At 33.7% G+C, this 72,089-nt stretch overlaps 2 protein-coding genes across 2 annotated transcripts; both read right to left on the bottom strand.

The window, feature by feature from the left end:
• Window positions 1-22,842: 22,842 nt before the first annotated feature.
• LOC145104267 (protein FAR1-RELATED SEQUENCE 5-like) lies at window positions 22,843-24,585 on the bottom strand. The gene has a single exon (XM_079041531.1). The coding sequence runs from the start codon at window positions 24,583-24,585 to the stop codon at window positions 22,843-22,845; it is 1,743 nt and encodes a 580-aa protein (XP_078897657.1).
• Window positions 24,586-35,003: 10,418 nt separating this feature from the next.
• On the bottom strand, window positions 35,004-60,097 carry LOC145104265 (protein FAR1-RELATED SEQUENCE 5-like). Its single transcript, XM_079041529.1, has 8 exons — window positions 60,046-60,097; window positions 59,860-59,978; window positions 38,011-38,113; window positions 36,905-37,709; window positions 36,597-36,792; window positions 36,002-36,418; window positions 35,849-35,887; window positions 35,004-35,624 (listed from the first exon to the last, which is right to left on the bottom strand). The coding sequence occupies exons 1-8, from the start codon at window positions 60,095-60,097 to the stop codon at window positions 35,004-35,006; spliced, it is 2,352 nt and encodes a 783-aa protein (XP_078897655.1).
• Window positions 60,098-72,089: the final 11,992 nt, after the last annotated feature.

The raw sequence follows: 72,089 nt of genomic DNA, 5'->3' as shown, positions 1-72,089 counted from the left end.
AATAATAATAATGAATATATATATATATATATATATATATATATATATATATATATATATATATATATATATATATGTTTGAATTCCATTTTATTGTTAGCATACATAGTCCATAAATGTTAGCATATATATATATATATATATATATATATATATATATATATATATATATATATATATATATATATAGCTAGGTTCATTTGTTTAAACTAAGTATTGTGTTATTGTATGCATAAATGTGGGCCAATCAAAATTTAAAATATAAATAAATAATTAAATAAATAAATAAGGGGAATTAGGTAATTTTATAAACAACTTCCCTAAATACTTTCCTATAATTATGCTAGTTGATTTTAACCTAATTTATCCCCTTTTAATTACCATCGACGTCTGCATCCCAATTCGTTTCTCTAGTATCTCCGATAGTATCTTCGACCACCGATGGCGGAAACAATTTGTCGAGTCCAAAACCGGAAGATGCTGTGAAGATCTCCAGTAAAACCGAATCCAGTCAATTCCGATGAACGAATGCGAGCCCGATTTCAATTCCGAATCCTAGACCTTTCGCTCTGAATCGTCTGCGGGGAGGACGTTCAAAGATGGGGCTTTTAGGGCTCCAAACGGTGGGGAGAGTTCATCGGCCAGGAAGGCTCCTACTGTGAAGATCTCTAGGACTGTACCCAATTATGCAGGGTATGTCTTTTCTGGTATTTTGCATTTTCTTTATCTAAAATTATATACATCAATTGTGCAAATGAGTAGGGTAATGATGGGATGATATACCATTTGGATATCAATGGATGATTTGATTTTCATCTGAATTTTAAAGTTTGCTATATATCACAGTCGTAGTTTATTCTGTAAGCTCTCTTATGTAACATCATGTTCTAAAACCTAGATTCAACTCCTTGATATCCATTCTGATTGAACTATGATCTTTTTATACAATTGTGAATCATGCATTGGTGATAAGTTATTAATTTTTATCAGGTTATGGGTTTGATTGTTTGACAGGGAAGAAGGAAGAAGGAAGAACAAGAGGGAACAGCTGGTGTTTAGGTGGGCCGAGGCTAGCAGTGAAGAAAGGAGTGCACGTTAGTTCAATTCAGAAAGGGTAAAGGGAACACCATTTCAGTTGTACAAAATTAGATATTTTGGGGTTATTTTTGACAGAAAATTGATGGGTGTTTGTAGAGTTGATTGGGTTTGTTGTTTTCACCGGAATGGGAGAAGGAAGAACACGAATGGGAAACTGCCCTCTTTTTTTTTGTTGGTTTGCTGGGTACATAAGGGCAAGAACAAGATTGTTCTTGTATTTCTTGACTGTAATCCATGTGACAACATCTATTGTGAATTGGAATGAAATCACGAATTCCAATTCTGTTGGAATCACAGAAGTTGATGCTTGAAGAACGGACTACAAAATTGAAACGGACCACATTATTCTTTTAGAATGTATTAGTCGTTGTTAGATTTTGATGTTTTCTTTCCCATTTTGAAAGTTTTTTTATTTTTATTTTTTAATAATAAATGTAATTCTTAACAATTGTTACCCGTATTCTATAAGAAATCATGTATTTTTTGTTTTTATTCTTCAATTTATTCTTCAAGAATTTGTTAATCTACAAGAAGTTTTTAAATTCATGATCAAGAAATAGGTTCAAGAATATTTTTATTATTTATGGTTCAAGAATATTTTTATTTTTGAATATACTCATAAACATATTCTGTCAGAATGTCCGATTTAAAAGATTTATAATTCGTAAAATCGGATTTTTTTTAATTAATAAAATCTATGATCCCTTAAAAAATGCAATTTTCCTTTATTACATCTATATTAATTGACTAAATTACCCTTGTAATTAATTATGATGGTTTTTTCAATTATATTTAATTCAATAATATATATTAATCACTTTCTTAAAATAAGTAAATTTGATTGGCCCACATTTATGCATACAATAACACAATAATTACTTTAAACAAAATAACCTAAGCCTATATATATATATATATATATATATATATATATATATATATATATATATATATATATATATATAAGTTCAATTGAGAAAATAAAAGAGAATGAGAATGAGGAATCATTCTCAACCACTCATTTATTTTTGCCGCAAAAACCTCCGTCGTACCAGCGGAAATGGGAAACGAATACACATGTGTTTTCCAACAAAACATGTTTCCTTAAACTATGTTAATCATTACCTTAATATATATATAAAAACATAGTTTTTTTTTTCGTTTTTTTAATTTTTAAGAAGCTATATTTATCGAAAAATGATTTTAAATATACCAAAATTCATAATTTTTTATTCTCTACAAATAAACATTCATATTGATATAGTTTTAAGATAAAATAAAAAATTTATTTTTTTTATATTTTCAGCTATCATTATTCATAAGAGAATAAAAATGAATCAGATTTTTAGTACAACACATTCGTTATTCACTTGTTAATAAAAAATATGATTAATTTTTTTTTCTAGTTAAGTATCATTCATATATATATATATATATATATATATATATATATATATATATATATATATATATATATATATATATATATATAATAAACTATTTACAGCTTACATCAACTCTCGTCAAATGTTATATTCACATATGAATAAAACGTGTATTGATTTTCCTCACAAGTTATATTTATAAACGAAGAACACATTTATCATAATTTTGTTACATATTCCTATATAAATAAGTAGTTCAAATTTTCAAAACACTTCATTTTTTTTAACATAGTACTTATTTATATATGAATAACAAATGAACTGTAATAAAATCATAGAAATGTTTTATTAATATTTGAATATAACATATGACGATAATTAATACACGTTTTATTCACTTATAAATAACGATAGTTGAAACACTAAAAAAATAATTTTTTTATTTTATCTTAAAATTATATCAATATGTATGTCTATTTATAGAGAATAAAAAAATTATGAATTTTGAATTTTGATATATTTAAAATAAATTTTTGATAAAATAGCATTCTAAAAATATAAAAAACAAAAAATATATATATATATTTTTGTTCATTTTAAGGTAATGATTAGCATACTTTAAGGAAACATGGTTGATTGGAAAAACACATGTGTATCCGTTACCCATTACGCCGGTACGCCTAAGTGTTTTGCGGCAAAATAAATATGTGGCTGAGAATGATTCTCTCATTCTCAACTGAACCCTCTCTCTCTCTCTCTCTCTCTCTCTCTATATATATATATATATATATATATATATATATATATATATATACTTATAAAGGAAGCATTTTTCCTTTCACCACATTTATTTGAAACTCTCATGACTTTTCAATTTCTTTCTAATAATAATTATAAGTTGGTTAATAAGGTTAAATAAATATCAAACCTAATGTGTAATCATATATAAACTAAATTTCAATATTAAAATAATATCTTTACTTCTACTTATAAAGTTATGTTTTTTAACTTTTAACATATTATACTTAATTTATTAGTATTAATATATTGTTGGATGTAAAACATTATCATTTTAAAGATTCAAGTTTGGTCAATTTGTAAAAAATACTTAAATTATTAATTTAAATATAACATTACAGGGTCAACTTAAATATTTTAGTTTAACTTAAACAAGCCAAAAAATATTTTGTAAATAGTTTAAAGTGATAAACAGTAATGTCTTTCTAATAATGATTATAAGTTGGTTAATAATGTTAAATAAATATCAAACCTAAACTGTAATCATAAATAAACTAAATTTCAATTTTAAAACAATATCTTTACTTCTACTTATAATGTTATGTCTTTAACTTTTAACATATTATACTTAATTTATTAGATTTAAAATGTTGTTGTATGCAAACTATTATCAGTTTAAAGCTATAACTTTTGAACAGATTGGACAAAATATACTTATATTGTTAATTTAAATATAACATTATACTGTCAACTTAAATATAAATTTCACTTCCACTTAAAAAAACAAAGAATATTTTATAATTAGTTAAAAGTGATAAATACAAAAACTAAATTGTAATCTCAATTTAACTAAAATATTTCCTAAATATATTTTTATAATCGTTAAAAGTTTTCAAATAAGTAGCTTAAAATAACTTATAATAACAATAGTTAAAAATAAATTTAAATGATTATATTTTTACCTTTAAAATCAAAAAACAATGTTTGATGTTTTAAATAATTATAATGATAGAAACTAAAATATTAAACAAATAAATTTTAAAAAATTAATTAACAATAACAACAACTATAAATAACATTAAACCATATATTATATTTAATTTTATTCATGTATAACTCGCGGCTAGAAGTCATTCAAACGATTTAGATTATGCAGTTATAATAGATGTATATATTATCATATAATTCAAAATAATCAATATTAAATCAATTTAGTATACGAATTATTATATCAAATTTAACAACAACGTGATTGTTATATTTAAAAAAAACATATATTTGTAAAGACTTCAACTATATAGGTGTTTCTGCGCAATGCGCGGGCATTCGCCTAGTATACTTATAAAAGAAACATTTTCTTTTCACCACATTCATTTGAAACTCTCATGCATTTTTTCTTTCACCACATTCATTTGAAACTCCCATGACTTTTCAATTTCTTTCTAATAATGATTATAAATTGGTTAATAAGATTAAATAAATATCAAACCTAAAGTGTAATCATATATAAACTAAATTTCAATATTAAAAGAATATCTTTACATCTACTTATAAAGTTATGTTTTTTAACTTTTAACATATTATACTCAATTTATTAGTTTTAACATATTGTTGGATGTAAACCACTATCATTTTAAAGCTACAACTTTTGAACAATTTGTATAAAATACTTAAATTATAAATTTAAATATAACATTATAGGATCAACTTAAATATAAATTTTAGTTTAACTTAAACAACTCAAATAATATTTTGTAACTAGTTAAAAGTGATAAATTATAGTGTCTTTCTGATAATGAGTATAAGTTGGTTAATAAGGTTAAATAAATATCAAACCTAAAGTGTAATCATAAATAGACTAAATTTCAATATTAAAACAATATCTTTACTTCTACTTATAAAGTTATGTATTTAACTTTTAACATATTATACTTAATTTATTAGATTTAATATGTTGTTGTATGTAAACCATTATCAGTTTAAAGCTACAATTTTTGAACAGTTTGGACAAAATACTTAAATTGTTAATTTAAATATAACATTACACTGTCAACTTAAATATAAATTTTAGTTCCACTTAAAAACCCCAATGAATATTTTGTGAATATTTCAAAGTAATAAATTGTAGTGCTAAATGCAAAACCTAAATTATAATCTCAATTTAACTAAAATATTTCCTAAAGATATTTTTATAGTCGTTAAAAGTTTTCAAATAAGTAGCTTAAAATAACTTATAATAACAATATTTAAAAATAACTCTATATAAATGATTATATTGTTACCTTTAAAATCAGAAAATAATGTTTGATGTTTTAGATAATTATAATGATAGAAATTAAAACGTTAAACAAATAAATTTTAACAAATTAATTAACAATAACAACAACTATTAATAACATTAAACCATATATTATATATAATTTTATTCACGAGTAACTCGCGGGTAGAAGTCATTCAAACGGCTGAGATTATGCAGTTATAATATATGTATATATTATTATATAATTCAAAATAATCAATATATTATATCAATTTAGTATACAAATTATTATATCAAATTTAACAACAATGTTATTGTTATATTTAAAAAAAAACATATATTTGTAAAGATTTCAACTATATAGGTGTTTCTACGCAACGCGCGTGCATTCGTCTAGTCTATATCTATATCATACTATCATAATATACATATAAATGAGGCATTTTTCCTTGAATCTCATGCATTTGAAACCCCCACAAAAATTTTAAAATACCTCATGCATTTGAAACCTTCTATTTTAATGAATATCACTCAAAAGTCTCTTAAAAATGATTAACAATTCAAAGGTTTTATAACTTAAATAACATGTTTGATAAACAATTAATGGATAGTGTACTATAAAAAGGCCAACCTCTTTGAGTAGGCACACAAATACAAATCACATACAAAATTCACAAAGAAAACAAGTTTAATTGTTTTTGTGTTAGTTTGAGGGCTTTAGACCATTTTTCGAGCCATGTTATTATGTTGAAGTTTTTAATTTGTAAGTTTGTTATATCCTAATTCTTTTTTATATTGTTTTGGTTTAAGTATTCTTTTAAGAATATCATTGTATGTTGTGGTTGAAATTTTAATGTAAATTAGATTAGATTCATTTTATTTATGGAAGGTGATATATATAATATTTAATTAACTATTATATACATGTTTGTATGTTCGTGTTGCTTCAAAGAAATAATTAATTAAAAATCATGGATATGTCATATTATCCATATTATCCATGTAAGTCTCTTTTAAAATGCAAATTGTCTATCTTATCAGTTTATATTTTAGTATATGTTTAACATTTTAATTATAATAATATGTGGTTTTAAAATTAAAGAACAATAATTATAAATAATAAAATAAAATTATAAAAATCATGGATATGTTATATTATCCATGCAAGTCTCTTTTGAAATGCAAATTGTCTACCTTATGACTTTATTATTTTGGTGTATGTTTCACATTTTAATAATAATATTAAGTGTTTCTTAAAAGTCTTCTTTAATTTATTATTATTATTAAGTGGTTTAAAACTAATGAATAATAATTTTAAAGGATAACAACATCAATTATAAATTACATTTAGCTACAAATAAATGTATTATAAATGAACATCATTATTGAAATTAGAAAATGATCGCATAAGTAAAAATATAAGTAATCAATCCTAATAATTATTAAAATAATATTAAATAGATAATTATATTTAATTATATTAATGAGGAAAGTGGGTTGATGTCAATGAATATTATTGTTCAAAATAATTGAGATTATATATATATATATATATATATATATATATATATAATTAATGTAAAAATATTATCTCAAAGTTAATTTCAATAACATAACCAATTTAAACATATATTTTTCAATATTTTAACAATATATTTTTAACTTATGCTGCGCAACGTGCTGGAATTCGTCTAGTATACCTATAAAGGAATCATTTTTTCCTTTCACCACATTCATTTGAAACTCATTTTTCCTCTCACCACGTTCATTTGAAACTCTCATGACTTTTCAATTTCTTTCTAATAATGATTATAAGCTGGTTAATAAGATTAAATATATATCAAACCTACAATGTAATCATATATAAACTAAATTCCAATATTAAAAGAATATATTTACTTCTACTTATAAAGTTATGTTTTTTAACTTTTAACATATTATACTTTATTTATTAGTTTTAATATATTATTGGATGTAAATCATTATCATTTCAAAGCTACAACTTTTGAACAATTTGTATAAAATACTTAAATTATAAATTTAAATAAAACAATACAAGATCAACTTAAATATAAATTTTAGTTTAACTTAAACAACCCAAAATATATTTTGTAAATAGTTAAAAGTGATAAATTGTAGTGTCTTTCTAATAATGATTATAAGTTGGTTAATAACGTTAAATAAATATCAAACCTAAAGTGTAATCATAAATAAACTAAATTCAATATTAAAATAATATATTTACTTCTACTTATAAAGTTATATCTTTAACTTTTAACGTATTATACTTAATTTATTAGATTTAATATGTTGTTGTATGTAACCATTATCAGTTTAAAGCAACGAATTTTGAACAGTTTGGACAAAATACTTAAATTGTTAATTCAAATTTAACATTACAGTGTCAACTTAAATATAAATTTCAGTTCCACTTAAAAACTCAATGAATATTTTGTGAATAGTTAAAAGTGATAAATTGTAGTGCTAAATGAAAAAAATAAATTATAATCTCGATTTCACGAAAATATTTCATAAATATATTTTTAAAATTGTTAAAAGTTCTCAAATAAGTAGCTTAAAATAACTTACAATAACAATAGTTAAAAATAACTCTATATAAATGATTATATTGTTACCTTTAAAATCAAATAACAATGTTTGATGTTTTAGATAATTATAATGATAGAAATTAAAACATTAAGCAAATAAATTTTAAAAAATTAATTAACAATAACAACAACTATAAATAACAATAAACCATATATTATATTTAATTTTATTAATGAGTAACTCGCGGGTAGAAGTCATTCAAACAATTGAGATTATGTAGTTATAATAGATGTATATTTTAGCATATATTTCAAAATAATCAATATATTATATCAGTATACGAATTATTATATCAAATTTAAAAAAACAATCTTATTGTTATATTTAAAAAAACATATATTTGTAAAGATTTCAACTATATATGTGTTTCTACGCAACGGGCGGGTATTCGTCTAATATATACTTATAAAGGAAGCATTTTTCCTTTCATCACATTCATTTGAAACTCTCATGTATTTTTCCTTTCACCACATTCATTTGAAACTCTTATGACTTTTCAATTTCTTTTAAATAATGATTATAAATTGGTTAACAAGATTAAATAAATATCAAACCTAAAGTGTAATCATATATAAACCAAATTTCAATATTAAAAGAATATCTTTACTTCTACTTATAAAGTTATGTTTTTTTTTAACTTTTAACATATTATACTTAATTTATTAGTTTTAGAATATTGTTGGATGTAAACCATTATCATTTAAAGCTACAACTTTTGACCAATTTGTATAAAATACTTATATTATAAATTTAAATATAACATTACAGAATCAACTTAAATATAAATTTTAGTTTAACTTAAACAACCAGAGAATCTTTTGTAAATAGTTAGAATATTTTGTAAACAATTAAAATTGATAAATTTTAGTGTCTTTATAGTAATGATTATAAGTTGGTTAATAAGGTTAAATAAATATCAAACCTAAAGTGTAATCATAAATAAACTAAATGTCAATATTAAAATAATATATTTACTTCTACTTATAAAGTTATGTCTTTAACTTTTAACATATTATACTTAATTTATTAGATTTAATATGTTGTTGTATGTAAACCATTATCAATTTAAAGCTACAACTTTTGAACAGTTTGGACAAAATACTTAAATTGTTAATTTAAATATAACATTATTGTGTCAACTTAAATATAAATTTCAATTCCACTTAAAAAACCAATAAATATTTTGTGAATAGTTAATAGTGATAAATTGTAGTGCTAAATGCAAAAACTAAATTATAATTTCAATTTAACTAAAATATTCCCTAAAGATATTTGTATAACCATTAAAAGTTTTTAAATAACTAGTTTAAAATAACTTACAATAAAAATAATTAAAATTAATTCTATATAAATGATTATATTGTTACCTTTAAAATCAAAAAACAATGTTTGATACTATATAGATATTTCTGTGTAACGCGCATACATTCGCCTAGTATATATATATATATATATATATATATATATATATATATATATATGGAAAAGTGAATATACCCTTAAGGGTATATATGTTTGGGTACCCTAACAAACAAAACTACGTCGTTTTGTTAAATGGTTTATTTTTCTAAAAAAAAAAAGGAGAAATTCCTTAAAATATTTATTGTGTTCCTTTAATCTTATGACATCGACGTTGTGGTTATTTCAAATCGTCTCCATGATCATCGCTGTGAAGATATTGTAGTTCAACAAAAAAACGACTTGGCAATTAAGCATAAACGATATCGATCAAATGGAAGTCGGAAGCCAATTCAGGTAAATTATACAAATCGCAATTCACAGGAAAATATCAATTGTTTTTCCGGAAAACGTTGGTCCCTAATTTCACTCGCTCATCGGTTCTTCATCTTCAAAACTCCACCTAATTTCACATCACCATCGAAGATCTTCATGCAAGTTCTCCTTCATCTATTTCTTATTCGATTTTCTGAATTTATTCCCAAGTCTTTTGATTTAATTTGAAACAAATTACACCCTCATAAAAGTGAACTGAAGCTCGAATGCAGAAAATCGTTGATTCTTTCTCCATCTTTTCTTTGATTTTTTTTTTGCTGAAATATAAGACCTGAAAGCTATTTGATTTCTTAAATTAGATTGATTCTAATGACAACAGGTTTATTTCTAGGGTGTTTTCTATATATTCATCTTTTTTTTAGAAATGTTTCTAGGAATGTACACCATGTGTTTGATGAAATGCCTTAGTGAATTTTTGTGTAAAGTCCATTGTTATTCCCAACCATATGTTTTGTGTATGCAGATATGTAACCCCAAATAAGTTTCTTGACATGAAATTGATATGTTCTTTACAGAACCAAACAGGTTGCATACTTTTGTGATGTTCTTTGTTGTTTTCATTATATGTTTTCAACCAAAGGACTTGTTATAAAACCTTTTATGTTTTCTAGCTTGAAGGTTTTAAGCAATCATGGAAGAACAAGAAACTTCAATTCAATGTGTATATGTGTTGTAACTTGATCAGCAGCAACATCCATGTTGAATTGGTTTTTTTTTTTGGTACATGGGTAAAATCGTCCAACAAGGAGAAAAAACCCATCAAACTTATATGTATATAAACTCTAAAAAAAAGTTGGGTTGTTGTATAAAATTAAAGCATGCATGTTAAAAAGATGACATACTTAAATACATTACATACTGTATGTATCAACTGTGGACTTAAAATCAAATGTTTATGCAAGCTTTCTTAGTAAAATCAAATGGTCTGTGATTTCTTTCAATGGTCACAATCTTTATGAACAAAAGCAATTAATATCATTATGTGTGATTCTTGGTTGCAGGCGTGGAAGTAAAAACCTGAGCAATAACACCGATATTGAATTCGATTTTTTGGGACAGGGGCAAAATCGTCCAACAAGGAGAAAAACAATCACACTTATGTGTAGATTAACCCAACAATAACCCGAACATTAAGAACTGAAAGCATTGTATAAACCATAGAAAATATTTGGGTTGTTGTATAGTAAGTAAACCATGTATATGTTGACAAAAAAGTATATAAACTATGTATTGTTTTGGTGGATTGAGCTAAAATATGTAACAACCCAAAAATCAAGGGTAAAAATTTCATTTTTAATATAATCAAACATTGATACCATATATTTCAACCATTTCAAATCATCATTAAGTATAACGTTTATCAAAGTTCATCCCGAAATCATTCATTGCGGAAATCATAGGTGTGTGCGTTGCAATCCTTCCGAGCCCTTCTTTTCCCAAACGATGACACCTGAAACCATAAAAAAAACCTGTAAGCACGAAGATTAGTGAGTTTCCCAGAGCATACCAGGCACACAATCCATATATAACATATCATGTTAGCTATAGAAGCTACCTGTAACATATAACCCATGCATACATAAAACGTGTAAGAATGCCATGGGCTACCCTACATGGTCTTTTCCTAGGAATGCCATGGGCTACCCCACATGGTCTTACATCCAATTTCATGGGCTACCCTACATGGTCTTTACCTAGGAATGTCATGGGCTACCCCACATAGTCTTACATCCAATGCCATGGGCTACCCCACATGGTCTTTACCTAGGAATGCCATGGGCTACCCCACATGGTCTTACATCCAATGCCACGGGCTCCCCCCCGGGGTCTTCCCTGCCAATATCATATATAATCAAATAGCATATCATGTATCACAGAATATCTATACATAATACGTACATAAACTTGTAAGGATGCCGTGGGCTCCCCCCACGGTCTTATACCATTGTGTCATGGGCTACCCCACATGGTCTTTCCATGCAAGTATCACAAAGACAACTAGCATACCATATATCATATAATTACTAGCATACCACCTAGCATAAAGCTAACTATCATACCACATAACATAAAATGGGCCGGCCTTGGTGCCTTAGACCCATTGGTATGGTGAGAAGACTCACCTCGAATGCAGAAGCTTCCTAAAGAAATCCTTAGTTGCTGCTCTGTCCACTTCCTGAACCATCAATACCGATCAATATACCCAATTAGCAATTGGGTCCCATACCAGAATCCTTAATCCATGCATGGGGGTAAAATGACTATTTTACCCCTGGCCCAGTATGATCCAAACTAAGGCCAAAACCCAAAACAAATGCCCAACACTAGGTGGACTTTCCAAGCCCACTAGTGGTCCACTTGTTGGGTTTTGAGCATCCTAACACTCCTATGGTGTACATGCAACCCTATAAACCATGGATCTATGTTTTCTCTAAAAATACATGCAAATAAGAATTTCCAAGGTTTACATCCTAACTAGTATGGCATGGGGAACTTGAATTATAAAATTACTAATAGAATGACATACCTTTTAGTGGTGGTTGATTGCTTGGAGTTTGAGAGCCTAGCACCAATAGTGTGGATGCCTCAAATGGAAATCACAAATCACCACAAACTTTGGAAAACCCTTGATAGAATAATGCACACTCTTGAAATTGGCCACCACTCTTGTTCACATACAACTAGTGCCAAATCAAGTGCCAAAGACTCCTTTATATAGTGTGGAGGATTAGGGTTACATCCATGTAAACCCTAATACCCATGACTCTTCCTTTCCAAGGATCCATGGGTTAAAAGCTCCATGGACCATCCATGGACTCCCATGCAAGCCTAGCCCATATTAAATAAGCATTAGCCCACACTATATAAATACAAGAGCCCATATTTAACTAGTCACCTTTTTTATCACTAAATTAATTCTCAATTAATTTAAGATCAATACTAATTAAATAATATGATTTCATATTAATATATTATACCTTATAATATATTAATAAATCATAAACATACTATTCTCAAAAGATTATCCATACAAATTGTTCGGGTGAAGTGCAACCCAAATGGACCATGCCGGGTCGGGTCAAGTGCATCTCAAATATTGTTATGGACTTAGACACCTTATCCAACAGTCTCCCACTTGGATAAGTCTAATAACTATATTTGCATATATGACTTCAGGAACCAACCGGCAATCGTAGCTCTCAAAACTCTGTGAACTATGAAGCGCCATTTTAGATAAGTGATCATATAATCCTCTGTTCTCGAGATATCAGCTGGACAAATACATGGAACAATGTCGTACTTATTGTCCAGCAGTTTGTTTCCCGATTTCCGATTTCTTTGACATAAAACTAAATTGAACACATCAATTAGGTTCTGACCGGGCCCGGTACATAGGTCAAAACAAAATCATCGAGGGGCCCAGATATCGCTTCTAATCCTCCAAGGAATAAAAGGAACAGATAAACTTTGACTCATATGCTTGTTCTACTACTTGTTGAATTATACACAAAGGCACGTTTTATAACATCAAGTTACTGATGCGTTTTCGTGTAATCAATGTACAACCAACTCATAGGTAACAACTCATATCTCTAGGTTTGAAGACTTATATGATATTACCGTCTCACGATCACTCGAGATAAATTCCATGAAGTGATGCAAGTGAGCGTGGGTTTATTCCAATACTCAGAACTTATGAGCACTCATGAATGTTGTAGCAACCATTGCTATGGCTAAACACCTTTAGTCATCTACAAGCCCAATTCATGACATTCTTAATTCATATCTACTTCCGATGTATGACCGACTGTGGAAGTTTGAATAACTTAGTCATTCGGAAAGAATAACCTAGTTATTATGGAAGTCAAAACATGCAAAGTGAAACACAAGAATAATTGAATCCAATATGGTCTCAACACTTATAAGTATAAATAAAACACCTTTTATTCATCACCATATTGATTACACATTATTCTGTTTCGATTTATCAACTTAACACTTGAATTAAAACAATAGTTGTCCCATGCTCCAAGCATGTACACTATGTTTTCTAAACAATAGTCATGCCATACTCCAAGTATGCAGACTATGTTTGTCTATGATCCTTACTTTGTGAAGTAGATCAATTGAACATGATTCCAATGATGCTCATTTTACAATCCCAAATCCTTACCATAAATGTAAGAATACCAAATTCTTGTCATTTACTGTAATCTGTTAGATTTTAAACTCATATGCATTGATCCTCTTGCAATGACTATGCACAAAAGTCACAAAGACCCGACAACAGTCATTACAAAGTAATCCAGTGGAGATCAATTCCATGGAAACGAAGTCTCACATTCAAAGTACATTCCTTTGAATATCCTTCTTGTATAAAAGTTTTTAACCTTCTCATAGATTCTTAAAATCCAACTCCCAATATAGAAAACATTTCCATATTCCCATTTTGACTATCACTTCTGAACAAGAGCTACCTCTTTTCAGAATATGTCAATATGGCCCTTTCCAAAATTTAACATCATACTTCCAATTGTCCATGAGAAACCAATCTTAGGTAAACCTCAGATTGTTCTTGATAATTGCTTAATCATTTCAGTCATATCCGGTTCTATTCCTTTTTCCCTCTTAATGCTCTAGGCATTTTGAAAAATTTAGAACGGACAAATATTATAGCACATGTGATTGATCCTATACCCGAAGCATATGGGACACGATTCATGATGTCTCACATAAAGACATGATACTAAATCAGTCTTTTGCTACAATATTTTTTATTTGCCATGTTTTCAAAAAATCGACTATGAAGAGGGATGCCGTAATCATAATCGAATTTTGAGAACGCAATATATATAGAATTCCCTTATGTTGAACCATTCCAACATAAAATTCATATATATATATATATATATATATATATATATATATATATATATATATATATATATATATATATATATATATATTCTTGACTAAAGATGATTAAAATCTCAATCCAAACTTTTAGCATTTGAAATGAAGTATAATCTCCTTTCCCTTAATTATAGCGAAACAAACTTTCCCAAGCGAAACTTTTGTTTTCTATAATTAACAATACTTATCATAATTGATTATGCTCCCACTAGCATAATAATTATTTAGCACAACAATTATGCTCCCACTAGCTTTGACATATACTCAGAAATCGACTTCTAGAAATCAATACTTTATTGACTTTCATCACCAAAGTTCATACTTCTGATACGAGATGCTTCGACAAAACTTTATCTAAGCTTCTCAGACTCATACATCTTTTCCTTAGATAGCTCACATGTGTGTCTAAACAATTATGAAGAGGGATGCCGCAATCATAATGTTTAGACCTTTTTTCCATTTCTCACAAGTCCATGTTAGTGTGTCGGTTAACCACACACGCTCCACTAACGACTTTGAGAATGCAAATATCCCAATTGCTATTTACTTAAAATCTACTTAGTGAAAGCGTTTCCTCACCATCATTTTCATGAATCGGAAAGAAACCTTATGACACTTAGATTTTATGGTGTATATGTTCATATCCATGTGAATTTGTCAAAACCATAATCACAAGACAAGGTTAGTGACAAACTCAAACTCATATGAACTGAACTTGTTCAATCTTGATTTCTTGCCTTTTGGTAGTACAAGGGCCCACCATTGCTTCCAAGTTGTTATGCACACAATTGAGAACTCACATACATAGTCAACTTTACCGGAATAGGCACAGAAACAAGAATTATGTCAACACGATAGGTTACAAACCTCAAGTCGTGTGCTAGCGATAAACAATAGGTTTTATCCTTGATTAGTTCTTGAAACTTTCAAGACCTTTAAGACTCCCACTGTCCTCTTGACATATAAGTTTCTCTTTGTCAAGAACCATTCCTTGACAACCAAACAAATATTCAAGAGTCAGTGCTGATTCTTATCAAGATAAACACTTCACATAATTGGTATTAGTTGGTCTTGTTTTATCCAAGACAACACAACTTACCAATTTCAAATGTTCAAGAGTAGAAAACATTTTACTCTACATTTGATATGTGTTTTAAACCTTTCTTTATATCACTCAAGGTTACCATCTTGGAGTATAACTCCAAGAATTGTTTTGGAATGGAGTATGATTCATCTTCTTGATTTTAACCATTTCAACAATTCATGAATCCTCTTCTTAGCCATACAAATGCACTAAGATGTCCTTAGAGAATCAAATTGTGATATGGTTCCATAATCATTAATATGATTGTAAAACATGATACTAAAGTACTCTCCCATCTTTTCAGATTTGAGAAACTTTTATCTTTCTGCCTAATTTGATTCTTCCCATTCGCCCTGCCATACATTGAAACTTTTCCAATGTTTCAGAAGTGTACTTAAACTTGTAGGTACCATATTTACTAAACTTTAGTAAATCATGACGAATAGTCTTATCGATCTTTGTGGTGGACTTTGACTTGCACACACCCAGTGTACCCGATCCTTTAGTCTTTCACCTGACTCACATAAACATGTGGTCAGGGAATTAGTCTTAACTTTCCAAAAATGAAAATTCTCATTCATCACGCAATACAACCTGCATGATTCCAAGTTTCGGTCCAATTGAAACTTGGGTGATGAGAATCTTTCCTTATTTGGTAAATTTAGACACTACCACAGATGAAAGAATCAAATTCATTATTGCTAGAAACATACAAACATTAACTTTCCATAAATGCCATTGCAAGGAGATATAAAATAAAGTACAACAAAAAATTTATTTATTTAAAATGCGGAAATTTTTTTTCCTTACAATGCAACTTTAAATGGAAACTATGTTATTACATATTTCCTAGCAATCTATCATAACTCCTAAGTAGTAGCTCAAGAATCCGATCTTCGAACCATGCGATTGAAATCCATCTTCGCGATCAGATTCAACAAACTCTCCTTTTAAGCTTCCTTCCCTTTGCTTGATCCTGCAAAACGTTAAAATGCAACCCAGTCACATCATGTATTAAGAATCAACAATTAGGAACTTAACAGAGTTAGATAGTGGACTTACCTGAAGCAGAACCATACATTCTGACTAAAGATCTTATGTAGTCAGGGCAACTTCGATTACAATGTCCCTTTCCTTGGCAATAGAAACACACAGGCTCATCTGAGCCAGCACATAGAGCAGTCTCAGAAATGGCCTTTCTCTTATATCATCACTTTTGACCATGGCCAATTCCTTCCCTTTAGGAGAAGGAATCATTTCTGGGATGTCCATTTCAGCTTGGGAGGCAGACCTTCCAATCAAAGTTGCTTGACCATTTCGCCAAATCATTGTTGATTCAGCAACAATTAGCAAATAGGTAAGATCTATTAGGGTCATGTCGAGTTCTGTCACATAGTAGTCTTTAACAAACTCACTATATGACTCAGGAAGTGACTGAAGAACCCAGTCAATAGCCAACTTTCTTGGGATCCTAACACCCATCATCCTTAGCCTGTCAATGTGTGCCTTCATCTCCAAGACATGTGCACACACTGGCTTTCCATCCTTGTGTTTACTATCTAATAGGACTTGAGTGAGTTTGAACTTCTCAAGTCTTCGAGCTTGTGAGTCGGGGAGAATAATTGGAGGAGGTGGAGGAAGTGAAGCATGATGTTGTGGGACATCATCTTCAAGAGGAAAGCTTGTTCCAAGAGATTTGGGAAGATCATACTTGTCTGAACCAGACATCTACAATGGGAGAGATTCAAGTTAGTTGATTTAAAATCCTTAATATAACACCCAATATGAAATATTAAGGCTAGGACCCAACACAATATTTTATAACTTGGAAGAGGGATGTCGTAATCCAAGCTATAGAATATTTGAAGGTAGGTGAATGACGATTAACCAATTTCCACCATGAAAAACGAAATCATATATTAAGTTTCCTAGATCTTTTGAGATTCATTGAACTTTTCAATGGCATGTTTCAATCTCGATTGTGCCCTTCAGATTTTGTGACTGGGATGCCGAGGATCACAAAACAAGGTGTGAATAACCATGCAAATTCACTTGGTACCATTAATATTATCACCTAATCAATGTGCCGGTTAACCACACGCGCTCCACCGATCTATGATAAACATTAATTCACCATTTGCCATCCTTACTAGTCCAAGTTAGTGTGCCGGTTAACCACACACGCTCCACCAACGACTTGGTAAGGTACAAAGTGTAAATTTCATGGGTTAGCACCAAATTCACATTTTCCTAAAGTAACTAAGATTGGGAATTTATAAAAGGTTTAGTTACTTTATATTCATCATTATACTTTTAATGAGAATTATAGTCCTTGTCCTACCCGTTCGGCTAACGACCCTCCACCAGTCAAGGAAGCGGTGGGTGAGAGTGGACACCCATTAAGCTGTCATTTTATAGGCAACAACCTTATACCCCCCTTATAGACCGGCTTCGTGAATGAGGCCTACTAACGGTAAGACTGACTTGCTCTTATACATATATATATTATTAACTTATAATACTATAAAGTATAAGGGTTGAATTTTAACTTTTAAAACTCTAAGGGTTGGAACTAAAGTGTGTGTGAAACTTTACAAGTTCCAAAACATGAGGGCAAGTTTTGAACAATTCAAGAACTTTTGGATTTTCATAACTTATGAGTTTAATTTTTAAAAAAACTTTTAATGAAGAGACTCTTGGACATCCATAACTTGAGGACAAGTTATGGAGTCCATAAAACTATTTATGATAAAAAAAAAAGACTCTTTAACTTGTGTAACCTATGGTTTTTAATGGGCTTTAAAATAAAAGCTTTTGGTAATCCATAACTTGAGGACAAATTATCGATTCCATTAAAACACATCAAGATCAAGAATTAAGTAACAAACAATTTGCAAATAATTCCTATGATCTAACAAAACTCATAAGTTCATGAACATCCATAACAACAATTTTAAGAATCATATGAACACGTACAAAACTTGAAATTTTGATAATAGCCTTTGAAATTGGATTAGCATAATCATTACAATATCAAAAACAGGTTTTATAAGTCCAAAACAGTTTAGTGTAATGATTCTAGTCCAATTCCAGCTAAAAAACTCGAAAATCTGCACTCAGGGCCTCCTACTCGTCGAGTGCATGAACCTACTCGACGAGTAGGATGAAGATATGCTTGGACTCGTCGAGTCCCCCCATGGACTCGGCGAGTCCACTGTACAGACAACAAGATTTTTCGATTTTTCAACAGTTTGCATCAAGTATTCAAGAAAACAAGCCTAGGCTCTGATACCACTGTTGGGTTTTGAGCATCCTAACACTCCTATGGTGTACATGCAACCCTATAAACCTTGGATCTATGTTTTCTATAAAAATACATGCAAATAAGAATTTCCAAGGTTTACATCCTAACTAGTATGGCATGGGGAACTTGAATCATAAAATTACTAGTAGAATGACATACCTTTTAGTGGTGGTTGATTGCTTGGAGTTTGAGAGCCTAGCACCAATAGTGTGGATGCCTCAAATGGAAATCACAAATCACCACAAACTTTGGAAAACCCTTGAGAGAATAATGCACACTCTTGAAATCGGCCACCACTCTTGTTCACACACAACTAGTGCCAAATCATGTGCCAAAGACTCCTTTATATAGTGTGGAAGATTAGGGTTACATCCATGTAAACCCTAATACCCATGACTCTTCCTTTCCAAGGATCCATGGGTTAAAAGCTCCATGGACCATCCATGGACTCCCATGCAAGCCTATCCCATATTAAATAAGCATTAGCCCACACTATATAAATACAAGAGCCCATATTTAATTAGTCACATTTTTTATCACTAAATTAATTCTCAATTAATTTAAGATCAATATTAATTAAATAATATGATTTCATATTAATATATTATACCTTATAATATATTACTAAATCATAAACATACTATTCTCAAAAGATTATCCATACAAATTGCTCGGGTGAATTGCAACCCAAATGGACCATGCCGGGTCGGGTCAAGTGCATCTCAAATATTGTTATGGACTTAGACACCTTATCCAGCACCACAAATGGCCCAATTTGCTAAATTGGGCCCAATCCCTCTAATGGGCCTTACCCTAAGCCCAAACATATTCTTGGCCCAAATTATCTGACTTCTGATGGCCCACTAAGGCCCAAAGAGCCAAAGTCCACTACATGGCCCAAACCGAGGCCCAAAACACAACAAGCCCATAACTGATGAGTACGCTGGGCGTACTCCTATGTACGCTAAGCGTACTGGCCACATGATGCGTACGTTGGGCGTACCTGCACGTATGCTCAGCGTACTCCCCTGTTAAGCCACTTTCCCATTAAGTGCTTAACACTCTACTCCAGAAGCTACAATCACAGATCCAAGTCTTTTTCAACGTCTTAAACCATAAAGTTGCTTACTTGATGGCTTTGCATGACCCACATAAGCTCAAACTCCAAAAATGATAATCTACTTCCAAGTAAATGGTCTTAACTCATGCATGAATCCATTAAGACTTCCAAGATAGCAACTTTCTGCCTTAGGGACTCATTTAACATTGAGAGTGGCAATTCAAATCCTAAGAATCGGATTTCAACGATAAAGTTCCATCCTTGGGACCAAAATGAACTAAAACTCACAATGGTAGATTTAAGAGATGAATGATCAAGATCAAAGCTTTATACCTTCATCAAGTTGAGAATGAGTCCCAAATGCCAGATCCATAAGCTCCTCCTTGATTCCCATCTTTGCAACAAGATCCATCTTCTTGAATAGCACCAAAAACCACCCAAAATGCACTCACAAAGCTCACAACACTCTTGGATGAAGCTACCACTCGAAATTAGGGTTTAAGGCTCTGGAAATGGAAGAGAGGCACACCCCCTCAGGCTTAAGGTGCTTTAAATAGTGAGCAAGCCCTAAAAATTAGGGTTTTGGAGATCCTGGACGTACGCTGGGCGTAATCCTCGTACGATGGGCGTACGTCTTTAGCACTCGCGATTCCTTATCCAATACTACGCTGGGCGTACCCCAGCTTACGTTGGGCGTACTCACCAGGCTGCCACCTTGCATGCAAGGGCTGAAAAGCAAACTTTTCCATTCAGGGACCAATTCTGCCAACAACTTCGAAGTACTATAACTCCTTCGTTCTAAGTCCGTTTCCGACGAACTTTATACCCACGAAAATGTGGCATGAAGCCCTACGCTCCAAGCTACACCCCAAGCCTTAAAACCTTCCGAATAAAACCCCAGACCCATAAAAGACCGAATCGACAGATTACGCTTATGCCCCTGGTCCCCCGAAGACACAATCGAACACTTTCAAAACCGGGTGTTACAAAATAGCAATCCATTATTCATGTGCATCCGAATTAGCAATGTATTTATCGTTTTTGAATTAAAATTAACAATGCATTTATACTTTTAACAATTATACGCTCGTATTTGTCAAATTACATTTTTTACCTAAAATGCCAACATATTTTTGTTTTTAGCCCACAATTGCAGAAAAGTTACATTATTAACCCAAAAAGACAACATACTTTCGTTTTAGCCCACAATTGCAGAAAAGTTACATTATTAACCCAAAAAGACAACATACTTTCGTTTTAACCCACAGTTGCAGCAAAGTTGCATTTTTTACCCAAAATGACAACATATTTTCGTTTTTAACCTACAATTGCAGAAAAGTTACATTTTTAACCCAAAAGACCACATACTTTCATTTTAACCCACAATTGTAGTAAAATTGCATTTTTTTTTTAGAAAATACCATCATATGTTCGTTTTTTTTCACAAAATAGCATCATACTTTCGCTTTTTTCACAAAATACCCTCATACTTCTGTTTTTTCATAAAATACCCTCATACTTCCATTTTTTTCACAAAATAGCATCATACTTTTGCTTTTTTTTCACAAAATATCATCATACTTTCGTTTTTTCACAAAATACCCTTGTACTTCCGTCTTTTTCATAAAATACCCTCATTTTTAACCAAATATGTAGAAAAATTGCATTTTTAACCCAAAACGACATCCAACTTTCATTTTTAACCTAAAATAACAGAAAAGTTACATTTTTAACCTAATTTGCAGAAAAAGTTGCATTTTCAACCGAAAATTACAGCCAACTTTCATTTTTAACACAAATCCTTAAACAATCAACAAATTTCATTCAATAAATTTAAAAATGGGTAACAAGCATCAATCACTTCTAGTTATTCACATATCAATTGTGTCCAAAACATGAAAAAGTGAAGTTAACCAAAAAAATGTGAACGACCATCTAGTTTTTTTTTGCTCACAGAAACAACACATGTCATCATTATTTCTCTTGCAACGATTCATCTGCATGTTACATGAAAAAAATTGTTAATATAAATATTAGAGTTCTAAATCATGAAAATTAAACTAATATTATAAGTACTTTTCTTTTTGAAAAACTAGTAGTGTAATGACCCAGTCCTTGACAGTAAGAGCATGTACGTTTTTTTGGGGCTTCTAAAGATGATTTGATTCTACTAGCAATTTTAGGACGCCCTTTTGTAATAGTTGGACCAAGAGGATCACAGACATATAAATGTGGCGTCATATCTATTTGTGAAACTCCTATACAAGAACCTTGAGATGCATTCTCCGAAGACATAGATTTCTTTCGATTTGTTTGATCATCTAAAAGACTTATCAATATCGTATTGAGTTTTTGTATCTCCGAAGGGGAGTCCCTTGTTTGTTCAATTAGTTTAGTAAAATTTGAACGGATACAAAATAATGTGTAGGCACTAACTCCATTTTCATTGTTTATTTCTCCGAGTCCGATACTAACACTACCCAGTTTGTACCTAGAATCAAGGGTCCATCGCGATAAAATATAGTGACTCGGCAGTTCTTGAACATGCTTCTTCTTCATCACATATAAGTTATGCTTGCATAAAATCCCATTTGTCTAATACATAGAACATGAAAATGTGATGCTGACTTGATTTGAAGAATGAAAGGTAACAATGCGCCAATTTTTTTTATTAATGTCCAACTGCCCAACTCTATATGTGCTTTCTTCTGTAGTTTTTCTTAGAGTCTCGTGAGTCAAATTGGTAATAGCTTCGGTCCACTCTTTTTTGAAAGTATCAAACATCTTTCTAGTATAACGTTGACCTGCTATTGGTTCAATTGGATGCACTGAAGAAAGAACCGACCTCGAGTTCATAGTCTTGAAGTCTTCATCTTCTTCGGCAGCCCTTCGAGACTCAACTGTTTTGTCGTATTGTACAAAAAATTCATTCAACATGGTCCTCGAGTCAACAAATCCATCAAAAAATGAATTAATACTCTCACTTCGTCCGGTTGTGGTCATACCAGTAAAGAAAATATCCTTCAAGAAGGGCTTAGCCCAATGTATACGTTGGTTATACATGTCACTAATCCAACAATTGCTTTCCAGTTCATACTTAATACACATATCTTCCCATGTTGCTTCAAATTGTTCAATGGTGTCACTATTTACCCATTGTCTGTGTGTTTCTTGAAAATCACTGTAACGGGAAACATACGATCGAAGGTGATCAGTTTCATGGTTCTGTATATGCCATGAACAAAAGCGATGTTGAGTCTTTGGAAACACTTTTTTTATTGCATTGCCCATAGCTTTGTCTTGATCAGTAATAATTGCCTTTGGATACTTGCCAAACATATATTTGAGGAAATGCTCAAATAACCATTCAAATGTCTCTTCCTTTTTGTTTTCAAGCAATGCTCCACCAAAAAGTATAGACCGCCCATGATGATTCACCCCAGTAAAGGGAGAAAAAGGCATCTTGAATTTGTTAGTCATATAAGTGACATCAAACACAACAACATCTCTGAATTTTGTATAGGCATCTCTTGATCTACCATCAGCCCAAAAGATATTTCTAGGATACCCATCATCAGACAAATCCACGACAAAATACTGGTCACTGTCAACTAATGTTTTATCTTGAAAATGTTTTATAAGTCCATAGAACTCCTTTACTCTATGTTGTTTTCGATGCTCAGATAAGACATCAGCACATTGCTTTGAAGTTACATCAGCTACATTGGATGTTTTCATTGTATTAACAACCTTTTTAATCTGAGAAGGTTTCAACCCTGCTTGACCAAATTGCACCATAAGAGATTTACCTTCTATTGAACGGTGGAAATTGCTATGTGATCGATGCTTCATCACCTTCGTAGGTGTCATGGTCAAGTCGTGATTGTGTGTGTCATTAAACGAGTCCACCAACCATTTCCCATCCTCCTGTCTTGTTATTCGAAGCTTTGCTTGACATCCGGTTCTAACATCTCTACGACGTTTTTTCTCATTTTCACTTGAAACATTTTTGTCCATCCGTTTGAAACCTTCTTTGTTGCATACATATATCTTCCGAAAAGTCTCATTTGTTTTCGGATTTTTAATTGTGTCATCTCTACGTATACCAAAACCATGCAAAAATAAATAATCATTATAAAATGTATAGGCATCATCGGGTGTATCAAAAACCTTTCCGAGTATCCTTTCATTATTAACTTCATCTTCATTATATTCAATGTTCACACCGATACTGTCTATTTTTTCGCGTTCATATGTTGCTTCCACGTAATCGTTTGTGTCAATATCTTCGGTTATATATGGTTCTATAGCTTGATTAGTTTCTTTGGCTTCACTCATTATGGCCTGCAATAGACAACGATGCATATTTCCAAATAAAAGATTAACACCAAATTGTTTTATATTGAATATAATGGAAACATTATACATAAGAAACCACAATAACAGCTAATGGCAATGTCTAAAAACAACAATGTCACTTTTAAAATCCCAGAACAAATAAAGATTCATCAGGTAAGAAAGAACACTGTAATCAGGAATCTCGAATATTAAATTCTGAAAAACTTTAATAATCATATGAATGTCAGTTTTAGAAAAACTACTTGGAAGTACTCTTAACCAAAACACGAGGGATTTGTAGTTTTTGAAGAATATGTGATCGATTTCTGTAATTTCCTCTCAATTGCGATTCTTTATGGATTCCTACGAATTGAAATTTTTTTGGATTCCTGTGAATTGTGATTTGTGTTTTTATAGATTCCTGTGAATTGCGATTTGTATAATTTACCTGAATTGGCTTCCGACTTCCGTTTGATTGATATCGTTTATGCTTAATTGCCAAGTCGTTTTTTTTGTTGAACTGCAATATCTTCACAACGATGATCATGGAAACGACGTCGACGTCGATGTCATCAGATTAAGGAAACAAAGTAAATATTTTAAGGAATTTCTGTTTTTTTAGGTAAATAGCACAAAAGACACTACGATTACATGAAAATTCTAATTTGACACTGTGTTATTTTTTGTCTCAAATTTGACACTGTGTTTTCTAATTTGTTACAATTCTGACCACTTGACCAGTCAATCCGGTTACTTGCTGACATGGCATGATGACGTGTCAGTTTTGATGACGTGGCATGCTGACGTGTCAAAATTGAATTTCTTTTCCACAAAAGAAACTAAGTTTTAATTTTTTTTTATTTTGACACTAAGTTTATATTTTTTTTTTCAATTTTGACACTTTAATTTTTTGTTCCAAATCGAACATTATTTTTTTCGATTTTGTTAAAGCTGACCATTTTCCATTTGAAACTGTATAAATATTTTTTTATTACATTTTAAACCATATAAAAACATTTTTTTTTTCATTTAAAAACCATATTTTTATATAAATACAATTTTTTTTACATTCAAAGCATATATTTTATAAATATTTTTACTTATATAATGCGAGCCGAACTAACCATAAACTTCAAATAAGAATAACAAAACTTTATCAATTATCACTTATGAAATATTATTTATTTTATTTTTTATTGTAGATTTTACACATATTTTTATTTACGATTAAATAAGTATAAGGTTTCAAATAGAAAATGATCGGCATTGAACAAAATTGGAAAAAATGATTTTCGATTTGGAACAAAAAAAAATAGAGTGTCAAAATTGAAAAAAAAAAACTTAATGTCAAAATCGAAAAAAAAATGAAAACTTAGTGTCTTTTGTGGAAAAAAAATCAATTTTGACACGTCAGCATGTCATGTCAGCATCCCACGTCATCAAAACTGACACGTCATCATGCCAGTCGGTCAAGTGCTCAGAATTGTAACAAATTAGAAAACACAATGTCAAATTTGAGACAAAAAATAACACAGTGTCAAATTAGAATTTTCGATAAACGTAATTTCTTTTGTGCTATTTACCCTTTATTTTTTTAGAAAAATAAACCATTTAACAAAACTAAGTAGTTTTGATTGTTAGGTACCTAAACTTATACACTCTTAAGGGTATATTCACTTTTCATATATATATATATATATATATATATATATATATATATATATATATATATATCCTCCCTAATAAATAAAGAACTTTTTGCTTCATGTCACACTCTCATTGATTTGGCCACATGTTATTTTGTGGTTATTTTCAATTAATTTTTTTCCACATGACATTTTGTGGTTTTTTCATTTTATTAACTTCCACATAGTATTTAAATGTAATAATAAATGCATATCAATTTCATTAAATGACTTCATTCTAATTTCAAATTTTCTAAATTAAAGTTTCATTAGTTTCCATAGTTTATTTATCTAAATTATTTGTTTAATTTAAAAGAAAAACAAACAATTTAAATTTTAATAATTCAATATTTTTCTATTTTTTTCTTATCAATTCAAACTTCTCAAATGTTTAGAATTTCATATTTTTTTTTCTTTAAAATGAACCCATATAATACATGGGTCTTACACCTACTATATATATATATATATATATATATATATATATATATATATATATATATATATATATATATATATATATATAGAGAGAGAGAGAGGAGGGTTCAAATGAGAAATAAAAAGGTTGAGAATGGGGGAACCATTCTCAGCCAATCATTTAACGAGCTTAAAAAACGCACGGTGGCAAACTTGTAAATAATCCAAATACATTAATGAGCGGTGGCAAATTTGTAAATAATCCAAAAACATTAAACCGTCAGGGCACTTGAGTAATTTGATAACACATCAAATCTCGACAGAAAAGCACCATTTCCCTCTTCGATACACCATAACATGAAAACCATTTGCAGAAGAATCGATGAGAAGAAAACCATTTGCAGAAGCATCAAATAACATAAATGAAGAAAAATATCTTCCGATGAAAACATGAACGAGACCATTTCCTCACTCTTGACAATGAAAGGTAACCATCGGCGTTTTTTCTCGAGTTTTTAACGATTTCGAATCATTTCTAAAATTATCACTTGATTACTTGAAACATTGTTTTCACACTGTTTTCACACTGTTCATTCTGTTCATTCTTCAAAAAAGGTTGTTTACTTCAATTTTTTATGATACTCGTTCATTCTCGTAACCCTCCTTCGTTATTACTTTATTTACTTGAAATTTTTGTAAGAATCGTCCATTATTAGTTGATATATAAATGATTTTACATCATCTCTTCATTTTTCATCTTTATTCAAAACTATTCTGTCAAAATACAAACGTTACTTCACATTTCGCTTATGTTTTCCTAATATTAACTACTTACCCTTACAGAAACAACACCAACAGTGAAGAATACATATAAACGAAAAACAAGAACAAATCAAAAAGGTAAATAAAATATGTTTTGTTTACTTCTGAACACAAGCAAAACTAATATTCAAATGTGAATATGTATGTTATATTCACATATGAATAGAACATAACTTGCTGCCATACATACATTATTCAAATTTGAATACAACAAGAATGACTTATATATGTTCTATTCACATATGAATATAACAAAACATATTCATATGAGAATAAAAAAATATGAATACATATGTTTTATTCAAATATTCATTCGTGAATATGTATGTTATATTCACATATGAATAGAACATAACTTGCTGCCATACATACATTATTCAAATGTGAATATAACAAAACATATTCATATGAGAATAAAAAAATATGAATACATATGTTTTATTCAAATATTCATTCGTGAATATGTATGTTATATTCACATATGAATAGAATATAACTTGCTGCCATACATACATTATTCAAATGTGAATACAACAAGAATGACTTATATATGTTCTATTCACATATGAATATAACAAAACATATTCATATGAGAATAAAAAAATATGAATACATATGTTTTATTCAAATATTCATTCGTGAATATGTATGTTATATTCACATATGAATAGAACATAACTTGCTGCCATACATACATTATTCAAATGTGAATATAACAAAACATATTCATATGAGAATAAAAAAATATGAATACATATGTTTTATTCAAATATTCATTCGTGAATATGTATGTTATATTCACATATGAATAAAACATAACTTGCTGCCATACATACATTATTCAAATGTGAATACAACAAGAATGACTTATATATGTTCTATTCACATATGAATAGAACAAAACATATTCATATGAGAATAAAAAAATATGAATACATATGTTTTATTCAAATATTCATTCGTGAATATGTATGTTATATTCACATATGAATAGAACATAACTTGCTGCCATACATACATTATTCAAATGTGAATATAACAAAACATATTCATATGAGAATAAAAAAATATGAATACATATGTTTTATTCAAATATTCATTCGTAAATATGTATGTTATATTCATATATGAATAGAACATAACTTGCTGTCATACATACATTATTCAAATGTGAATACAACAAGAATGACTTATATATGTTCTATTCACATATGAATATAGCAAAACATATTCATATGAGAATAAAAAAATATGAATACATATGTTTTATTCAAATATTCATTCGTGAATATGTATGTTATATTCACATATGAATAGAACATAACTTGCTGCCATACATACATTATTCAAATGTGAATATAACAAAACATATTCATATGAGAATAAAAAAATATGAATACATATGTTTTATTCAAATATTCATTCGTGAATATGTATGTTATATTCACATATGAATAGAACATAACTTGTTGCCATACATACATTATTTAAATATGAATACAACAAGAATGACTTATATATGTTCTATTCACATATGAATAGAACAAAACATATTCATATGAGAATAAAAAAATATGAATACATATGTTTTATTCAAATATTCATTCGTGAATATGTATGTTATATTCACATATGAATAGAACATAACTTGCTGCCATACATACATTATTCAAATGTGAATATAACAAAACATATTCATATGAGAATAAAAAAATATGAATACATATGTTTTATTCAAATATTCATTCGTGAATATGTATGTTATATTCATATATGAATAGAACATAACTTGCTGCCATACATACATTATTCAAATGTGAATACAACAAGAATGACTTATATATGTTCTATTCACATATGAATATAACAAAATATATTCATATGTGAATAAAAAAATATGAATACATATGTTTTATTCAAATATTCATTCGTGAATATCAAACTCATTTATCTTCTACTTACTATTGAATGAAGGTAAGAACACTAACATTTCCGATAAAGATTCACCAACAATGAGAGAAACAAGATCAATGCAGAAAAATCAAAAAGGTATAAAATACATATCATATCTTATAAATGAATATTCTATATTCATTTATGAATATAATATATTTTCTTTGTAAAATGTATTTCAAAATTATTTATCTTCTACTCACTCTTTCATGAAGGTAAGAAGATTTGTATTTCTGATAAAGACCCCACAACTATGATAGAAACAGATTTGAAGAGGAAAAATGTGAAAGGTACAAAATTCCTATCATATCTAATATATTCATATATATGAATAAAATTGTATATATTAGTTATATTTTTGTAATAAATAAATATTAATAAATCAACGAGCATATATCATATTCATATATCAGTAACTTATTCAAATATTATATGTTTTCATTTCCCAGATAAAAAAGAAACAAAAGTACCAAAGAAAATAAAACATCAAAGCAGAAAAAGTCCATAAAAAAGGAAAACTCCTGAAAAACAACAACTACAAGATTCAGACTCTGATTTTGAAAGTAGTCATCCATCGAAGAAGGCAAAAAAAAGGAGTCACCAATCAAAAAAGACAAAAAAAACCAATGGTAAAAGAATTTTACTCAATGAAAAACAGATGTTCACCAGAGGCATTACTATCTATAATCCTTGGGATGAGCAAAGAACAAAAAGAATCTGTAAGATCTATGGGTTTTGGAGCTTTGTTAAAAATGAAAATCACAGATATACCACTAAAGCTGGGATTTTATGTTCTTCAAAATTTTGATTCTGAGAGAATGGTGATAGATATTGAAGGAAAGGAACTGAAAGTAACAGCAGAGTCTGTTCATGACATGTTGGGCATACCAATTGGTGGAACCAAACTTACACAACTGGATCAATGGCCTAAGGATGATACAAGTTATAATGAATGGAAGCAACAATTTAAAAAAGATTCAATCATCCGACTGAGTGCAATAAAAAATGTAATTGTTTCTACCACACAAGCTGATTTCAATTTCAAATTGAACTTCTTAGTTCTTTTTGTCAACACGTTTTGCGAGTCAACATCAATGGGAAGATGCAACCTGTTTCCCTTAAGTTATATTTCAAGAAAAACAGATATCAGCAACATAGACTGGTGCAGCTATGCTTTGGACTGTCTTGTCAGAACAAAAAACTCATACATACCATACTCAGATACCAGCTTCTTTGTTGGACTTTCAGCTTTCTTGGTGGTAAGTTATTATAATGTTTATACTCAATTTTTAATAATATTGATTATTCATAAACTAATAGCAAATATTCATATATGAATAAGAAAAATATATTTGTTCACACGTAATGCTTTACATTACTTATTCATATATGAATAAGTAAAAAATAATATTACTTGTTCATATATGAATATCAATTAGTTATCATTTATGTGCAGTTGTTCTATGCTGATAACATCCACTCAGAAGCTTTAACAGTAACACGTAAACGTCCAACAATTTGTTATTAGAGTTCAGAGAAGATTAGATATTAAGAGACATTTGAACAAGAAAAAGGTAGATTTGGACTTGGAGAATTAAACGAAGAATTTGTTAATGAACAAGATGAAGGAGATACAAATCTCGAAGACAGTGATTCTGATAAAGATGAAGATCATTATGTTGAGGTAATTAGTTTGAACATGTTAATAATATATGATTACATTAAATTCTAATCATACTTCTTTTTATTACATAGGCATATGAATCAAAAATATCTAAAATGCTTAATAGTTTCGAGAGGATGAAGGAAAAACTGAATTCAAAGCTCAATGATACGATAACAAAGTTCCCTGAAAAGGAAAGTTTTAGGATTTTCGAAGAAAAGATAACAAATATAATTGGTGAAGAAAAAACAAAAGGCACGACTATTTTTGAATTTCCAAGTAATCAAACTGGATTTGAAGGAATCAATTTGACACCAATAATCGGTCAAAAAACAAATGATCAAAAAGAAAATGAAGATAAAGAGGGAAATGGTGAAGAAGACAATGATAATGATGGAAGTCAACCAGAAGAAGATTATTTGCTTGATTCAAATGAAGCAGAGAATGAAAGAATAAAGAATGATGGAGATAATAATTAAAAAGAAGGTGAAACTGAAGTAAAAGATAAAGATGGAAAGAACAATCAAAATGACAATGATGAAGAGAAAAAAGCTGATGATAATGAAGAAACAAATAATCATGAAGAGACTATTCAACAAACTGAAAATGAAAATTTGTTGGATAAAGTTGTTGACAACATTGTGGACAATGTCCTTGGAATTGGACTTTCAAGTTTAAATAGTCAAGAAGATGAAATCTGGAATCACCCTGAAATGAAAACTATTTTGGATAATATTGATATAGGTAAATTTTGTCTTACTTTTATTTTAAAAAAATATATAAAAATATTAATACACAATAACAATTTTGTTTATTAAATTTTGACCAGGGTCACCAATGAGTACAGGTAAAACTAATACTCTTGCAGAAAAGGAAAAATCAGAAGGTGTACATGAACAAGGAACAAAAGTTGAAAAAACAAAGGGAGATGATACAGGTAAATGAATGATTTAAAATATATTACAATATTTATATTGATTATTTTAATAACATTGTTTATTCATAAGTGAATAATACACTATATAAATGAATAAAAAATAAAAAATATTCATATATGATGTATATGTTTCAGGCAAGGAAAACTCTGAAGATAGAAATAAAGGAGGAACAGAAGCTAAGAACACGAAATATGGAGGTGAAGATAAACATACAGAAACTGAGAAAGGAAATGCAGAAGATAAAGGTAAATAGTTGAATCACTAATAAATGAATATAATAAGTTTTATTATTCACAAATAAATAACGCAATATACAAAAAAATAAAATTTTAATATTTCTTATTCATAAATAATTATATGCATTACTTATTCATAAATGAATACATTACTTATTCACATATGAATTACTTAATCAAAGTTTTTTATCTTTCAGGAAAGAAAAAGTCAGAAAATGAAAACAAGAAAGGAGAAAAAGCTGACAAGACAAAAGGAAATAAAGGAGGTAACAATTTGGATAAACATTTCAAAATATAAACTCAAATATTATAATTAACTTACAACTATTTATATGATAAATCTCCTGGCATGCAGATACTCATCCAAGCTTTAGTCTAGGTCCCAGTCAAGATTCAGATCAAACTTCAAGTAAAAAATCTAATGAATCTTCACCAAAAAAACCACTTACAAAGAAACAAATCAAAGACGACCATCAGAAGGTTGTTATCAGATTAGCAAAGAAAAATGTTCTTAATCCAAATCCAATCTCTGTATCAATTCCTACTGAAGTAGGACCATCAAAGCATGATATGGATCAACCAAGAGAGAAGAAGCTTACTGATGCTTTCAAATCACCTTTCAAATGCAGAATAACAGACACAAAACCCAAACTGACACATCAAGAGAGTATTGTCTGTGAATGGTTGTTCAACTTACAAGGCAATACATCGTAAGTAACTTTATTTTATATACATTCATATATGATTATTATATAGATAATAATCTATGACATTTTGATTATATATTTGCAGAGATGTGGTTGTCCAAACAAAATATGGTTAGATAACAGAAAGAGCAGTTATGGAAAGTCTATATGAAAACACAGAGATTTTTGGAGAAGTTTTAGACACTTGGTCTGATTTACTTAACCACTAAGAACTGGAAAGGGATTTTGGAAATTCACCATACTGACTCTTCTTGAAAGTTGGAGTTTCTGTAAGTTTATGTTCTAACCTTAATTCCTTCCTTATTGATAAATGAATACACCAATGATGTATTCATTTATGAATATTATATTTTTTTACAACTGAAATTCACATATGATTATACAAAATATGATGTATTCTTTAATATAATTATATATATTCAACTGAAATTCACATATGATTATATTGGTTACAGACTGCTTATCTAACTTCAACATTGTCCGATGAAATAAAGTATGAAAAATTAAAGGAGAACTTTCATGACAATACCAATGGGTACAAAAAAATCTTGAACATAAAAGATATTGACATGGTATGTTAATTAAAGTTGTTTTTTTTATATATATTTTATCAACAAAATACTTACCATTATATACATAAAAACAGGTATTCTTTCCAGTTGTTAAAAGTGCTCATATTTTTGTGATTGTCTTCAACTTAAAGAAATCATCAATTGAAATTCTAGACAACAGTGTAGTTGAGGGGGATTATGAAGGAAAATACGGAGTACTATTGAAACCTTTGGTATGTACCCAATTCACAACAACATAAAAGAACCAATTTATTACATATCTAACTTTTATTTTATTTAATGATCAGAAAATTTTGTTTGTGAGATACTTTAAAGAAATAAACCATCCAAGAGCAAATGCAATCTCAAAAGAAAGTATCAAACCCCAACGACTTGAAATGACATGGATAACAGTTAAAAACAAAGTTGATTGTGGAATCTTTGCAATGAGACATATGGAGACCTATATGGGACAACCACTCTCAAAGTGGAAACCAGGTCTTCATAAAGAAAGTGCAATTCAACAAACTACTTTAGAGAAGCTCAGGCAAAGGTATGCACACATAATGCTAACTTCTGAAATTAACATGTTGAAGGCTAAGGTGTTGGATCTTACTGAAAAATATCAAAAAGTTGAATTCAAAGTGTGTACTGATCATGCATACAAGGCTATGCAAACAATTCAAAAAAGGTTAAAAGAATATTGATGATTGCTTGTGATGAAGTGGGATGCTATAGAACAGTTTGTGTTGAAGATGAATGGATTTGAAGTACATGTAAGACGATTATGCGAAACAAATTTTAGATGGTTTGTTAAATGTTCGTTTTAATATTTTGTGAAATGCTTATGAACAGCTTTTATTATCTTGTGTTGAATGATTATGTAATAGAAACAACTTCGCTTATTTCTGTCAGTTTTTTATATTTAAATATTTTCAAAGTTTATTTATGTTTATTCATAAATGAATACGAATATGATATATTCATTTATGATTAAATTAGGAGTAATATGTCAGTATAACAAAGTTCATATATGAATATAACAAATTTCAGATATGAATATAACTAACTTATTAGTAGAAACAAGTTTGCTTATTTATGTCATTTTTTTATATTCAAATATTTTCAAAGTATATTTTTATTTATTCATAAATGAATACGAATATGATATATTCATTTATGAATAAGTTCAAAGTAATATGTTAGTATAACAAAGTTCAGATATTAAAATAAAAAAGTTCAGATATGAATATTACTTATTTATTAGTATAACAAATTTCACATATTTGTATTCATTTATGAATAATTTACAATATCAATATAACTTATATTATAGTAATTTAAAAAACAAATATCAACATATCAATTTACCATATCAATATAAATGTGTATTATTCATACATGAATAAAACCAAAAAACATAAAAAAAAAAAAACTAAAAAATCCCTAACTGTCTTTTGCTGATTTAGCAGCTCCAACTCTTTCTGGACAAGTACGTAAATTGTGTGGAACTCGTTTTCCACATCCTGAACACATTTTATGTTCTTTTTTAGAATTTTCATATGCTACTTCACCTGCACTTGGAATTCTTTTCTTGATTCCAGAACCTTTATTGCTTTGAACTTCAGGAACATGAATATTAATCTCTTTTGGAATAGGAATAGTAACACCCAAAAGCTTGCATACGACTTCACCATCTGTCTTGCTTTTCAATCCAGGAGAAATATAATCACTCTCAAATTCCTTCAACAACATTTGTTGTTTCTCAGCAAACAAAACCAATCTCTTTTTTTCATCGCTTACAATATCCAAACATGATTCAAAACTATAATATGAATCATTGACTAGCTTTACATTCTCACAATCAGCTGAATCGGATTGAACATAACTAAAACGATAATTTCTTGATATCACATCCTTTCTCCATCTTTTCAAAATGTACCTTTCAGGAATTTCTTTAACACCACATCTCATCATTATTGTAAAAGCATGTCTGCATAAAACACCCATACACTTAAAATGTTCACAACTGCAATTTATTTCTTTCTCTTCAGCTTTTATTTCAACCTGATACAAAAACAAAATTTACACATTTACATTCATATAAGAATACTCATATCAACACTCATATATTCATATATTCATATAATATTCATATATTCATATAATATTCATATATGAATATATGAATATTGATATTCATATATGAATATTGATATTCATATATGAATATTCTCATATTCATATATGAATATTATTACATTTTTCATAAAAAAAACTAGTAAAATTACCTTAAATTCATTTTTCAATTCACTTTTACTGTTGTTGTGCTGCACAATATAAACTTCCAAACCATCTTCAATACGAACATATGAGTATGTACAGAAAAAACATGCTTTATATATTTCTTTTTGCACCTCAAAAAATAATGTACTTGTATAAACCTTTGATGCTTGCAGTTCTATTTCTCGAGGTGTTTGCATTTTATATGATGCTTTCTTTGATGCCTTATCAAGCTCTCGTTGAGTATTCCTTTGCTTTTGAATGGCAGTGTTGTAATTCATCATGAAATTCAAAAGTAAGTTCCCACTTTCTGAGTATGTATTAAAGAATGAATTCATACTCTCTGACCTCGATGTAGTCTTCATCAAACCACACATTGGAATATCACTAAAATATCCAGGTATCCATGAATCACGTATTGTAAACATGTCTTTAAACCATCTTGTGTCTTCAAGATTGAATTCCTTCATAAGCAAACCCCACTTCACCTCAAAAACATCAGGTTTCATATTAATGTCCCAAACAAGCTTCGAAAACCTTTTTCTAAAGTCTGTGTTCGCAAATAAATCATCTGATATCTGTATTAAAACAAAAATATTCATAAATGAATAAATAATAATAAGTAAAATAACAATCAATATTCATAAATTAATATACTAATAAGTAATATATTTGAAATATATTAAAATAATACCTTTTTTTCAACTTTTTCATTATATGCCACATACATAATCGGTGCTTTGAATTACGAAACACATTCTCAACAGCTTGTTTTATTGCAGCATCTTGATCGGTTAAAACAAGTGTTGGTTCTTTCCCATGAGTTTTAAGAAATGCTTTAAGCAACCAAGAGTAAGACTCAATGCTTTCATTGCTTAGCAACCCAGATCCAACAGTAACCGATTTTTTATGATGGTCAATAGCAGTAAACGGAACAAAAACCATTCGATACCTAACACACAAAAAAAATGTTCATTAAAGTCAATTTTTGATGTATTAATAAGTGAATATAAAAATATTCATATATGAATAAGCTATAAACAAAAGTAGATAAAATAACTTACTTGTTTGTCCGGAAAGTCACATCAAACGAGATAACATCACCAAATTCAGCATAATATGCCCTCTCCATTTCATCAGCCCAAAACATACAGTCCAAAACATCATCTTGACAATTAAACTCAAATGAGTAATTTGGATAGTGAGCTCGACGGTCATTCATTGTGTTTACTATCATTTGGGCATCTTTATAACCAATAACCTTGTTGATATCTCTCCTTAAATTTTTATAGTCAACTACTTTGGGCTTTACAAACTCATACCCACCTCTCAGACTTGCCCTCAACTTATGAGCCATAGTTGGACCTATTTTTGATGTGGAAGCATGCACAATAAACTCTTTTTTTGAATATGACATTTGTCTCGCTTTTTTTAAATCGCTTCTCTTCTCAAGTGGATGGTTGTGAAGTTCATCAAACTGAAAAACTTTATAATATGGAGTTCCAAACACAGATTCAAATATAATCTTTGCTTGACAACCAATAGCTCTTGAATTTGAATTTCGTTTTCTCCTAACACCACTTGTACCTAATGTGTCACAAGATTTCTTTTTCTGTTTACCACCACGATTACATATAACATGTTTCTTCTTTATAATCTTGTTATCAAACCTTGACTGTGTGCTCAGTCTAACATCAAAACCACCAATTTCAGCATAATCAGAATACATTTCGATAGTCAACTTTAATGATTTGAAGATTAAACCCTTAAATGGAATAAGCTGAACAGGTACATCTAGCTTATAGATATGTTCTCCAATTATATCATCACAATATTGCGCATCATGTACTGAACTTGAAGATTCACCACCTAAAATAATAATGCATGAATAAAACAATAATATATATGAATACATGAAACTCATATAAATAAAACAAAAAAACATTCATATATGAATACATAAAATTCATGAGGATTCAAAATATATAAAATAAAACATAACTTATTCATATATGAATAAAACGAAAAAAATAATAAATTCGAAATTACAATTATCACACGTTTATTCATATATGAATAAGACAACAATTTATTCATATTAACATATTCATATGTAAATAAATGATAATCAACAAAATTAAAAACAACAAAATAATTCAATAACTGATACCTTCAAAAAATGAGTTCTCAACATCTTCTTCTTCACTCTCACTCATAGAAGAATACAAATCACCATCAATAACACTAGAATTCGACATAATACACCAAATGATCTATATAAATAAACAAAAACAATCTTAATATCGAATATATCTCACAAAAAAAGTCGTAAAGATGAAAACCTGGTTAATTTCGAATATATCTCACCTCAACGTACAAAATATCTGAAAGAAACTTAAATCATATATGATCAGATGATGTAATTAAGCAATCTCTCTCAGTTCAGAGCGTAAAAACTACAACGATATATCCGATTAAAAATTAAATCAGCTCCGATTTGAAATAAATATCTCAAACTACTTAACAAAAATCTGATGAAATAACTCCAATACATATTCGAAACTTGATAATCTTGATAATGAACTCCGATGAAACAACTCCAAAACGAAGATAATTAGCGTAATTCCAAACAAATTATAAAAAGCAATAATCTTGATAATGAACTCCGATCTATCCGATTCAAACGATATACATACCTGATCAAATCGGAAACTGAATACGAAGTAGAAAACTGAAACACATATGCGAAACTTCACGATTAATGGAATGAATACGTATAATTGCTAACGAGTTATATAAAGAAAATAATCTTGATAATGAATTCCTCATATCCGATTCAAACGAGCTAAAGATATCATCAAATTGGAAACTGATAACAACGAACATGTAAGTTCTATGTAAAAAAGTTGTTAATTTACAAAGATACCTTTAATGAAAATGGACACGCGCATTTTTTTAATTTGAACATGTTAGATAAATGATTGGCTGAGAATGATTCCCCCATTCTCAACCTTTTTTATTTTCTCAATTGAACTTACCTCTATATATATATATATATATATATATATATATATATATATATATATATATATATATATATATATATATATATATATATATATATATATATATACACGAAGAACAAGTACCTAAAGCATGTGAGAGTAGAGAATGAGAGTAATTAAAAGGTTATATAACCCGCTATTCATCCTTTATGAGGTACCAACTTTTGCTCGGTGTAGTCATCTTGGAGGTACTGCCAATACTTCCCCTCCCATGGCTCAACCTGCGCCTTTCTCCATCCACGCTAATTGTAAAAGCGGGATTTTTCATCTACACCAAATTGTTTCTTATATCCCTAACTTGTCTTGATGTTTGTCATTTAATTATTTTTTTTATGTTTTTATGTTTTTATGTATTTATGTTTTATGTTTTTTTTTATTATTTTATGCTTTTATTTTTTTAATAAATATATTATTATTATTATTATTATTATTATTATTAACATTAAAAAAATTGTTCGTTCGGACTATTTTTGTGTTATTTTTCCATTCGTACTACCATTTTGTTATTTTTTCGATCGGACTATTCATGTACTATTTTTCCGTTCGAATTATCCCCATAATATTTTTTTTTCATTCCGACTATTATCGTGTTGTTATTTCCAGTTGAATTATTCCATGTTATTTTTGTCGTTCGGATTATTCATGTATTATCTTTTTCGTACAAAATATTTTTGTGTTTCTTTTCGTTCCGGTTATTATTGTGTTATTTTTTCATGCGTACTACTCATGTATTGTTCTTTCGGTCGAATTATCTCCATGTTATTTTTCGTTCTTACTATCATTGTCTTGTTTTTTCGGTCAAATTATTCCATGTTTTTTTTACTTTCGGACTATCCATATGTTATTTTTTTCGTATAATTATTCTTGTGTTATTTTTTCGTTCGGACTATTGATATGTTATCTTTTCATTCAGACTATCATTATGTTATTTTTTCGTTCCGACTATCATTATATTATTTTTTTTGTTCCAAATACAATATATACAAATACAAGAAAGGTCATATGGGTCGAGATATACAAGTCTATACAAAAGAGCATGGTCTAGGTATTCTAACATTCCCACGCAGTTTGAATGGGAGTTTAATGAACATTCAAATTGGATCGAAAATCATGAAAAAGCATGAATGGAAGGCCCTTGGTGAAGATGTTTGCATACTGAGATTAGGAGGGAACATGTAGAACACTGATGGCACCGATAGCAACCTGATTGGGAACAAAATGAATGCCAATCTCTATATGTTTAGTGTGTTGATGTTGCAATGGATTTGATGAGATGTAAATCACGTTGATGTTATCACAATAGACAATAGTGTTCTTCATAGGGGGAAATGAAGCTCTCTGATTACAGACCCAACAAGTCTCTGCAACAGCATTTGCAACCCCTTTATATTATGCCTCTACACTAGTGCAACGAGAGATTACACCTTTGACTTTGGAGGACCATGAAACAATAAGGAATACACAGTAGCCATAAGTTGATACGTGAGTGACATGACATCCCCTCAGTCAGCATCTAAGTATGATGTAAGGGTCAACTTATGAGAGATATGAATATGAAGGTCATGCTCGATAGTACCACGAATATATCGGAATATGCGTTTGAGAGCATGAAGTTGAGGCTCTCTCGGATCGTGCATGTAGAGGCAGGTCTGCTGAACAGTAAGGAGATATATGGTCTGTTGAAAGTAAGATACTGCAGAGCACCGACGAGACTGTGATAAACGAACGGATCTAAGACTGTTTTGTCATCAACACTAAGCTTGTGAATGGTTTCAGTAGGGGTGGGACATGGGTTATATTTCAACATGTTAGTTCGTTGAAGTATGTTAATGGCATATTTTTTATGGGAAAGCAAGAGGTTGGTGGAATTGCGGTTGGCATAGATCCCAAGGACGTAGTTCAATAACCCAAGATCAGTCATAGAGAAATCTTTGTTGAGAAGGTAAATGATTTGTTGTAAGAGATTCGTGGAGGAACTAGTCAGGATGATCTCATCAATGTAGAGGAGAATCTATGTAGTATGATGAAGAGCATTACACAAAGAGAGACGGGTCTGTATGGTTGTGATAAAAATACAATCAGGATGCATGAGCATGGAATTTATGCTACCAAGCTCGTGGGGCCTGCTTAAGGCCATAAAGAGAGTTTTGTAAGAGAAAAACATGGCCCGAGTCAGTGGATGGTACATGTAAACAGTATCTTGAAGAGTGACATGAAGAAAAACATTTTCCACATTAACCCGATGAATGGCCAATGACAAGAGACGACAAGACTAAGTATTGTATGAATGTTGATTGGTTTGACAAACAGGCTGAAATTCTCTTCATAGTCTATACCTGGTTGTTGGCTACGACCATTGGCTACAAGACGGGCATTGTAGCAAAAAAGAGTTTTATCTACATTGAACTTTTGCTTAAATAACCACATAGAATGAACAATGTTCACCCTGCTCTGTCTTTGAACTAATGTCCAAGTGTCATTTGAAATAAGAGCATGGTATTCCTCATTCATGGATTTATGCCAGTGAGGGTCTTGTAAATCCTCTAAATATGACTTTGGTACAGGGGAGATGGAGGTGGTGTTTAGATTTAATCGATTAATGGGTTTATACATGCCACTTTTGGATTTAATGTTCATTATATGAGTGGGGGGAGGAGGTTGCATGATGTTAGAGTTGGAGGTATTTGTGTTAATATTTAGTCGAGAGAAAGGAGTGGTTGGTTTTCAGTTTGAGAGGAAACCAGTGGGAGGAGAGGAGTTGGAGTTTGGTGTTGATTGTGGAGAGTTGAAGGCTCTATTTTGGTCGTTTGTATGACATCCGAGTTGTCGGTAGATAATTTGTTCTGACCTTAATCTGTTTAATTCCCTAAAAATCTAAAAACTAAAATACTCAAGATTTTTTTTGAAGGCCCCATGACGTCTTTTAATGGGATGCGGGGCGCCCAACCCATGGGTTGAACGTTTTTATTAGGGTTTTGGGACTATATAATGGCCATTAACCCCTAGGATTTGATCATTCTCAGCCTCTATCACACTTAGAATGCTTTTTGAGAAACCTTAACCTCCCCTCTTTCTTGTTCTTGAGCATTTTGGTGGTTTTGGTACTTATTTCTTCCATTATTAGTGAAGCTTAAAGATCAAGAACTTCTCCTTGTTTCAAAGAAGGAAGTTCAAAGTTTATATGTAACACTCTATTACGAAGTGCTTCATTATTCGAGGTTGTGGCCCGATCATCAGTTATCATAAGGCTTAGGGCCTTGGGAAAGAAAGGAGTTAGTCCTTTTTGGATGTGGGTGTTATAGTTTAAGTGACTCGAGTGTTTGATGGTGTTTTGGAGCCCAAGTGTATAATCATAACTTGTTGGTTCGGGCCTTTATGAATTTTGGGTTCTTGTTCGGGAAGTTTTAAGGTAAAGGTGAGTTGTTAGAAGCGTAGGGCTTCTCGTCACCTTTCCGTGGATATAAATTTTGTTACAAACGGACTTAGGACGAAGGAGTTAGGGCCGAATGAAGTTGAGAGTTTTGGAGAGCCATCTAGTACGTGGGGCGTACTAAACGTGTACGCGGGGCATACCGAGTAATGTGCACTCCCATCAGCCATGAAACCCTAATTTTTGGTCCTTGGCCCTATTTAAACATCATTTCTTTCGTGAGCCTCGTCTTTTATCAACCTCTAAGTCTCCTAAACCCTAGAAGACGACCCTTAGCCTTTATCTTGGAGCTTTTAAGCCAATGTGAACGATCTTGGAGTATTTTTGTGAACTTTGAAGAGCTTGGAGCTTGTTGAAGAATCACCATCTGGAAAGGAGCTTGTAGATCCATAAGTTTTCCATCTTTTTCAATCTATTGAAGGTAAAAAAGCTTTGATCTTGTCATCTCTTTGGTTAGATCTTCTTTTGGGTTTGATTATGGTCATTTTAGCCTCTTATGGTTGGTCCTTGTGAGCTAAGGCTGTTTCAGAGGCTTGATCTTGTAGATATGTATGTTTTAGGTGTCCCAAAGGCATAAAAATGTGATCTTTATGGTTTATTTTGACTCATGCATGTGTTTAGACGTTTCATTAAGCTCTTTTGAGCTCTAGAGCCCCATTAAGCCATGCATGCAAGTAAAGTTGCCAACTTTACGTGTTAAGTCATCCATAAGAGTCAGATCTGAGAGTTTGGAGCAAGACTTAAGTGATTAAGTGCTTAATGGAGAAGATTGGGGCTCAGGGGAGTACGTTGGGCGTACCCATCTGGTACGTTGCGCGTACTGTCCCCAAAGGGTGTACGCTGGGCGTACCAGCTGAGTACGCGGGGCGTACTCGCCCTGTTGGGCTTTTCTTGTTATGCTGACTTTTTGGGCATTTGACCATTGACCAGAAGTGGACTAGGGTTGACCATTGGATATTTTGGTCCTTTTAGGATATTGGGCCTCTCAAGATAGGTCCATGATGGAATTGGGCCCAATTTGGATATTTGGGCCTTATTGGGCCTTGTGGTGTCATTTTGGGTTTGGGCTATATTTTGGGCTTGATTTCTTAGGCCATTGTTGGGCCATCTGAGATCAAGTGTTTGGATTTAGGAAGTTTTAATAGGCTTAATGGGTAAGTTCCATGTAAGGGTTTTGGCCCAATTTGGAAAATTGGGCTATATGTGGGCTTTGGATGATTATTGGTTTGTGGGTTGTTATGATTGGGAGTTTGGGCCTTAGTCTTGGACCAAACTAATGAGGGGTAAATGGTATTTACCCCTATTTTGGGATTATTTGATTTGGATTGAACCCAATTGCTAATTTGGTGTTATTTGTTTGATAGTGCGGGGATTCTAGCAGAACAACAATCAGAGGTTTATTCGTGGGTTCAGTCGTCGAGTTGAGTCTCCTCATTGTACTATGGGTCGAAGGCACCAATGTTGGCCCAATTGGTATATGTATATTAGGAAGACCAAGGGGTGGCCCTTGACATTTGTATGAAATACCAGGAGGTGGCTCCTGGCAATCTGTATGCAAGACCAGGGTTTGAACTCTGGCAGTTAATTAGATAAGTAGTAGGTTGTATGCTAGTTGTCTTTGTGATGCTTGCATGGAAGACCAGGAGGTGGCTCCTGGCACTTATCTGTAAGACCCAGGGTTTTGGACCCCGACCTGGCAAGAAAGACCATGATATGGCTCGTGGCATAATGGCAAGACTATGGTTGGCACATAGCACCTCCTATTGTATGCAAGATGTGTATGGATCGTATGTTATGTATGGTATGTGGTATTTGGGGAACTCACTAAAATTTGTGCTTACAGTTTGTGGTTTATGGTTTCAGGTAGTTCTGGTTCGAAAGGGAAGGGCATGACTTGATCGCAGCGCATACACCCGTGTTTTCCGCAATTCGTGATTTTTGGATCGCACTCTGATAATTGTTTTATTTTGAAATACTTTTAAATGTTTGAATAAAGGATAAATGAATTATATATATATATATATATATTAAGAAATGAAATTTTTACCCTCTAATTTTTGGGTCGTTACAAGTTGGTATCAGAGCCTTGGTTTGAGGGATTCGGGTGTACTCTTGGGTATGCCTGGACTCAAACTGAGGGTTTGGAGAAAATTTTCATAAAATAAATGTTTATTTAAAAAGGGTTTCTAATGAAAGCTAGGGGTTTGATGTGTGCAATCGGTCGAGCTCAAGTAAGTGGTGCCCAAAATACCAATACATGTTTATTATGATATATGATATGATTATGTGAATTGCATGCTATATTAGGTCTAAGGATCTGCTCAGGATTTCATGATAGGAGAGATGCCTTTATATGTCTGATTGTATGAGCTTTTAGAATTGCATGCTAGTATGGTTTCCAAATAAGTGGACATAGTAGCTTGATTAGTGTATGTTGGTTAGATTTTCCGTTGTCTGAATGTTGCTTGCTTTTTGCTTACTGGGACTCTTAGTGATGTGAAGTGGCTGCTAAGTGAATATGCCAAGTCACATGTGGCACATGTTAAATAATCTCAGAGTAATGATTTTGAACCTATTACGCAGCTCTTGTTTGAGTCCAACCGTTTTAGGGTTGGGTCTTTTACTCGAAGGATTATCTGATCTCTATTGCATGTGACTATATTCATGAGGTAGCTAGTTGACATTGGTGGGAGTCTTTCAGCAGCTGAGGGCTGGGTGAGGTCGGGAACCTAGGAGAGCCTAGGAAGCGCCTCAGTGGATTTTGTGGCACTGTTTAGTGAATTTTTGGTGCATCAGTTTGAGTAGGTGACTTAGAGGATTCAGGATGATCCTTGAGGAAAGTATGGATAGGTGTGGAAGGTAGTATTGGGCGTACCACTGAAAGCACAAGATCCATACTCGAATCAGGGAGAGTCTTGGAGAATCTAAGAAGCTTGGGGGAGGAGGATTCAATGGTATGTTATGATTATTTGCATGTTGTATTTCAGTTTGGTGGTGAGCACTCAAGAAGGAGGTTTTGGTTCTGGTTCCGGCTCAGGTGTAGGTACTGAGCCGATTAGCGAGCAGATGTGGGAGTTCATATCATCAGAGATTACCAGTGGTATATTGGAGCAGACCCCTGTGATCTTTGGTTCAGTCAAGGAGGAGATTCTGGAGATTTTGGATGAGCACTTGGGTGCGTTTCGTGGTGAGTTTATGGCTATTGTTCGAGCTCACACTCTTTCTTTCCGTGAGTTTCGTGCGTGTGGAGCTCCTACGTTCTATGGGGAGAGGGACCCCATTTCCAGTAGAAGGTGGTTAGCAGATATGGCAAACATGTTCAGGACGAGTTTCTGCCCCGAGGAGGCGAAGGTCAGATATGCTTCCTACCTATTGAAGAACAGGGCACGGGATTGGTGGGTGGAGGTAGGTCGTGAGGTCGGTGATGATATTGTCGATGCTATGTCATGGGATGATTTTTCGACCAGGTTTCAAGCTGAGTTTGCACAGGTGCTTGAGGTACAGCAGTTGGTGCGAGAGTTTTAGGATCTCCGCCAGACTACTGAGACTGTGGCAGAGATCACTGCCAAGTTCTGGGAGAGGGCTTTATTAGTTCCACAGTTTGCAGCGGACGAGGAGATGAAGAAGGTAAGGTGTCATGATATGCTATGAGATGATATCAGGAAGTTTGTGAGTATTTCAGGGTGCAAGACCCTGAATGATAAGATTTCTAGAGCCCGAGAGTGGGAGATCGATTTGGAGCATCTAGGGAAGAGGGGGTCAGATCAGGTGCAGGTAGTGGAGGGTCACAGGAAGAGACCCAGGACTTCGGATCAACGATTGAGGGGCCAGCAGGGTCGGGTTCAGTGCAGCACGTGCGGGAAACTACACGATGTGGTTTGTCGTTCCAGGGGTTTGGGCTGCTACAAGTGTGGCAGGGTTGGTCATGTCAGCAGGGATTGCCCTCAGGAGGCAAGCCCGTTATGTTTTCACTACAACCAGGTGGGCCACAACAAGGTCGACTGTCCGATGTTGAGGGGAGGAGCAGTGAGTGCACCTGCTCCGGCTACTTTGAGGATCACTGATGGTTGTGAGGGTAGGGATGGAGCCCCAGCAGAGAGGATTCGGGCATTACAGTGTCAGACGGGGAAGTTCAGGACTCCAGCAGGCGATATTGCGGGTATGTTATCTTTTGCTTTCTTTCGGTTATTATCAGTATTTATGTTGTTTGGAATTATTGTATTGGTTTGGGTAAGCGTCATTTGTGGTTTAATTCTCAGTTATTGATTGAACTGTATCATTAAGACTTGTTATATGCCATTTGCATGCCATGAATCATTAGTGGGTCAGAAGGGTTTGTATCTTGTTGAGTGGGTTTCAGTATGTTCGGATGTTATCCTGGTTCTTAGTCGAGATCGGTTCAAGGGTATCGTGTTGAAGGTCTATGGTCAGGTTCAGCGGGTTAGTTCTCTAGCATCGCCAGGGTGTAGTGGTTTTAGCTTTTGTGCTTGGTGGGCCACTAGGAGGGCCAAGAGAAGGGGTCTATTGCTAAGGTTTTGGTCTCGTCATCGGTGTCAGGGACTTCAAGAGTTGGGTGTTGTATCATAGAATGCCTCTAGGGTTATCATATTTGTTGGGAGTTTGGGAGTGTTCATCTGGTCTTCAAGGGTTGTATGGTCTTTAGGTTTGGGTAGTAATGGAACACTAGAATTGGTAAGCACAACTTGTCAGCGGTTCAATCATTAGAGGGTAAGATGGATTGGGAGTCGAATCAAAGTGGGGGAGAAGGCGGCCCAAGTGGGCGTCTGAATTGAGGATTGTGAGAGTTGGGAGTTCAGGAAACTTCCCAACAGTTGGTTAGCGCCTTCTTGGCAATGGATAGAGGGATTTTGGTGGACCTAGGTTGAGGTTCCAGGCATGGCTCGAACCCAGTTTGGGCACTTGGTCGGGTGTGTGTTCGACTCTGGATGTGTTCGGGTTGATAAATGAGCAGTAAGACCATGGGCGGTGGCTATGGAAAAATAGAAGTGTTGTAAGACTGCAGGGCAGCGCATAGCATTCACTAGTTGGCAGTTAGTGTTGAAATGTTGTAATACTGCGGGGTGGCCCGTAGCATTTACTAGTTGGAAGTTAGTGTGGCGGTGTTGTAAGACTGCGGGGTGGCTCGTAGTATTCACCGATCCCTGTGTAGCGATGAGGGTGTGGCAAATCCACGATTGGTCATGGATTTCTTCAGATGGTTAAGACCAGAGTGGGTCAGCTCGTAAGACTGTGGGAGGGCCACAACATGTTTGGAAGCAGTAAATGGTAGGTCGTTGGAGACCTGGTATGATATTAGACTATAGTTGGTCATGTAGCATTCATTTTAGCATTGGATTTGGTGGCGAGATAGTTTGGGCAATTATCGCCAGATAAGGTTTCCCTTGGGAGTCGCGTGGGGAGACTGTGTATGTATGTCTTTCGATTCAGCAACCGGACAGGAGTCCGGTGTTTCAGATAGTGGCAGACAAGTTGGGACCAGGGACGTCTCGACTACTTTTGGAAAGTAGCTAGGGGCAGCGAGATGAGTCGGGGTGTATTCAGTAATTTGGGATTCGTGTGCGGAGTCACTTGTTATTCGGGGCATATGCTAAGTCGCTTGCAGTTGGATTAAATAATCTCAGAGTGGTTGATTGCACCCTGTTGCGCAGCTTTTGTTTGAGTCTAACCGTTGTAGGGACGAATCTTCTACTCAAAGGATTATATGACCCTTCTATCAATTATGAGTGTTCTGCAGCAGTTTATGGTCAGTGATTTTGGTTCCCAATGGAAGCATCAAGATAATAAAGGGTTAGAAGCGTTTGGTTGGTCTGGAATTCTACGAGAATTTGGCATTGTAGTGGTTCAGTGTGGGCGGTCTGTCGGGGAGTCAAACCAATTTGAGATTCAGGTTTCGGAAAGGTAGAAGTGACTTTCTGCAGGGGTATGAAGATTCGTTCTTCATCGGGTTGGAAGGTTCTGCTGGGGTTGGGTTCGGTTGCCTTGGGAAGGCTGTTGTATGCGCCAGGTTGTGAGTGTGTCCCTCAGGCTATCAGGCATGCCGGGGATGGTAAGGAATGATTTCGAGGACGAAATCAAATTTAAGGGGGGGGGGGGGAGTTGTAACACTCGATTTCGAATAGCTTCATTATTCGGGGTTGTGGCCTGATCATCAGTTATCAAAAGGCTTAGGGCCTTGGGAAAGAAAGGATTTTGCCCTTTTTGGATGTGGGTTTTATAGTTTAATTGATCCGAGTGTTTGATGGTGTTTTGGAGCCCAAGGGTATAATCATAATTTGTTTGTTGGGCCTTAATGAATTTTAGGTTCTTGTTCGGGAAGTTTTAAAGAAAATGTGAGTTGTTAGAAGTGTAGGGCTTCTCGTCACCTTTCTGTGGATATAAAGTTCGTTGGAAACGCACTTAGGACGAAGGAGTTAGGGTCGAATGAAGTTGAGAGTTTTGGAGAACCATCTAGTACGCGGGGTGTACTAGATGTGTACGTGGGGCGTACCAAGTAAGATGGTCGCGGGTGGTCTTTGAGTACGCCGAGCGTACCAAGGGGTACGCGGGGCGTACTCCCTTCAGCCTTGAAACCCTAATTTTTGGTCCTTGACCCTATTTAAACCTCGTTTCTTTCATGAGCCTCGTCTTTTATCAGCCTCTAAGCCTCCTAAAACCTAGAAGTCGACCCTTAGCCTTTATCTTGGAGCTTTTAAGCCATTGTGAAGGATCTTGGAGTATTTTTGTGAACTTTGAAGAGCTTGGAGCTTGTTGAAGAATCACCATCTGGAAAGGAGTTTGTAGATCCAAAAGTTTTCCATCTTTTGCAATCTATTGAAGGTAAAAAGCTTTGATATTGTCATCTCTTTGGATAGATCTTCTTTTGGGTTTGAGTATGGTCATTTTAGCCTCTTATGGTTGGTCATTGTGAGCTAAGGTTGTCTCAGAGGCTTGATCTTGTAGATCTGGATGTTTTAGGTGTCCCAAAGGCATAAAAATGTGATCTTTATGGTTTATTTGGACTCATACATGTGTTAAGACCCTTCATTAAACTCTTTTGAGCTCTGGAGCCCCAGTAAACCAAGCATGCAAGTAAATTTGCCAACTTTACGTGTTAAGTCATCCATAAGAGTTAGATCTGATAGTTTGGAGCAAGGGCTTAAGTGGTTAAGTGCTTAATGGAGAAGATTGGGGTTCAGGGGAGTACGTTGGGCGTACCCATCTAACACGCTTCCCTACTGGCCCCAAAGGGTGTACGCTGAGCGTACCAGCTGAGTACGCAGGGCATACTCGGCATGTTGGGCTTTTCTTGTTTTGTTGACTTTTTGGGTATTTGACCATTGACCAGAAGTGGACTAGGGGTGACCATTGGATATTTTGGGCCATTTTGGATATTGGGCCTCTCGAGATAGGTCCATTATGGAATTTGGCCCAATTTGGATATTTAGGCCTTATTGGGCCTTGTGATGTCATTTCGGGTTTGGGCTATCTTTTGGGCTTGATTGCTTGGGGCATTGTTGGGCCATCTAAGATCAAGTGTTTGGATTTGGTAAAAGTTAATGGGCTTTAGGGTAGGTTCCATGTAATGGTTTGGGCCCAATTTGGAAAATTGGGCCATATGTGGGCTTTGGATGATTATTGGTTTGTGGTTCGTTATGATTGGGAGTTTGGGCCTTAGTCTTGGACCAAACTAGGTGAGGGGTAAATGGTCTTTACCCCTATTTTGGGATTGTTGGATTTGGATTTAACCCAATTGCTAATTGGGTGTTATTTGTTTGATAGTGCGAGGATTCTAGCATAACAATAATCAGAAGTTTATTCGTGGGTTCAGCCGTCGAGGTGAGTCTCCTCACTGTACTATGGATCGAAGGCACCAATTCCAGCCCAATTGGTTTTTGTATATTAGGAAGACCAGGGGGTGGCCCTTGGCATTTGTATGAAAGACCAGGAGGTGGCTCCTGGCAATCTGTATGCAAGACCAGGGTCTGAACTCTAGCAGTGAATTAGATAAGTAGTAGGTTGTATGCTAGTTGTCTTTGTGATGCTTGCATGGAAGACCAGGAGGTGGCTCCTGGCACTTATCTGTAAGACCCAGGGTTTTGGACCCCGACCTGACAAGAAAGACCATGATACAGCTCGTGGCATAATGGCAAGACTATGGTTGGCACATAGCACCTCCTATTGTATGCATGATATGTATGGCTCGTATGTTATGTATGGTATGTAGTATTTGGGGAACTCACTAATATTTGTGCTTACAATTTGTGGTTTATGGTTTCGGGTACTTTTGGTTCGAAAGGGAAGGGTCCAGCTTGATCGCAGCGCATACACCCGTGTTTTCTGTAATTCGTGATTTTGGGATCATACTCTGATAATTGTTTTATTCTGAAATACTTTTAAATGTTTGAATAAATGATAAATGAATGTTTGAATATATATTAAAAATGAAAATTTTACCCTATGATTTCTGGGTCGTTACATTAGATCTAGCAAATTTACTGCATTTATGGACCTTTGTGAGTATAACGTTCATAACTTTATCTCTGGTTAATTAGATATAGTTATTTGTTATGTTTTTCACTTTTTGGTCCTTTTTTCTTGTGTTCGTGGAATTGAAAGAACTCCAACACATTTTGAGGACTTTGTAATACTCATAGGTTCTTTTGGACTTGGAAATTTGAGACCTTGTGCATTCCCGTTAAGCCATGCAATTGATATGGTCCATTTAGTCATTTTAAGAGTCTTAAAGCATTGATCTTGCTTGATTGGAGTGACCTAATGGATAAAGTTGGAAACTTTATCCACTAATATACTAATAAATATCATATCTGGAGAGTTGAGCCATGAATTATTGGATTAAATTAAATAATCCCTTTGATTTAAACCTAGATGTCAGGGGCCTCTGTAAAATCTGGAATACCTCTGATCTTGGAGTTGAACTTGACTATTTTGTATCCTAATGGGCGTTAGTCGCCTAGTAGAGGGTGCGGGTTGCCCACTGACCAATAGGTTGACTTTTTGTCTTTTGACTAAGTTTGACCTTTGGTCAAATTAAGGGTTTTGGGTCATAGATTGATGTTTGACCTGTTTTTAAGTGGTTCATGAGGCCGGCCTGTACATTTACTTGTGTGCAGTTGTGATTATTCGGTTTTCTGTGAGGTGAGTTTTCTTACTGTATTACTTATGACATAATTACTATGACATAATTGCATGCTTAGCTAGACTAATAAGGTCTTGCTTGTTGCTTGCATGTTTTCATGCTCTGTTGGCAGAAACAGGTCGTTGGATAAAACCGAAACTGTTATGTTTGGTTATCTATGTTGTATGCGATATTTTAGGGACTCATTAAGCTTTGGCCTATAGTTCTAGATTAAATGTTTTAGGTACTTCTAAGGATCGTAGGAAGGTGAAGGTATTATTATACACACACACACCATCAATTTATGTTTTGAGATTTCATGATGTTTTCTTTATTACTCTAATTTTGGAATTCAGTTTATGAACAATGGTTTTATTTTGTTTATGACTTTCTAAAAAATGGGTATTTATCTTGTTTTAAAAATGAAAAGAAAAATATTATGAAAATCGGGACTTTACAAGTTGGTATCAGAGCCCTGGTTTGAGGAATTTGGATGAACACTCGTGTGATTCCAAACTCAAACCAAGATCTGTGAATTATTACAAAATGTTTTCGAAAAAGAATCTAAAATGGGAAAAGATGTGCAATGTGCACTTATTATATATATATATATATATATATATATATATATATATATTATTGATATGTGTTTTGTTAGAAATGCATGCTAGTAAGTAGGCTAAGGATCTTTTAGGAATTGCATGTTATAATTGTCTGATATCGAAGATGCCTTATTGCCTAGGAATTGCTTGTTATGTGCTAGTTGAAGTTTATGCTGACATTGTTAGTTTCTAAGTATATGCTTAGGGTTGTGCATGACTAGGATTTTATAGCCCTAGAATGCTTGATTTAGCCTTACTTCATGTTCTATTTATGGTTGTGGGTTTAGGGTAGAATCATTTATTCGATCGTCTATCTAATCATGGGTTATGTACGAATTGCATACACTAGGTGACCATCGATGTTAGTAGAGGCGGTAGGTGAGCATGGTTAGAAGAGATCTTATAGTGAAAGTTTAAGAAAATTAGCTCGTGGCTCTTTTGAGCATATAGGTGTTTATTGGTACACCTAGCAGTAGTCGAGTGTAGTGACTTGAAAACTTTGGGATAATTCTTGGTACGGGTACGGATATGTATGGAACATAGTATGGGCACATACTACCGGAAGCACAAGATTCATACGGGGATCAGGAAGAATCACAAAGTTACTAAGAAACTGGTAGATGAGTAAACAATATGTGTTAGCATTATAATATGGTTTTGACTTGTCTTCCTTTATATTTTTCAAGATGGTGATGACTAGAGGTTTTGGTGAGGGTGCGAGTAACCCGGAGAGATCAGGACCGAGTAACACTGAGATTTGTGAGTGGATTGTTGCTAAGGTGTCTTTGCCAGTGAGAGAGGTGATTACAGAGTTGTTCGGTTCTATCAAAACAGAATTTCAACGAGCATTTCTATTACTAGGCCGTCAAAGGCTAGGATGGTGAGCTACTGATTTCCATAATACCCATCCTCTGGAGTTTGAGGGTGAAAAAGACCTGATTTTTAGTATGAGATAGATCGCATATGTTGAGGATGTTTCAACATATGCGCTTGCCTAGATGACTTGAAGGTCAAGTACGCGTTGAACTTTCTTTGCTTGGGAGCGAAGGATTGGTGGGTTATGGCTTCCAAGTCCCTTCCTCAGCAAGGCAGATTGACTTGAGAGTAGTGATCAAGAAGTATAACATAATATCGAATACCACTAATGCTATAAATCAAAGATGTCATGATGTTAGAATGAATAATGTCAAAATGATTGTTTGCCACATTATTTAAACGAAAGAACGGTAAATTAGTAAATGTTCCAAGTTGACATGGTTCACAAAGAAAGCTAGAATTATCTTTATTACAAACAATGGAATTATTAGAAAATAAAGACTTCAACACGTGGTCTTCGGGATGAACCAAACATTGATGTCATAGATAAAAACTTGAAGCAACCAACACTTAAGCAGTTGAGGATGTGACATCATAGAGGGGGGGGGGGGCGGAGCTATCTCATCAGATTAGAGGTTGCTTGTTCCTGTAATCCTTGGTAGTAAAACCAAACTCTTTAAATTTAATGGAATATTTGTGTCACGCGTAAATTTACGAATGGAAATAAGGTTTTTTATTATGTTTGGTGTGATTAGTACATTATTGAGATGAAGGGTACGAAATTGGTTTTCAACGAGAAGGGTCGTGTGTCCGGTCATATTTATAGGCATTTTAGACCCGTTACCAACATAAATAAAACGAGTACCATGATTATCTGAAATGGGTTCGAGTATATCTTCATTGGAGTGGACGTGATCAGTTGCTCCAATGTCCATTATCCAACCCAAATTTCCAAGATTGTTTAACAAGAATGTACTGAACATTTGTGGTAGCAAGGTGGGTTGATCTTCAAAATTCTGCCAATTCTGATTAGGGGAGGCTGAGAAACGGGAGCCTGTTGTGAATATAGAATGTGGGCCTGATGTGGTGCATAATTGGGCTGATAAGAAAGTTGTTGCTATTGGCATTGAGGAGGGGGTCAAATCAAGCCCGCTGAAGTGTCCCACTAAGGTGGGCTGACCCACTGCTGATAGTGCGAAAGGGGGCTGCCACCAGTAGGATTAAGATGTTGGTCTGTTAGGGGCAGTATCATTTCTTGGTGATGATTGGTGATCGGGTGGTGGAAGACTATAAACCAAACCATATCGTTGTTGAGGTGGTTGTTGCTGGTCCAGCTGGCGGCTATGCTGGTTGGGCCGACGACGATTATTCTAACGAGTGTGGATTCTCTTGTTGTTCCCTCCTCCCCCACCATATGAATTTCCAACTGTATGAATAATGGTGGGAGAAGAAGTGTGGTATTGATTAGATGCATCCGGCGTGACACGACTTTGAATGAGGGTTTGTTGTTCGAAAGAGATAATGTTAGGAGTGTCCATAAAGGATGGAAACAGAGATCGGTGGCACACAATCCTATCAACATTTTGGAATTTTGACGACAGACCATTAAATGTATACATCACAAGGTTCTTGTCGATAACTTTGGAGCCAAGATTTTCAAGTTGATCAGAAATGATCTTAATCTTAGAAAAGTAGGTTGTTGCGGAGAGGTCACCCATGGTGATATTACGCGATTCATTTTCGATTTGCATGGACCGAGAGACTTTGTTGGAGCGGAAGAGGTTTCCAATGTTTACCCATATGTCTCTAGCGGATTGCCCATATTTCAACACTGAATTGAGAACATTTTGAGAAATAGAATCATAAAGCCAAAGTTGTATGATTAAGTCGATCTTTACTCACTTGGGATACGTTGACTTTGGAGTTGATTCATTAATATGGTTAATGACATCAAATGCTTTGCATTGGGTATTAAACAAGGTTCTCCATTCGTTATAATTGATTCTTTCAAGGTCAAGAAGAAAAGGTATGAAAGTTTTGATGTTTGTGATGGCATAGACCTTATTAGGAGGAGGGTGAGTGGTGTCGGATATGGTGGATTCTGATGGGAAACAACGACGGTAGCAGGGTTAGGCCGAGCAGGAGATTGACAAAAAAATGGAAGGGAGAGGTTGACGGAATGTAGGTAAAGGGAAGAAGAAAATATTTAGAAGAGGTTTAAGAAAAGTGAAATATTTGTTTTGAAGAGCTCTGATACCATGAAAGTATGTATCATTCTCATTGAATTCAAAAGAAGTGTACAAATAAAGGAAAGGCTATACGGGCCGAGATATACAAGGCTATACAAAAGAGCATAGGCTAGGTTTGGTGACATCTTATGTATTATTCTTCTTTTGTTTTGATTATCGGTATAACACATATCATGGTATTAATGAATTTTGTATATATAGGAAAACATTGTATTTTGGGAACCTGTTTTTACTCTTCAAACAGACCTTTCAAATCAACATACATACCATGCTCAAACTCAAATACACATGTGTCATTACTCCAACACGTTGATCAATATTTAAAAGAACTGGTTCCATAAGGTGATACGGGTTGTGATCACTAGTTGTAATGCAACAAACCATCACTACTAGAAAATGGAAAATATAGTACACTTATATTTGTATATATAATACGGAAGCTCGTGCCTTATTGTATTGGGGTGTATTATATTAGAGATATAATAGAGTACGGTTGTTTAACCTGTTTAACCGTACTCTATCTCACATATATAATTTTCATCTCACATATATAATACGACTTGATAATGGTGGTGTAACCGTACTATATCCCCAGACTATTTGTTTTACATTCCCAATTCCATTCCCACAATAATTTGTACTCTATAACCATTTATAATATCATATGATTCGGTTTTGTATAAAATGACACAATATTTTATCCCTAACAATACTTTATAACAACACTAGGCGAATGTCTGCGCGTTGCGCAGAAACACCTTTATAGTTGAAGTCTTTACAAATATATGTATTTTTAAATATAACAATAACTTTGTTGTTAAATTTGATATAGTAATTGTATACTAAATTGATATAATATATTGATTATTTTGAATTATATGGTAATATATATATATATATATATATATATATATATATATATATATATATGTATATATTATAACTGCATAATCTCAATCGTTTGAATTACTTCTACCCGCGAGTTACACATTATAATTTAAATATAATATATAGTTTAATGTTATTTATAGTTGTTGTTTTGTTAATTAATTTTTTAAAAATTTTTTGCTAAATGTTTTTATTTGTATCATTATAATTATTTAAAACATCAGACATTGTTTTTTGATTTTAAAGGTAACAATATAATCATTTATATAGATTAATTTTTAACTATTATTATTGTAAGTTATTGTAAGCTATTTATTTGAAAACTTTTAACGATTATAAAAATATATTTAGGAAATATTTTAGTTAAATTGATATTACAATTTAGTTTTTGCATTTATCACTACAATTTATTACTTTTAACTATTTACAAAATATTCTTTGATTTTTTAAGTAGAACTTAAATTTATATTTAAGTTGACATTGTAATGTTATATTTAAAATAAAAATTTAAGTATTTTGTCCAAACTGTTCAAAAGTTGTAGCTTTAAACAGATAATGATTTACATACAACAAAATATTAAATCTAATAAATTAAGTATAATATGTTAAAAGTTAAAGACATAACTTTATAAGTAGAAGTAAACATATTATTTTAGAATTTAAATTTAATATATTTATGATTACACTTTAGGTTTGATATTTATTTAACCTTATTAACCAACTTATAATCATTATTAAAAAAAACACTACAATTAATCATTTTTAACTATTTACAAAATATTCTTTGGGTTATTTAAGTTAAACTAAAATTTATATTTAAGTTGACCCTGTAATGTTATATTCAAATGAATAATTTAAGTATTTTATACAAATTGTTCCAAAAATTGTATCTTTAAAATGATAATGGTTTACATCCAACAATATATTAAAACTAATAAGTTAAGTATAATATGTTAAAAGTTAAAAAAATCACTTAATAAGTAGAAGTAAAGATATTATTTTAATGATGAAATTTAGTTTATATATGATTACACTTTAGGTTTGATATTTATTTAACCTTATTAACCAACTTATAATTATTATTAGAAAGAAATTGAAAAGTCATGAGAGTTTCAAATGAATGTGGTGAAAGGAAAAATACATGGAAGTTTCAAATGAATGTTGTGAAAGGAAAAATATTTCCTTTATAATATAGTATGATGATGATATGATATGATATGATATGATGATATGATGATATGATATGATGTTAACACCAAACATCAAATTTATCACACAATGAAATACATAATAATATAGAAACACAAACAAACATGGTACACCAAATAATATATGAGTATTTGTTTTATTAATCATTCAACATGGCGATCTTGGTATGTTGCTGCTTTGAGCATTAAGGGAAAACACACTAGCCTGAAATAATAAAATAACATCATGAAAAATAATATAATGATGATGATAGATAATAATATCACTTTTTCTAATTACCTTGCAGACCAAATTGAAATTAAAAGACTTATGTTAAAACATATCTTGCATGTCATCTCTCCTCACCTTTAAATCTATATCAAGAAGATTAACTAAATAAAACAAAGAAAAAATTATTTTAAATAGGAATCATAAAGAGAAAATAGTTCCAAAATTAATCATTACAAAAGAAAACAACCGTCAAAACTCACATGATATAGATATAGTCAACATACCGTAGCAGCAAATTTCATTTGGAGTGGAATTTATCATGTGTTGAGTTACTAGTAAGAAGAATAAAGAACAGAAAATGATATTGTCATAAACATACGTTCCTAATTACAAATATATAATTTAGTATTTACCTTGTTGGAGGGCTGATTAAGTTGGAATGCAACTACATACCCGTTCAATCCTCAAAAATCTCGTTTTAAGATCTTCAAGCAATGTTGTAATCTCAACCCCAAGTGTTGATGAGGATATTTGCGGTTTATTGGTTGGAATGTGAATCTGATATGGAATGATATCATATGGATATATACCCCTGTTAATGTTTCATTAACCAGGTCATAAATACAATCAGTTTTACTGTAGGACACGGCAAGACATGACACGACATGACATGACAAGACATAAATTGACCAGGTTATAAATACAATAGGACACGACATGACATGACAAGACATAACAATTGTGTTTGAGATGTATTGAACCGAGACTGAGACTAATGTCAGTGGGACAAAAATTGCATTGCAACACAAAAAGGTGGGATATGGAGTCACTCTCGCTACTCTTGTATGTGCAAAAGATGTTAATGCCCTCATTATCGTCATCATTGAAAATATCCCTATATAGTGCAATAAAAGTAAGGCATAAAAGATTTGTAAATTACACCTTCGTTAAGATGAATTCTTTAAAGTAACTGTTTCCTTCCTGCGATGTTTTGGATCAAAGAAACAAAGCTCCATGTCAAATTGAACCGCTGCAAATCAATATATAAATTCAGAGTTTGCTTTGATGCAAATATTTTAATGTAAACAACAATTTCCAGTTATGCCCTTGGAAGGCAAGAGATGTGTGGGATAGGCATTACCTAACGGTGTGCGAAATCTTGTAGAAATTAGGTTTTAAAGCACTATTTGCTGCAAATTCACATGCCATTTCTTAGACTTTTAATGTCTGCATTTGGCTTTGAAACAAAGGAAAACAATCAAGGTCGCCCTCTTTAATTTATCATCTCAAGGTTGACTAAGTTTCACGAATCATAATTCCTAAAAAATGACATCATCAATCTATACATGCTTGAAAGTTCCTTTACTCCAGCATAAAGTTTGTTTAACTATATCAACAAGTTTTTATTAAATAATAGGTAAGTATGGATTTCAACAAGTTTTTACTCCAATACATGTCTTATAAGCAGAATGCGGAACAATGGTTTTGAACTTTCTTCTTTCAAAGCCATCTAAGTAGTACTCGTTCTCATTGCATCAACAGAGAATTATATGGACATGGGTGGTCTGGACATTATAAATTTGTTCCTATTAGAGAGTGTGAGTTATCTCCATGACATACAAACTGCACTAAATGCAGGAAAATCAACAACTACAAGTTGCATCATAACTAAAAAGAGCACATCATGGTTAAGATCTTACCAACAATCACAAGTCTTGATCATGTCCATGCTCATTGCATCATCATGGTTCTGATCTCTATTCATACTCCTTGTCTTACCTATTTCTAGTTTTCTACACATGCAAAAAAGAATTTTGCATTTGAGATTTCGTATATGCCATTTCCAAATAGAATGCAAAGGTTATAAACAGGGGACTAACATACATGTATAAACTTAGACAAGAAAAATCGAACTTTATGAAAACAAGATGCTAAAGTAATGAGCCATGCAGCATTAACCATAGTCTTTTGTTGTATAGACAAAGAAGCAAAAGGAAGGAGTCAAAATTGGTTTGTTGATAATGTAAAGCTATATAATTTGTATTGGGTTTTCTCTATTGGTTCCAAAGGTCTTTGGTTTGTAGCTGATTAGGAAAATAATCTGGATAAGCACATCCCCAGTTTTAGTTTTAATTTGAATGTTCCAATAACTACTAAAAATAGGGATAAGAAAATGTATTCCTCTCCATGTTTCTAAATACTTATCTACTGGACAGGAGTTGATAGGAAAAGATATCGTTATATGATCATCCAAATCATCTTGAATCAGTTATAAACAAACAATGACAAAATGTTCTTAAAACCAATTAATCTAATTAAAAACGGAGAATCAGAAAATTAAGCAGATTGCTCGGTTGAACAAAAGAAGGTTTTATAGTTCTATGTGCCTGGCTCTAGCTGCCTATAAAAATTACCTCATGAGATATTGTTCTTATGTACTTGATATATTCCATCTGCTTTTTTTTGTAATTCAAACCCTTCTTAAAGCCACTCAGCTGATCATGAACAGAAAGGTAAGGATCAGAACAAAAATCTAAGTCAAAAACCATAAATAATGTCAATGAGGCAATACATTGAACACATTATGTGCACTTACAAACCACAAATGGAATCATCAACAAAGAAATATAGAGAAAGGAAAGGAAGAGTCATATCGGATAATGAGAGACGATGAAGATTTGGAAACGAATTATTAATACTATTGACGACGGTGAGTGGAAAAACCGTCGTCTAAATCTCAGCCGTTCAAACTACATGAAACTTTCAATCTCAGCCGTTATGGATTTACGGTTAATCGGAGGTTCCAACCGTATTCCTTAGCACGTTCCTTCTTCTTCTTCCTCACATTCGCAGTTATGTAACTTCTGCTTCGATTGCTCCCACGTTCTTACAGTTATTGTCCCATTAGTCCTACAAATCAGTCTATTGAGGCCTATATAAGAGTACTCTTTGAAGTAATTTTGTTAATCGGTTCATCAATTGCTTCTATTGCTTCATCGATCATGGACCAGAAAACGACCAATGTTCTTCCATTTGAAGAGCAATCTACAAACCACAATCAGCCAAAATCGCACCCTCCTTCTTCTTTGCGTCAAGCACCAGGTTCGCTCTTTTCTTTTCCTTTTCTTCTGATTTGATCGCATTGATCGCAGGTAAGTTTCAAGGAAGTCGAACTGGTATGCCCCCTCTTCTCCTTTTAAATCGATTCCTCTTCACCCTTATTATTATTATTATTATTATTATTATTATTATTATTATTATTATTTGAAGATGTCAAGGAAAAAGTCGATCTACAGTCAGATGGTTCCAAGTCGCCATGTCATTCTGATTCTGAGAGTGAGAGTGTTGAAATAATCGCCTTCTATGTTAACTTCAGTCCTTACAAATCCCAGATGGAGAGGATAATTTCTGAAGAGGTAAAAGTTTTCTTATTTTGTTTTCAGATAGATAACCATGTAATGCTTTGTTTATTCTATAACTTGATGTAGTTTGTGGATGTCTGTCTGTCTGTTTGCATGTGTGTCTTTTTGGGTTTATGGTTTGATATTCAGTTTTTGTTTGATTTTCAGTATCGATATTACCAATTTGATTTTTAGACATCATGTTACTTCCATGTTGGTAATCTTGGGAAGCTAAGAGATGGAGCCAACCCCACCTTAAACATTTACTAGAAATTGGTGATGAATGATGATTTTCCCTTGCCTCTTCTTCCATTACAATCCACCTGCTTGCAAATGTACCACCAATGATAAACTCTTTCTATGATCAAGAAAACAGAGTTCATTATTATGCTTTTGAAGCCTTATACAACATCGCAAAGGTGAGATTGAGTTTTAAGTTAATCAGATATTGTATAAAGTGTAAACTATACATATAGGGCTTTCTTTATGTCTTTTGTAGGTTATGAGACGTGACTTTAGTGCGTTCTCTAATAAGATAATTGATGTTTTATGTAAGCTTTTATTAGATTTAAATCCCAATGTACAAAGTGCAGCTCATCTTTTAGATAGACTTGTGAAGATAAGTAAATGACTCATCTTTTATTTCTTATATTTGTTATAGTATTACAGTTGCTTTTGCTGTTGAAAACAGGATATTGTGATAGAGTCTGACCAATTCATGTGATATTCTTTGTTTTTTGTATAAATTTGATAGGTTTTCTACTGTAAAGTTAATATAGGTTAGGTTCCTAAATAATATTTATCTTTTATCAACATTCAATAATTTATACCTTTGTTGAGAGAGCGTATGAATGTGTTGAATCCTAATGTTGTTCTTATTTCATCAGGGAATGCAAGCTTTGGAGCTAGTGTACAACTCAAAAATGCAGCAAGTATAAATACAATTAAGTCAACCAAAACTCTAATGTTGTTCTAATGTGTGTTCTTTTTCCAAACTACATATTAGTAATTGGTCAAGGTGGCTGACTGATTTATTTGGTATTTATGATGATGATGATGATGATGATGATTCTTCATTCAAATCTTTTCATCTACTGAATGCATTGAGTGACCGCCCTCATGACACTTCTTAAGGATATGTTGTTATATAGCAGAATCAGAAAAGAGGTTTCTCATTCCCGTCTCTAAAATTGGGCTCTTTTATAGTAGTTATTCACAAAGCTATTTTTTTTAAAAAAAAAATCTTTTTGAAGGTATGTCTGACTTTTTTGTGCAACACTAATAAAGGGGATACTTGAAGGTTGATACTTTCATCCAAGATGAGTTTTGTCCAGATGATATTCCTGAAGTTGTACTTTAGACCGAGATTCAAAGGCCTGTCTGTTCACTATAATTATGTTCATGTGCTCATCCTCAGCTGAAACACACAACCAATCAAAAATATGTTTATGTAAGGGCTTATTTCTTTTTGACTTAATCACTTAATATGGTTCTCTTTAGCTAGGGAGAACCGTCTTGGTGCTGGTGATGTATTGTGGTTGACGGCGGAGGGTGGCGGCTGAGCCACCCGGCCGGAGTCTAGAGTGGCGGCTAAGCCAAAGGGAAGGATCCCCCTCCATAGAGGAGGTACTATACATTATATAGCGGACAATTAGGTTAAGGGGAATTAGGTCAGGCCTTGGGCCAGCCCAACTCAAGCCCAACTAGCAAGGAGCTGGGTGAGGCCGCCTGGAGGCGTCGGGCGGGGTTGGCGAGCGCGCACCAGGCATGGCTGGCGAGCGCGCACCAGGAAAGGTTGGTAAGGGAGCGTCAGGTCGGGCCGGCAGGGGAGTCCCCAGCGAGGCTAGCAAGGGAGTCCCCAGCAAGGCTGGCAAGGGAGAGCCAGGCCAGGAAGCGCCAGGCCGGGCCGGCGGGGAGTCCCCAGCAAGGCTGGCCAGGGAGTCCCCACGCAGATTGCCGGCAGGAGCGCACCAAGAAGGGCTGGCACGCTAGAGTGGTCTACGTCATGCTAATACACCATATATCAACAAGTCCCCCCCCCCCAGTCCGATGTTATTGGTATGCGGCCAATGACATTGGACTGGACTAAGTCATATAAACCAGCAGGAGAGTCCCCAGTGAGGCTGGCAAGGGAGTCCCCGACAAGGCTGGCAAGCGAGCGCCAGGTGAGGCTGGCGTGCCAGAGCTGTCTAGGCCATGCTAATGGACCATATATCAACAAGTCCCCCCAGTCCGATGTTATTGGTATGCGGCCAATGACATTGGAATGGACTCAATCATATAAACCATGTGTCATCAAGTCCCCCTAGTCCGATTAGATCGGACTAGACAAAGCACCAATACATTAAATAGAAAGAAAAAGAACGATCGAACCTCGTCCACCAGAGTCGTGGTGATGCGCAATGAGCCAAGCATGGGTTGGCTGAATGATCTTTCCTCGTTAGGAGTATCATTCGGTCGATGATATGCAACGTAGTCGTTGTTGCGATCCTGCGGAGTGAGACTGCTATGCGGTGATGATTTCGATAAGGCGTCGAGCCAAGCTAGCTAAGAAACGTTATCTCGCCATTCAGTCCCTGAGACTGCTATCCGACGCAGTTGTTGTTGTATTTACACGCATATGGGATACCACTGATAACCATGCACATACTGTGTTTTGCCCAAACGTTATCAACCGTCTTGAAGGTGACTCCAAAGTACGCTATACCTAACTGGATTCCCCCCCCCCCCCAGTCTGATTTGGGTAGCGTAGGTAGCTGGATCAGAATATGATGAATAAGGCAAAGTTGCTACACGACGAAGTTGTTGGCATAATAAGATAGCAGAACTATTGTCTGAGATGGATGTTGTCAAACCGATAAGCCGTGAGGTTGTTGACCATAACATAGGTGGCAGAGATTCCGAGAGTTGGGCGATTAGGTTGCTAGCGGGGTCATGCAACGAGACTATTGTCGAGAGCCAAGCAGCAGAGGTGCTAAGGAATACGAGGTAAGGCTATAGGTATGGGTTGCGCAGCGAGACAGTTGCCGAGAGCCAGGCAGCAGAGATGTTGATGGATACGTGGCGAGGCTATAGGTAAGGATTGTGCAGCAAGGTCGTTTCCGAGGGCCAGGGAACAGATATGCTGAGGGATACGCGGCAAGGCAACAGGTAGGGGTTCCGTAGCTAGACCGTTTCCGAGAGCCAGGAAACAGAGATGTTGAAAGGTAGTAGGTAGTAGGGCCGCTGTCAAGATAAGCTTCTTGCTGGAGAGTAATCTTGCTATAACAGGCTGTGATGTGGAAAACGCTTCATCGATCGTCCGAGCACAAAAGAACCATGATGACTGCGAGAGAAGAAACACCGAGGGCACGGTGTTAGGCGCGGAATAAACTTATGGTATGCGACGATGCGCAACTTATGTTGCGCAACTTAGAAGAATAGCTTGGGCTTGGCAGTTAGCGATCATGGAGATGTCACGCGGGAGAGCATCGTGTGGGATAGATCGAGCTTCGCTACCAACGATCGTAGATACAACACGCGGGAGAGCGTCTCATGGAATGGATCAGGCTTAGCTGCCAACGATCGTAGATACATCACGTGGGAGAGCATCGCGTGGAATGGATCGGGCTTAGCTGCCAACGATCGTAGATACATCACGCGGGAGAGCATCGCGTGGGATCATGTAGGCAAAGGTTGTAAGCCTTTGAGCTTTGTTGGCGGAGCATGCCGCTGATGGAGTCGAGCTGAGAAGCCCGGCGACTCAAAGCGAGAGTGTTGAACCTCGCATGCGGAGCTTGCTGCTATAATGGAGTCAGGCTGGGAAACCAGATGACTTAAGGCGAGGGTACTGAACCTCGCATGCGGAGCTTACCGCTAGAATGGAGTCGGGCTGAGAAGCCAGACGACTTAAGGCGAGGGTACTGAACCTCGCATGCGGAGCTTGCCGCTATAATGGAGTCATGCTAAGAAGCCAGACGACTCAAGGCAAGGGTGCTGAACCTTGCATTATTGGGCATAGCGGCCGACAATCTACGTGTCCGGCCCGAGCTGAAGTATGATGGCGCCTGATGCTCTACTGCATCATTAGTTTTAGTGACGATTGGTGCCTCACTATCTTGGCTGTCTGCCGAGGGCTATGCGGAGATGCTACTTAGAGCTAGATAGTGTAGCTGTCGTCAAGTGGTGCGTAGCGAGACTGTCGTCGAGAGCTGGTCCATTGGGCCGCTGAGAACTGAGCATCGAGCTGCTAGCGATAAATGAGCAGTGCGACCACCGAGAGTTGGGCAACGAGACTACCGAGGTCTGAACTACGAGGCTGCTCTTTCGATTCATAATATTAATGTCACCTCGGGAGTGCACTGTCATGCATAGCATCAGCTCTTCATGTACTTTAACTCTGCACCTTCGGAATAAAAATCACTTCTGCATAGTGTCGTACCAACCCTTCTCCCCCCCCCTCTTTTTTCTTAGAGGAGGCGAGGAAAAGGGATTGACGGATATATAGTTGCTGAAAACAAGGTACACAGCTGCTGGAAAGAGTTGGGTGATGCAAGCGCTGGCAAGAGATGGGTAGCGCGGTTGCCGAGAGCTAGGCAGCGCGATTGCTGGGAGTCAGACTACAACATGACTGCTGATGATTGGGTTTTATGGCTGTTGAGTTGGGTTGCATGGCTGTTGAGATTCGGGTTGCGCGACCGCTGAGAGTCGAGCAACGAGACTAGCGAGGGCCATTCAACATGAATGGTGAGAGATGAGTAGCAGGACTGCTTGAAGTTGGTCAACATGGTTGCTGTTAGCCAGACAGCATAGTTGTTGAGGGTTATTTCGAAATGCTTTACTAATAGTAGTAGTAGCTATGTACTACGTACTCTTCCCCCTCCCCTTTTTTTTTGAAAATATTGAGTGGTCCGGGCCGTAACACATTTTCTAAAAACGTTTTCTGTTGAGCGGAGTTTGCAGGCGCCCACGCTAAATTGCCGATTATTGTCTTGCAAGAGTGGCTCATTTAACTATTGAATAGTCCAAATGGTCCAATATCGGAGAAGCCCAAAATAGAATAGAACGACATCAACCCCTTTATGAATGAGCCCAAATGCTAAGCTGTTAGCCCGAATCTTATCACCTTTTTTTTTTATGAAAACATTGAGTGGTGCGGGTCACAAAGCTCGGTGTGTAAAGGCTCGTTTTTTTTTGTCGGCGAATATAGAATGATTGGTTTTTTTTCCTTTCTTGCAGGTTAGTGGACTATTTCTTGATGTTGTGGTAGTCCAATAGATGAAAAGGCTCGTTTGAAATAAATCCAATAAATTGGTAGGAGCCCGCTTTGTTAACCAAGTCCTTTTCCCTTCACTTTTCTATGTGCGTTCATTGGGTGAGGAACTTCCAACCGCTTTGTCCCGTTGCTCTCTTGACCTGCCATAAGATGACCTAGCAGATGGCTCTGGTGGCTGGATATTTGGAGTTCTCAGTGGTGGCGATTTGGAGAGTAGTCGTCGGGGCCTTAGGTGCGAGGCGTTGGAGCAGCGGCGGACATCCGGTAGCCGAGTTTGACCGGTCATGGTTTGATTTAATCTGAGTGTTGCTGACTAGTTTTCGTCACCGACGAACTGCTTAGTCGGGATTGAAGGTCGCTGGTGATGCTCGAGTCTTGTCAATCCACTGGTCGATGACAGTCACTGCTGAAATCGATGGTAGCTGCTAGGTCACTTGTTGCAGGTGGGATCGCCTGAGAATCTCCGACTGTGGAAGAAAATCTGAACAGTAATGTGATTATAGGCGACTCTGATTTACTGCGTCACCGGTGGTGAAGATGACCGGTGTTGCTTCTGGCGACGCCTCATTTGGTTTGGAGATGGAGGTAACCGGTGATTGGTGATTGGGGATAGCACCGACGACCCCTCTCCCCCTTGATGATGATGAAGTTTGATGGTACTGAGATTTACTGGCGATAGTGACCGAGTTCTAATCGTCGGAATCCGACGTACGTTGTGGAGCAGCGGTGGTTGAGTGGCGGTGTTATAATTTTAGCCAATAACAATTAAATGAAAACTGAGGGGCCGGAGATTGTTTTGGGTAACCGGTGGCGATGCGTGGGGAGCTGGAAGCTGACTCTGGCGATGTAGGTGACCCGTGGATATAGGTGGTGCAATAGCTATTCTCGCCGGTGAGACTGTTGCTGCCAGAGCTCACTCGTCGGAGCTATAGGTTGTTGGTGATGGTTTGTTTCCAATCACCCGGTCAATGGAGAAGATAGGCAAGTCAGGTGGGGCCCACCTGTGGTCTTTATGTTTTGTGTTGGTCACAGGCTTGCTGAGAAAACCTCTTATGGATAAAAAACGGATTTGATGAAGTGTGCTTCTCATATAACTTCCTTTTTTTTCCAGCTCACTCAACAAGCTACCAAAAAACAGATCTGGACAGATTTTTGTTTTCCTTCTCTAAACTTTTAAAAACAACATCAAAAATATGAACAAAAGTGGGTTAAGTCCCATCAAAACTTCTTCTCCCTTCTCTTTTTTTTTTTAAGGTTTTGTAGAATGTACAAACCATATAGCTATTTGTACAAATGGTTGTTACAGGGATGGGATGACACAAAGAATCATAGCCGAAAACGATTTTTGGTAAAATGTGAACTGAAAATGAGATAAAATTCTTAAAACTTCTTTTCTCCCTACTTGCTGAACAAACTCATATTAAAAATAAAAGACGGATCTGATGAAGTACCGTTCATAAAACTTCCTTTTCTTTTCAGCTTGCTCAACAAGCTATGAAGGTATGAGCAAGAAACAGATCTGGAAAAATTTTCATTTTCTATCTCTAAGCTTTTAGGGAAGTTTTGCAAAGAAAATCATAAGTTGAAGGTGATTTCTTTGTAACATAAACTGAAAATAAGGTAAAAAATCATGAAAAATTTATTCTCCTCTCAAGTTGCTTGGATAAACACCAAAATATGAACAAATGGAGAAATGGTCAAAAGAGCCTCTTCTCTCCCCGAAAATACAAGTAAAAACGGGTCTGAATAGGTATTTGTTAAACTTTAGAGGTGATTAAATGAACAAAAAATGTGCAGATCTAGAGATCTGAGCTAAAAAACGAAAATATCTCAAGAAATCTGAACTGAAAATGAAGTAGATCTTGAGATCTAAACAATGGCAAAACAGATCTGAAAAGATCTTGACAAGAACCAAGCGGATCTGATCAGATGAAGGATAAGAATGAACAGATCTAAGAAAACCTAGTGTGGAACTTAACAGATCTGAACAGATCTAAAAAGAACGAGCTTGAAACAAAGCGAAATGGTGGCTGCTCGTTCAGGTCCGGGATGGCGCCAAATGATGCGACATGCATCTGAACCACCTCTGATCCTCTTCTCTTCTCTTGATGGCAGCTAGGGCGGAGACAGATCTGCAAGGTCACAACAGAGAACCGCGTTAGAGCCGCCCCAGGGACTGTGCCCCGGGAGCGGGCTCCGATGGTCAAGTTAGATCATCTGATAGATCTGAGATGGTTCTCTTTGGCAAGGGAGAACCATCTTGGTGCTGGTGGTGTATGGTGGTTGACGGCGGAGGGTGGCGGCTAAGCCACCCGGCCGGAGTCTAGGGTGGCGGCTAAGCCAAAGGGAAGGATCCCCCTCCATGGAGGAGGTACTATTAATTATATAGCGGACAATTAGGTTAAGGGGAATTAGGTCAGGCCTTGGGCCAGCCCAACTCAGGCCCAGCTAGCAAGGAGCTGGGTGAGGCCACCCGGAGGCGCCGGGCGGGGTTGGCGAGCACGCACCAGGCATGGCTGGCGAGCGCGCACCAGGAAAGGTTGGTAAGGGAACGTCAAGTCGGGCCGGCAGGGGAGTCCCCAGCGAGGCTGGCAAGGGAGTCCCCAGCAAGGCTGGCAAGGGATAGCCAGGCCAGGAAGCGCCAGGGCGGGCCGGCGGGGAGTCTCCATCAAGGCTGACCAGGGAGTCCCCATCGAGGCTGGCAGGAGCGCAGCAGGAAGGGCTGGCACGCTAGAGTGGTCTACGTCATGCTAATAGACCATATATCAACAATATATATATATATATATATATATATATATATATATATATATATATATATATATAGTCATTTGACTTCAAACCAAGAGGTGGTGATATCGGTTCATCTCTAAGATATCATTTATGCTTTAATTTTGTCAGTCTTATAAGAGTATCCACCATCGCCTTTAAGATAAAACCTTCACCATTCTCACATTTCATATAAGAGAGTCGATATGGCGTTCCTCTATATAAAGTTTCTCAAGAAATTATTAGTACTCCTCATCTAAATCAAAGTAACTCGTTGAGTTACTGAGTTTTAGTAAAAAGGCAAAACAAAAAACAATAAAAAAAACTGTCAAAAAACCGAACCGCGAAAAAGCCGCAAAAATCGAACCGCATAAAAACCGAAAGGTGTGGTTTCTAAACTTCAAAAAACCGAAGTTGCGCGTTTCGGTTCGGTTTTGACCAAAAACTACATCGAACCGCATCATGTCCACCCCTACTTTTAACCGGTTTGGAGGTCAAGAGTCGGTTGCATGCACAGGAGGAGCGTCATGTCATCGATGATTGTGCATTTTTGGTTGACATGTCTCTGAGTAGACACTTGCTGAAAAATAACACCTTATATATTATGTCTGACAACTTATATATAATAATTAAAACTAATAATTAGGGCTGTAAACGAACTAAACGTTTAACGAACTGTTCGTGAACCGTTCGGCGGGAAGTTCTTTTATGTTCGTTTATTTAATAAACGAACGAACATGAACACAAATTCTCGTTTGTTTAGTTAAACGAACGAACATGAACAATGCTCTCGTTCGTTCAATTATGTTCGTGAACGTTCATTTATGTTGTTCGTTTACATTTGTTTTTGTTCATTCATATATGTTTAATTGTGTTTGATTACATTACTATATTATATGTTCATATATGTTTGTTTATCTTTGTTCGTTTATGTTCGTTTGTTTATGTTCGTTTAGCATGTTCACGAACATAAACAAACGAACATGAACAATGTAATTTGTTAAACGAACGAACATGAACAAGAAAACTCGTTCGTTTAACCGTTCGTGTTCGTTCATTTGTTCGGTTAACTTAAACGATCGAACATGAAGAAACTCCGTTCGTGTTCGTTTGGTTCGTTTACAGCCCTACTAATAATAAGAAAATGATAATATTAGAAACGAAGGGAAGGACTTGAGGAGAATCAGAATGTAGAGCACATATTGAAGAAGGAGACGATTAACCACAAAGCTAGAGGTAATTTTATTTATTTGTTTCTAATACATTAAATATAGATACACTAAACGAGATATTATTATTATTATTATTATTATTATTTCAACTAATTATTATTTTTACTACTATTATTATTATTCTTTCAAATAATTATTATCTTAATATTTAATGGTGTTGTTTTTTATTTTTAAAAACTTATTTATATTTTTGAAGTTATATAAAAACGGTTCATAATATATAAATAAGTTAGTGAAGATATACAAATGTGTGTATATAAAATTATTCATTTTGAAAATATGTATACGTTTTATATGTATTTATATATTTTAAAAATATATAAATACATGTAAGCATGTTTTAAAATGTATAAACACATATAGATACATATACATATTTTTTTAAAACATAAAAATATCTAAATATAATTTTGAGTTATATAAATATCATATAAATTTACTTTTAATATGCATAAATATGTTTTAAATGTATAAATACATAAACAATATATATATATATATATATATATATATATATATATATATATATATATATATATATATATATATATATATATACACACAAAGTTATTTATTTATTATGAAGCATCTTTATATAATATTAAAGGTATAAATACGATTTTAGAGATATAAACACGTTTTTAAAAATAAAAAAATATATGTTTTTATATATAGATATAAATTCGTTCTAAAAAAGTATTTATACATTTATACAATATGATAATAATAATATTAATAAAAAATAATAATAATAGTAATAATAAAAATAATTGAATTTCTTCTTTTCATTGTTATATATAAAAAATCAGACTTGAAATCATTAACCTCCTCCTATCTTAGTGGACAAGGCGTTGGACGTTTCTACGAGAGGTCGAAGGTTCCATTCCAACTTTCCTTTTAACGCCACGCCTTCATTTTTCTTGTTAAGCTGATTTGTCCCCACTTGTGCTGCCACGTTATCTGAATGAACCAGTGATGCACATATGGAACGCCACGTATAGAGGTGACCGGCAAGTCACCTAGGTCACCTAGGTCACCTAATTAGCATGTAAAAAGGCTTGAAATGAAAGAAGAAAAAAACTTACAAACTTTCGGCTTTATTGAACTCAATGGGTAAAAGCCACAGTTTCCGAAGTAATCAAGAAAAAAAGGTGTTATTCTCCGTTTGATTTTTATACATGCGAAGATTGTTGGTTGTATAGGGTTGGCGGTAGAAGTATAGGTGGTGTATATGGCTTAGAAGATGTCACTCAGGTGAACAAAAGCGAACTAACCCTTGTGAAGATGATGATGTAAGTAGACTGTAACATCCAGTTTTAGGCTATTTCTTATTTTGGGATAATGGACCATAATTTGATCATGTAAAGTTATCAAGATTCAAGGGATGAAGTTTGGACCCTATTAGATGTTCATAATGTTGGTTAAGTGATTTAATCCCCTAAATTGTGTATTGGAGCCAAAAGGGGTAAAATGGGAAAAGTGATATTGTGGACATTTTGCATGTATTAATGAATTAAGTTTTGTATGCTTTAAGTTAAAATTAATTAGATAGAATTGTGGGTATTGTTAATACCTTAGCGTGCATATAAAGATCTTTGAAAAAGGGTTTAGAACAAAGACATTATGATTTTTTGAAGCTTGAATGGAATCTGTGAAATGTGTCACCATGACGCGGTTAGAAGGTCACCACATCGCGGTGAGTTATGCAACCCAAACCTATAAAATTAGGTTTTCACCCGTATTTAAAGGCTCTACCTTCGTGTTTTAGGTCATTTTGCAGCCTCTTCACATCAAGATCTCCGTGGAAGCTTGATCCATGAAGAAATCAACTTTCATTCACATTCTAGACCTTTGTAAGCCACAAAGTTTCATGCTTTATTGAGTTTTACCTTTGGATCTATGAGTATCTTGTTTTTTGGTCCATTTTATGATGTTTTGGTCCCAAAACCTTTGTGTTCTCGGAGTTTGATGAACTCCAAAACTTCTAA

This window comes from Lactuca virosa, chromosome 4, assembly GCF_052849685.1.
Source record: "Lactuca virosa cultivar CGN04683 chromosome 4, Lactuca_virosa_CGN04683_v6, whole genome shotgun sequence".
Lineage (NCBI taxonomy): Eukaryota > Viridiplantae > Streptophyta > Magnoliopsida > Asterales > Asteraceae > Lactuca > Lactuca virosa.
This window is presented reverse-complemented; position numbering and strand designations above follow the sequence as displayed.

What these genes read in the sequence shown, in the direction of transcription:
- LOC145104265 (XM_079041529.1), bottom strand. Translation starts at nt 60,097, where the DNA reads ATGACTCTTCCTTTCCTTTCTCTATATTTCTTTGTTGATGATTCCATT. An exon ending in TGTTGATGATTCCATTTGTG is followed by an intron (nt 59,979 to 60,045) that starts GTTTGTAAGTGC and finishes TTTTTGACTTAG; the next exon opens with ATTTTTGTTCTGATCCTTAC. An exon ending in TGAGAACTCATTTTTTGAAG is followed by an intron (nt 37,710 to 38,010) that starts GTATCAGTTATT and finishes TTATTATTTTAG; the next exon opens with GTGGTGAATCTTCAAGTTCA.
- LOC145104267 (XM_079041531.1), bottom strand. Translation starts at nt 24,585, where the DNA reads ATGAGTGAAGCCAAAGAAACTAATCAAGCTATAGAACCATATATAACC.